Consider the following 72,089-nt stretch of genomic DNA (forward strand, 5'->3'; position numbering starts at 1 on the left):
ACGTCAAGAAGTTTCCTCCTCTTGGGAGAAGTGTGAATCGTTTACTGCTTTCTGATTGGTCAATTCTGCCTAACCACAGTAGGTTTGAGAAATACGCGTCAGGCAACAGTCCAGTTGGTTTAATACGAACCGAAATCGAATTATGTCAGCAAGCAACGTTATATTTTGCATGTCTTGATGAAGCGTTGGAAAGTTAATGATGGAATTGGGATGGAATGATGGAAGATTGTCTTCCATCCCATCATCAAGATCTTCCATTCCTTTCCATCCTTAACATTTTCCATCTTCCATCCCAAAATATGTCTTCCATTCCATTCCATCCCATTCCCTGCTGGTAAGAGATAGAAAAAAATCGTGAGAGCCGATAAAAAAAAAAAACGAATAGTTGGTGTTTCAAGTTTGGCCTGTCGTCATCTTTTAAGTAGAAAATAGAATTATGTTTACATGTTACATGTCAAAGTTTGTGTATGCCTTCATTGCAAAGGTGTTGCGAGTTGCGACCGTGCCATATTTTAAACTGATTGTCTTGCTTTGATATAATGTCATAACGTCCCCACGTTGTCGCTTCTTCCATTTTTTAGACCTCTGCTATGTTTGGCATATATTGTTTATTTAACGTAGTAATAGTCAGAAATCAAGCCCGCAACCAGGGGGGGGGGCATTGGGGGCATTTGCTTCCCCCCCGAAATTTTTTGAAAAAATTTTAAGCGTTCTATGCAGTGTGGAATGTACTATGAATAGACGTACGTCGTACACGTACAGCCATACTGTAGAGTGTAGACTATCGAAACCGATAGAAACCTATCCTATCGAAACCTATAGACTATCGGCACAATGCATCATTTTAATGTTTGTTCTTTGATAAAAAATTAAATGCCCCCCCCCCCCCCCCCCCGAAAATATTTGCTGGTTGCGGGCCTGTCAGAAATTAAAACAAACTGAACTGCTTTTGAAAGTGTCATACAGAAAAATTGGCATAGCCTACAAACTTTAACTTTGGAGATAGCTACCAGAAAATCATAGACCGATGTCTTACCTAAAACGACTACATCCCACAATTGACCGATAAATCAGGACAGCTTGAGAGTCCAACATTTTGTGTTTGGAAACAGACCAGTCATTCATGCGTCGGCCTTTATTAGCATTTTTTAATTTCTTGGATATAAGCTAATTTCGTTGAATGAGTTTCGCTTTTAGCAGCATGATCGTTGCTTACTTCACAGTGTAGATTCAAACGATCTGTTATAGCCTGATGCTGCGGGTTCTTTTTGTAGCCATTTTAAAAAAACACTCACTGACTTCAACACCATTCGTCATAGCACATGACTAGGGAACTGTGTTCCGAAAGCTAGTGTAATTTGATATTGCCAAAAAGAACCCGCAGCATCAGGCTATAACAGATCGTTTGAATCTACACTGTGAAGTAAGCTAATTTCTTTGGACTCATTTTGTGGTAGCCAAAGATATCGGCAAAGAGCAGGGCAGCAAGGGTGACTGTCTCCTGCAATTAGGAGGTTTGTTGTGCACCGCAGAACGACAAAGATGAGCCTCTGCCTGTCAGCTGGTGTGTGCTCAGCTTAAACCAAACTCTGACTGGGAATCTGTATACGAATACTGTAATCCAATTGATTTTTATAAACAATAGGCCTAGATCCAAATGAAATGTGTCTTTTAGAACACTAACCATTTGGAATATTGAGTAAGCTCTGTCCTGGTTAGTGGCTGACTCTTCTTGTCTTCGACTTGTGATAATGCTGTAAGTATGCAATGTCATTATCATCATCATTATCGACAATGCCTGAATAAGGCGTCGGCTACCGTGATTTTCCAAATGCGATGTTTAGTGTATTTATTCATTTACAGATCACTAACATATGCAACGGCTTAACAGCTGATTATTACGTTTGAGATTTTAACAAGCAGAGCCTTACAAACAGGGCCGTGTTAACCGGTCTCCAGGCCCCTCAGACGGGAAGTTCAGGGTTGTTTTTATGGCATAGGCTATTCATTTCAGTTTGTTTAATGTTGTTTGGATATTGGAAAAGAAAAAAGAAACATTTCAATACTGTTACAGAAGCTGGATATTAAATCGCGTAAGTTACGTAAGGCCGCATTCACCACTTCCAACCCCCCCCCCCCCAGTTGGGGACCGAGCTATGTTTAGTAAACTTCCCCAATCCCCGGACTTTCTTTTGTTTTCATCTATATTGTGACTTTTCTGCATGGCTTTTCAATGCTGATTTCAAAAATATGCATAAAAATTTTTTTCGAACAACATCTGGGAAGTTATTCGCTGTTGCTTAGCAACAACTTTTCATAAAAATTACAAAAATCCCCTTTAAAACCCCTTTACTTTTAACCTAGTATGCTGATATCTAAATTATCTGAAAGCATTCCTTCTGCTGAAGAATTTAAATTTTTTTTTATTAAAATTGGACAATCGGTACCAGAGTTATGAGCGTTTAAGTACCCAGATTATGCAGTCACGCATGACTGATTTTTGGTAATTTATAGCCAAATGATACTAGAAAAATGGTGAAAGTTGCTGTCAAGGGGTTTTTGGGGGTAAGGAGTTCAAAAAATATATTAAAAAGTGTCTCAGAGCAACAGAATAAAAGTTATTAAAAAATTCATACAAATAGTCATGCATGAATGATTTTGTCGCAGTCGCTTCATTTCTACAACGAGATGTATTCCTTATGCACCACAAATGTTAAATGCCTGGAGTCATATACAGTATAACGTGGAACCGTCAACCGATCATCTTAATGTAGCTAACATCTGGGTACCCATTGCACTTGATGTTAGATTACACGCTTCATTGTTCGGAAAGAGCTCTGATCAAGTGCAAGATGGTCACTGTCCGCCACAATTTCAATAGCATCTCTCACCCAGCATAATGTAGTCTATGTATCCAAATCATGTGGAAAAAAATGGAATGAGTCAGCTGAACCTAACGATAACCTTCTGTAATGCATTTCAGGTTTCACTATTGATCAGTTAGCATTTTCCACTTGTATCTTGTATGATTAGGCTATATAACGTATTGTATACACTTCTACTGTCTAATATTCCGTGTGCATTCATGTATCCATCATGGAGCTGAGTAAAATGAACAATGGTGGTTTGCTTGGTAATTTGCAGCCTTTAAAACATTTTAAGGAAGGACAATTTAAACCAACTACTGGAGATGTTTTTCAGAAATACATATATCATCTTCAATTAAGTCCTCGTAACCACCAGAGCGGGAAACTCGCAGCTTGGGATACTGCAGTATGGTAGCCTGCTTGCATTCCACTGATGAAGAAACAAAATATCCAAAACAAAATTATTCATTTGGTTGATGAATACAAGAAATACAAACATGCCAAAAAGGAATCTGCTGCCTTAATTAAATTTCGAGAAATACTGACAACACGATTTATGATATCTGCTAAGAATGCCGAATATCTTATTAACAAAAACAAAACATTGCTACCAGAAGATAAGGCAGAAGGTATACAGTTTCTTAAATTACTTGAAACAAATCAACCAGCACCTCTTGGACCCCTTGATAGAAAGAGATTGAAACGCTTCAAGAATTATGCATTGAAAAATCGAATAAAGTATGATGTATGTTTGTTCCCAGTATGCTTAACAGCCCAATGATTTTTAAAGTAACATATCTATTAATTTTTGATACGGATGCATAAACAAGACATTTTTTACAGATAAATGCAGATTCTCAGCCATCTACCTCAGGACTTAATTTACTCTCCTCATGATCTTCTGATGTCATCTTCCCAATAAATTAAGTCGAATCTGCACTGAGAATCTGCATTTAACTGTAAAAAATGTCTTGTTTATGCACCCGTATCAAAAATTAATAGGTATGTTACTTTAAAAATCATTAGGATGTTAAGCATGCTGGGAACGAACATACATCATACTTTATTACCTTTATTCAATTCTTCAATGCATAATTCTTGAAGCGTTTCAACCTCTTTCTATCAAGGGGTCCAAAAGATGCTGGTTGGTTTGTTTCAAGTAATTTAAGAAACTGTATACCTTCTGCCTTATCTTCTGGTAGCAATGTTTTGTTTTTGTTAAGATTTTCGGCATTCTTAGCAGATATCATAAATCGTGTTGTCAGTATTTCTCGAAATTTAATTAAGGCAGTAGATCTCTTTTTGGCATGTTTGTATTTCTTGTATTCATCAACCAAACGAATAATTTTGTTTTGGATATCTTGTTTTGTCCTCAGTGAAATGCAAGCAGGCTGCCATATTTTTGCTAGACATACTGCTGTATCCCAAGCTGCAAGCTTCCCACTCCGGTGGTTACGAGGATTTAATTGAAGATAATATATGTATTTCTGAAAAACATCTCCAGTAGTTGGTTTAAATTGTCCTTCCTTAAAATGTTTTAAAGGCTGCAAATTACCAAGCAAACCACCATTGTTCATTTTACTCAGCTCCAAGATGGATACATGAATGCACACGGAATATTAGACAGTAGAAGTGTATACAATACGTTATATAGCCTAATCATACAAGATACAAGTAGAAAATGCTAACTGATCAATAGTGAAACCTGAAATGCATTACAGAAGGTTATCGTTAGGTTCAGCTGACTTATTCCATTTTTTTCCACATGATTTGGATACATAGACTACATTATGCTGGGTGAGAGACGCTATTGAAATTGTGGCGGACCGTGACCATCTTGCACTTGATCAGAGCTCTTTCCGAACAATGAAGCGTGTATTCTAACATCAAGTGCAATGGGTACCCAGATGTTAGCTACATTAAGATGATCGGTTGACGGTTCCACGTTATACTGTATATGACTCCAGGCATTTAACATTTGTGGTGCATAAGGAATACATCTCGTTATAGAAATGAAGCGACTGCGACAAAATCATTCATGCATGACTATTTGTATGAATTTTTTAATAACTTTTATTCTGTTGCTCTGAGACACTTTTTAATATATTTTTTGAACTCCTTACCCCCAAAAACCCCTTGACAGCAACTTTCACTATTTTTCTAGTATCATTTGGCTATAAATTACCAAAAATCAGTCATGCGTGACTGCATAATCTGGGTACTTAAACGGTCATAACTCTGGTACCGATTGTCCAATTTTAATAAAAAAAAATTTAAATTCTTCAGCAGAAGGAATGCTTTCAGATAATTTAGATATCAGCATACTAGGTTAAAAGTAAAGGGGTTTTAAAGGGGATTTTTGTAATTTTTATGAAAAGTTGTTGCTAAGCAACAGTGAATAACTTCCCAGATGTTGTTCGAAAAAAATTTTTATGCATATTTTTGAAATCAGCATTGAAAACCCATGCAGAAAAGTCACAATATAGATGAAAAAAAAAGAAAGTCCGGGGATTGGGGAGGTCTAAATTGTTTAGGGGCCCACTCATTTTTAGTTTTTTATTTGAAATAAAACACGTAACACTAATGCAACAAAAGCTCGACATTTCATAGCTTCGGCCGCATTACTCGGATTATGTAGGCTACTGTTAAACAACATTTTGGAATGACTATTTTAAACCAACGAAACCAGTAAATCTATACTAGTTCGTTAAAGTTTATAGAAGAAATAATAAGCTGCTATCCTCTCGCTCTTTTGGAAAATATATTTCAATGATTTAGCAACGGTTTTACAGTTTAGCAGCTGAAAATTGTGGACTGCTTAATTTGTGTAGATTTGCTTGGTTCTGAACCAAATTATAAAATAAACTAATTTTGGAAGGGGTGCAAAAGTTGGTTCATGATTTCAAAGGGGGTGTAACTAAGAAAAGGATTAATAACTACTGCTTTAGTAGAATGAGCCATCTGTCCCAATATCAATCTCTTGTTAATAGAAAATATTTAATGGTAGCAACGACGAGAAAAGTTAGATTCACAACCAACGGGTACAAATACTGTCGACGTAATGCGGTAACAAATAGGCTAACAATGATGCAAGTTAGGTAGAGAGCTTTGTTGCGTCACAAACATGGAACATACGGTCGCAACTCAATGGGATGCTCAATGTTAGTGTCGCAGTAACAATGACATAAAAAAGCTAACAATGAGCAAACAATAAAAACAGTTTTATAGCAAAAACAAACTAAACAATACCAACGCTTCGCATGTCATCAGAACATTGGCGCGGACTTTAGTTCAGTGAAAAAGGGGCTCATAAAAATACTTGAATTAGGAACAGCCCTATTTAGAAATATGTTTCTGAAAAGGAGGACTCTTTGAATCCAGCAGGATACCGCAAATAATTGAGAACAAAATGGATATTACGTGTTGTGTCTTTCTCAACAACGCAATGATGAAAGCGGAGGAGAGAACAAGAACACATCACTTTTTGATTCGGATGCCAACGCTCTATCGCTGCACTCGCGCGTTCCTCGTGAGAAGCTTTGATCGAAATCAGCTCAAAAACACAAAAGGAAGATTGGAAATTTGATCAACCACGGAGAAAAATGTTCAAGAGCAGCTACATGTAGCCTACTACAATTTAGACAATTTGGACAACGAAATGCACATTGACTAACAAAACTTAGGGAAAGTTACGATCATGATTACTTTCAGGAGTTGAGAAGCCCGTAGGCTTAATAATTCTTCAAAATGGGTAAGTGTCTATAAAAGTTGAGAATCACTTATCTAAACTATATTTGTGTTTAGTGTATAAACTACATCGACGAATCATATAAGTCACGTGACGATGTAAGGTTCACAAATTCCACAGGGCAAATCTTTATGTAAAAATTTGCATTGCTGGCCCCGCGAGTAAGCTATCATAAGCGCACTATAATACAGGTAAACATTTATTAAAATTCAAAGTGGTAAAAGATTATTCAGGAGTGCAAACTGTTCTTTAACTTCAACAAATGCGTGCAAGTGCATCGAGATCTTCACACCAAGTAGAAGGTAAAAATCCCTACAAAATATTGAACATATGCAGTAAATACTGGTTATGTCCCTGCTATTGTTTACATTGATTCAACATCTATAGGCACACACGTTGAATCAAAGTACCAATGCAGTGATTGATGATTTGAGTTGGGGCAGATGACATTATCGGTACCAGTCATGTGGTCCATTTGAGCGAATATGGACATTGGGAGATGACGCAGCGGTGTGGAATGTTCACGATTCGCTTGAGTGGCTCGTCGTGGTTACTCAAGCGTGACCAACATGCAACAAATCAACAATTTTCTTACTTTGCAATATCTTACGATCACAGAATGACACTAGAAACTCACATAATGATGAAAACACCTTAAAATCTATTGAGGACAAGAAGAAGATCTTGGTGGTTCAGATGGTTGTTTCTCGGATGATTTTCGAAAACCAGGAAGACGAAACCGTTATTGGTAAATTTTTTAAAAGATTGATAAGTTTAATATGGTCATAGGTTCGAGATAAATAGATAGCACGTCAACGAACATGACGGTTATTGAGTACATGTTACGAAATTTTTACGCCAAAATAAAAAAGTCATTGCATGGGAAAATTTTGGCTTTCAAACCCAAGGTACTGCTAGGCCTTAACCTAGACACCAAAGCAACCGTTTTTTTTACATTCATTCAACGTTGAATCAATGTAAACAAAACAGTTGATTTATTGTCAGGGAAGTTTCACCTGTGGAATTGCCACCCGGGGTGTGAAGTCAGTGACTTCTTAGAATTTGAAATTCACAAACATGTCCCGATATATAAATCTTTCTATTGGCCAGTTATGCTGAATTACTTTTTCACAATCAAAAGCAATGTCATTACGACGTTGATAAACGTTTTAAAGATGCAAGAATTGAGCTACTTTTTCACACAGATAAACAGGATTGACATTGCCAACAATCATTGGTAGGCAACATATGATTCACGAAGCAGGACATTAAGGCGCGAACAAAACGGCGCGAGACAAAAAGGCGCAGAAAAAAGGGCGCAGAGACAAAATGGCGCAGAGGCAAAACGGCGCAGACAAAACGGCGCCAAAGTCAATGTAACAATTTTTTTTTCTTTTGAAAATACTTAACTCAAGCGTTATAGTTGATCAATAATAGTTTTGATTCAAACGCGTTGCTCACTTCAAGTTCATTTGGGAAGCACGAATAACATTATTGTAAAGAGAAACTGCTGTGCAATAATATCTAATTTGTGATAATTAAATGAGTTCAATAACACTCAATGACATTCTTAATTCAAATGCGTTGCTCCTTAAAGAAGTTTAAATGCTTTTGATGTCATCCGTCGGCGACTGGCCTCCAAGGAATGGACACGGACAAATTATTTCGGCTTGGGAGGGAAGTGTTGGAAAGCATGTCCAAAAGTTTAAACCAGAAAACTTTGGAGAATTTTTTTTTAATTGCTGAAAAAAAGTAGCCTACTGTTGTGAAATGCAGTGCGTAATTTCATTTGTGCAGTTTCGTTCAGTTGAGGAACATTGCAAATTAATTATTTTACCAGACAGCGCAAAAGACTTGAAAAAAAAAACCTTGGCGATTTCAAAACAAGCAATGAGTGTGAACCGTGTTTTTCTACCTTACCACTATTTTCGTAGGCCACATTCCATTCTCAAAACTACACAGCTGGTAAGGAGCTAAAAATAGCACGCTTGAATCAAAAACTTCAACAGTCAAAGTTCCCGTTGTGACATCACAGAGGTCGGTGAGATGAAAACAAGTCCGATTGCCGCAGTTTGTAGAAAAATGCTTTGATCGTACATGCTCTCCCAGTCAGCAAAGATGGTCTTTTTTACATTGTTTCAATGTCTGCTGACGATAAATCAATGTAAAAAGGACCAGTTTTGCTGGCTGGAACATACATCATAGTGTTAATGTGACACAGAACTAGTAAACTCTTTAAAGTTTAACCAGAATTGTAAACAGTTGTATGAAGTATCAGTTGTAATGTGCGTTGCTGCCTAGTCAGTACAGACTAGAGATGTAAATGCAAAAAAAACGAACCGTTTTTTTTAAAAAAAAACGAACCGTTTTTTTTAAAAAAAAACGTGTTTTTTTTCAAAAAAAATTTGAGCCAAAAAAAACACTCGTTTTTTGGTTTTTTTTGTTTTTTTTCATATTTTTCTGAAAAAGTTGCAATTTTTTTGCAATTTACAGCTTAGTTTCATTATAGTGCTCTTGAAAAACATTAAATTACTAAAAATAGTTTTATTGGTGTGCTGAAATTCCTAAGTGTTTGTGTTTGGCAGCATATGTTCTTGCATAGTCCTATGAGGACCTATGTTGTTTCGCTTTCTTCTTCATTCTCTGGCATGTTTGTGGCAGTAGACCTGACAAACATTGAATTAGTGAAATTTGATATATGACATAATGTAGATGAGTTAATTTCTTTTTCCTTTTATGGAAGTTAGCCTATGATGTTAGTATACTGTGGTACTGGTTATTCTTGTACACACTCAATGGGTTGACGAAATTTTGACAAAACAAGGTGGCAGTATTCAGTACACACATTTACCTTGTTTGTGGACGTGGTAATTTACTAATGCAAGCTATTGCCAATAGCTTGTTTAAACATGTTTTGTAACTGATAGCTTGCCAACGATGTATATGCTTTATAAATGTTGAAACAGAAGTATTCTTTTCGTGTGTTGTAAGATCTTGGATTGGACACTTCGTCATTGATGCTTCTTGCAGATTATTTGGGACATATAATGCAAGAGACCTTATCACTGATATTTTTAGCTGTCAAAAGTTAGTGCATTTGTCAGAAAAGGTTTAGGTTAATGTTCCTTTCAAATGCCCACCACCCATGTTGACTATTGCTAGTAACTACCATTCTACCAACCTTGAAGAAATTTTTCCTTTAAAGTGGAGTTTTTCAGCAGTGCTCAGTGTTCACATAGTGAATAAATGCTTTATAATGCTTTTCCTGACAAGAATAAAGTTTTACCCATATTCCCACAATGCAGGATAAAGATACAAAACAAACATCAAAGATGAAAACTTATTTTATTTGAGAACTAGGCCTACTGTTTTTTGAGATAAAAAGAAATTGACCTCTTGTTGTTACGCACCAATAAAACCATGATGCAAACTTTAATTTTTTTTATTGGGCAGAGGAAAGATTGACGAAAAGTTAGGCAAAAACAAAAAAGTGCTAAAGTCTCAAAGTTCTGCAAACTAGTTCAAATTGGATGGATTAAGTGCAACCAATAACCATACTTCTTTTAAACATGTCTATGACAGCACAATGGTGTGATTAAGGGAAAACAAACATGACTATGACGTCACAAAGGATTATTGAATCTCTTCAGGGAAAATAAAAAAACATCAAAACGTTTCCATCTTTCACTACATTTAAATGTGATTTGGGCTAAAAGTTGGGACTTTAGCACTACACTGCTTTTGCCAAACTTGTCATCAATCTTTCTTCTACCCAATTATTTTTTTTTTAATTTACGCACCATGGTTTTATTGGTGCGTAACGACAAGAGGTTAATTTCTTTTTAGCTCAAAAAGTAGTAACCAAAACTTGTTTTAATATTCATAAACAGATAGCCCACCCCATAAAACATGGGGGTAGAGCTAAAACTTATGTAAATATGTTGAGCGGTTCTTGAGATATGGCCGTTTTTCTATTGCTCCTTATCTATAAAGCCACTTAGTGGCTAAGGTTATTTCACTTATAACTCGAGAACCGCTTGTGTGATTTTCATCACGTTTGCACCAAATGCACATCAACTGGAACAATCTCTTGACGTTGTACTGGTAATGGTGTGGTGTGCTGGTGAAAAGTGCCTTTGTGAAGTAGAGAAACAGGACCCTGACCACCTGGTCCTAACGTAACATGCCCATTAACCAAAATCCCAGATGGCTTCGAAACTGTACACGAGTGTGGTACTGCATTTAACAACTGGCTGAACCAAATTACAGACAGTACTTGAGATGTGCCAACCATAGGACACTGTGTTACTATTTGAGACGATGAGAAACCTTTATGGCTCGTGTGTTGAGACTTGAGAGACATATTGTCTCATTTGAAAGATGTTATACGAGTTATGAGACTATTTTTTTGTTGAAAGAGACGCTATTGCAATGAGTTTACCCTAATTGCTGCATATTGTGACATTTAATAAAAAAATAGGTAAAAAAAACAAAAAAAACAAAAAAAACGAATAAAAAACAAAAAAAACGATAAAAAACAAAAAAAACGAGCTCGTTTTTTTTAAAAACAAAAAAAACCGTTTTTTTACATCTCTAGTACAGACACCTTCTCAACAATTACTGCAGAAACGTAGTAAATAAACAATTCCTGATTTCGCTAATCATCGGCAAACCGTTGCAATTTGTACCCAGCTCAAAAAGTAAAAATAAAACCCGTCTGGTTTGCCGTAGATTCCGTCCAACTGTGGTATTGATTTGCATCCTATCTTTGACACCCATCTCTCTGAACTGTCACGTGCGCTAATTCTGTACTACAAAGCAATTATCCAGGTAACAATATCCGCCACTATAACTTTGATTCAACGTTGCCAGACTTTGAATCAACATCAATGCAAAATCAATGGAATTGTTAGCTGTGTAAGAATATATTTTTGCGGCTTGTAGCCAAATCTGCCTACATCTCAAGCAAACATTTGTTTCCGATCTTCGTACCTTTCAAAACAAACAATTTTCACATCTAAGCACTGTGGTCGCACTTTTGCCAGCTGGATAATTACAGAATAAATAGTTTCTTGGCAGTTGATAAGCCGTCACGGTTGTTAGTGTGAGAGACAGAACGCAAAGTGTGATGCGGGAATATTACTCTCGCCGTATTTTGTCTTGAAAATGATGCGACACAATCTTTGAACTTATTGCAAACAAATGTACGCTGTTTCAAATTGCTCCCCGACCAAATGTGGTCTTTACTTCCCGACTGAACTTGACTTCAAATATAAGGAGCAACGCATTTGAATTAAGAATGTCATTGAGTGTTATTGAACTTATTTAATTATCACAAATTAGATATTATTGCACAGCAGTTTCTCTTTACAATAATGTTATTTCGTGCTTCCCAAATGAATTTGAAGTGAGCAACGCGTTTGAATCAAAACTATTATTGATCAACCTTCGCGCTTGAGTTAAGTATTTTCAAAAGAAAAAAAAATTGTTACATTGACTTTGGCGCCGTTTTGTCTGCGCCGTTTTGCCTCTGCGCCATTTTGTCTCTGCGCCCTTTTTTCTGCGCCTTTTTGTCTCGCGCCGTTTTGTTCGCGCCTTAATGTCGTGGACCGTATGATTCAGTATGAGAACATCCAAAGCAAGGATGGGGAAAATGGAAGAACTTCTCCAAACATACTTTATAATAATAAGAACAGAGCACCTCAATTGTGCAAATGTGGCCTATGATGACACACATTCAACGTTAAAAAACATTTACTAAACGAAAAAGCAACATAAGAATGAACTCAGGTAACCATGCTGACTTTAAAGGCATAAATAAAAAACAGGAAGAAATTATATTGTTTAATTTCTCAGTTAGAAATACCAAGATTTGCAATCCTCTCTTACGGCGGTGATCCATACTTCTTACTATGTAGGGGGACCCTTGTAATTTGTGGCAGGTTGGGGGATCATGGCACGAGCGGCCCGTTCCGCAGTTTGGTAACATTCCGACAGTTCGCATATCCCTTTTGGCCCCTGTCGGCCGGGCGGTCCAGAGGGCCCGTTTGTACCTGGCTGCCCACTAGGCCCGGACAATCCTGGAGGTCCGGCATATCCTACTCCAGACGGTCCTTGTGGACCTAAAATCAATCGAAAATTTATCAAAAAAAAATTAAAGAATCAACAATAATACAACACTTCTGCTTCTTCGTCGTGCGAGCCTCTGGGGCTGAGTGTCTGAAAAAGGATACAACACTTAATCCGACATACAAAATCGATAACACTTGTAAATTAAGAAGAGGTTGCAGAATATAAAACAATGTAGGGCAAGACCTTTAAAAACTTTCTTACAACTTACCTATTCTCCCAGGTTTGCCCCTTGGTCCCACTCTGCCAACCCCTGGAGATCCTCTGTCGCCTTTGTCACCACTTCGCCCAGGTTTTCCAGATTCCCCACGTAAACCTTCAGGCCCGGGTGCTCCTGGGGGACCAATATCCCCTGGTTTTCCATCTTGACCAGGAGCGCCATTGTACCCTCGGGGTCCTGGCTTCCCAGGGGTTCCAGGTACCCCAACAATGGCACTCTGTTGAACAAATAAATCGTTTATTGCAAAAAATGATTTTATTAAAAAATAACCTGCTTTCTGGAAAAGTGAAGCATAGAATGTGATGCAGCTAAAATAATTTAAACCAAGGTGAAAACCGTTTATAAATGTTAACCTCAACCACAAGCGTTACTCTTGATTTTACCATAACAACTCCAACAAATGTAGGCTAGCTTGCGCATGTCTGCCTCAGAAACGTAACTAACATAATTTGCGCTTGTCACTGTGACGTCAAAATACCATATAACGATTGATTTGAACTCTGGCAGGGTTGTCACAACATGATCAAAAACACACAAGGAAAGTTTGATAACGGTCGCGCTTGACTAAATCGAAACAATGAAAAGAAACATGTCAGCTTACTGGTGTCGGGATACTCTCTGTGACGTCATTTCGTATATGCTTGATGATATTGGGCAATCTATCGTCGAGTATTTCATCGACAATCGACTCGATTAATCTCTTTAGTTCTTTTTGATCGATGGATTCCCCATCTTTGCCGTCGCTGCCTGGTTTGCCAGGTTTACCCCGTTTTCCCACTGTCCCATCCGCCCCTGTGGCACCCTTCATTCCATTTAGTCCAGGAATCCCTTGGTATCCCCTGAGGCCACGAGATCCATCTTCTCCTGGTTCTCCAGGGGGTCCAATGGGCCCTTGGAATCCTCTTTCCCCGGCAACCCCCTTTAACCCTGGACGACCTGATTCTCCTTGATCTCCAGGTACTCCTGGGGGTCCAGAAGGACCGCTATCACCCTAAACAATTTTTAAAGCTTGAATATGTATGTTTCAATACAACAACAACATCTGTTTGTTTTACTATTATTATTGCTCGACAATGTAAAAATTCACAACAACCGCTCAACAAACTAAAATATCTACAACAATTAGCCGCTGACGTCTCGTAATTGTGAGGTCAAGTGGGGAATAACGAAATGTCTCGGGAGTGATTTTACGATTACGTTTTATCGCTTTTACTTTTTCCAGACCTTTGTTATATGATGGCAAGTTTTAATAATTTTCATTTTGATGGCCAGAAATAAAACTTAAAGCTGAAAATAAAGGTATGAATCCCAACGGGAGAGGGAGTGGTTATAGGGGTTAGAATTTTAGTTTTGTAAGCCCAGTCAAGATAATAAGACCTAGTAAACAGAAGTAACAGTATTTTGAGGATTGCAATCAGTGTGTGTGATTTGACTGACGGAATAAAAACAACCGTCAGATTACAAACATTCTTCAGTGGTGTGCCATTTCGTGCCTAGGAAATTACATTGTACTTGTGTCAGCTCTTTATCAGAGAAACACATACTCGCGGGTATACTGCGCTAGCTCATGCAGACTTGAGAAAAGCGAATCCTCAGTGATAGACATTACTCTTAGCATCTTTCTCCTCTTTTTACAAATGATGATACGCCACTAATTCAAGCTAACCACCAATCATTACAGAAACTCCTGCTTGACACATCTTAACGACTAATTATGGTTTACTCAACAGCCCATTCATAATTCATTCAGCTGACGTCTTGAGTTTACATTTTTCAAAATAATCAGCAGCCTATTCCATAAAATGCCAATTATTACGCAACAAACCCTTGTCCCTGGTGGGCCTGGTCTTCCAGGATTGCCGTCCTTTCCATCTTTTCCTTTCCCACCCTGCTCTCCTCTTTCACCGGGCTTTCCGTCAGTTCCAGGTAACCCGGGTGTTCCTGTGGCTCCCTAAAATACGAAACTGTGTTTACATTGCATTATGACGTCATATAGCTATGTTTCCACAGCCAATTCTCGACTTTCATTGAGAGGTAGTTTAGTTCCTGTTGTCGAACATCGAAAAACTGTTTTAGAACATTGCTGAAGGGGAACTATCTTTCAGCCTTTTTTCACTGACCTTTGACCCTGGCAGACCATCAGTTCCCCTGGGGCCGCGTTGCCCCCGCAATCCTGGGTAACCATCTTCTCCTTGAATGCCTTGTGGTCCTGGAGTCCCTGGGTTTCCCTAAACATAATTTACTCTTCACAAAAAATAATAACTGAAAGCACGACAATGATTGTATGCTACATCTCAGAAAATAGCAGCGACTTGACACTCATTTAAGAATTCAATCATTTTTTTTTCCAGTCATCAATCATTTTATTGTTCGTCATTAACGCGTCCGGGACGAAAAAGATACTACTAACTACAATAGTCGATATAAACCTACCAGCACGTCAACGAACGGGAAAAGGTGGCAAAACCTTGAAACGTTTAAAACGTGCCTGAATGAAAAATTATGTAGTAGGCTATATGTCTGTAGTTAGCACGGCAAGAAAACCCAATTCTGTATTCAAAGTAAATGTAAGCCAAAGCCCAAGTGCAAATTATCATGCGACATCTCGATTTCGAGTATTTAACCCCCTTCAGTGCAACACTACAATCAGCAGAACTTTGAATATAGAATTTTCAGGCATTGGGCTTCTCTTTAGCACCAGCTTGACTGGGCTTGCAGTAACTGCAGTTCTCTAATACGTCAAACTACCTTCCCATTTTTTTAAAAAAAAATTTACCATTCAAGAATATTTGATAAAAAACAGACTCACATCAATTCCCGAGGTACCCCTTCTTCCTTCTGACCCCGGCAGCCCCTGCAAATGCACAGCAGAAGAGTCTCTGATCACAGAACAATTAAAGAGCTGCATTAAGTAGAGAAATAGACAAAAATGCCAAGCAAGACGATGAAACTATTTCATAGTGAGCACGTCAAACAAACGTCATCACAAACATACAAGTGCTGTTACTACTACAGTACAAAAAGAGTGTTCAATGACAAACAAAGAATCCCAGTAGGCCGAAAGATTGAATTAAAATGAATGTAATTGCTTATTATCTACAATTGTCCTGTATATCGACCCCCCAGGACAGATATGTGGATCTCACAACGCTCGATGAACACACAACCCATTGGCTGCTGTGCCTGGGTGTAACAATGTGATCTGCGGCAGCCTCAAACGCAAGAACAAGAATTGCTAACTGCCAGGAGATTGTTTAGGAAAATAGCAACTTAGTCGCTTTAATTCATTTTTTGCATAAATCATTTTTCATTGAAGACAATTCACTTACGGTTGCTCCCTTATCTCCAGGTGTGCCCTTTGGACCAGGGTTTCCTGGGATGCCTTGGGGACCAGGTTCACCTACCGGCCCAGGGGTGCCATCGCTTCCATCTCTTCCCTGTTAAAAATAGTAACGTCATCGATCAATAGGTGTGTCAATGGTTTTGACGTCACAACGTATTATATTTTCAAAACATATATGCATAGCGGCAAATCATATTGAAGAACTCTCACACCAGAACATTATGCGTACTCAGCGAAACATTTGGCCAAAAGAGCAGGCCTAGTCTGATAGCTGGGCTGGAACAGACTCTCTACCAAACGTCTCATTGTTTTATAAACAGGCTGTCGTTCCGTAAGTGCAGACAAGGATACAACAAAATTGTAAAAGATTGTAATACTGGATTTTATGTTTGGTTTATCGTGGTTTAAGCCTCTGGGGCTGAGGGTCTATCCTTTTACTACCCCAGGTTCACTATGTTCGATTGTGATGTTTGACTCATGAGAATTATTTAAGAAAAATTTTAGCTTATTGATAAACTTAAACAGGTATGGTTAGTCTTGCCGGCTGACTTAACGCTAACGTGAAAAGATATTTATCGCTGTCGGCATTACGTGGCAGTCTAGCCTACACTGTCTTGAAGAAACAACAACTGGGAGCCATAAATACAACTCACCCTTGCCCCAACTGCTCCCTTTTCTCCATCTTGACCATCATCCCCTCGTTCTCCCGAGTTTCCTTTGGCACCAGGCTCGCCACTTGGACCCGGTGATCCTTTAGCCCCCTAATGCATACGTAACAATGCTAATTATTAAATAATATTTTATAACAAAACATATTAGACCAGTTGCAAGTATACTTCGATTGACCAAAGTAGGATCTGAACTAACGATCTTAGTACCAGACGAAAAGCTTCGGACAATTTTAGTTCTACACAGTAAGTACCCACTGGGGCGGCTCGTTTTTGAACTTTTTTTTTAAATTCTTTCGGGGTAGAGGGGAAATGGTGCCAATGAGTGAGAAAACAATCATGACAAAATTTGAGATTCGTAACAAATTGTCTTCAGCCTCCTCATGGGGCCCAAAATTCGAAAAATGGGTCAAAAACGCAATTTTTTTCAAAAATATTTTAGTTTGGGTAGATACAATATTGTTTAGATATATCTAAATAACCTAAAAAGAAAAATTGAAGTTTTTTTTTTTTTTTTTTTTTTTTGATTGAAGTCATTTGAAATATTCCTTCAGCTTCCTTACAGCTTCTGAAAATTTTTATTTTGCTGAAAATTTCGCAGTTTTGTTTGTGGTTACATAACTACATACTTCGTCAGTGACGTAGCCTAAATTCAAATAAAATACGTCACTTTTTCCTACCAAATTAATCCAATTCCATTGAAAAATGACGCAACAACTCAGGGCAGGTCTATAAAGAGAAATGCAATGACATTTTATAGCTGGCAAAATGTCTAACGCAATTATATATCATGTAACCACCCACAAAAATGCGAAATTTTCAACAAAATGGAAATTTTCAGAAGCTGTAAGGAAGCTGAAGGAATAGTTCAAATGACTTCAATTTTTTTTTGGGTAATTGGATATATCTAAACAATATTGTATCTACCCAAACTAAAAATAGTTTTGAAAAAAATTGCGTTTTTGACCCATTTTTCGATTTTTGAGCCCCATGAGAAGGCTGAAGACAATTTTTTACGAATCTCAAATTTTGTCATGAGCGTTTTCTCACTCATTGGCACCATTTCCCCACTACCCCGAGAGAATAAAAAAAAATTCAAAAACGAGCCACCCTAGTACCCAGTCAATAAAATCAGTCGTTTTTACGTCTGCAGACGTCGTATCAATGTAAAAATGACGGATTTTTCTGATTGGGTGGAAAATGATAAGAAAGCAAAGTTGTAGAAATTTAAAAACATAACATTACCTGATCTCCAGGGTAACCAATTGGCCCCCTTGGTCCCAAAAGTCCTCGTAGCCCCTGGAAAATAGTCGTAAAGTTAACCGCCTTTATTTTAAATAATTTTGAAGGGAAGCCCTCAGAAGTTACACCATATTGAACCAGCTTAGAGCAAGGTGAGCAGAATGCATTTCAAAAGTTTCGTTGAATGATAAAAGCAGAACGATAGGAAGAAAAAAAATCAAAATTAATTTTGAAGTATTCTTTTCATCAAAAGTCTAAAACAGTACCTCTTCGCCGGCTTCGCCCTTTCCTCCAGTCGTACCTTTGTTTCCCTTTAATCCTTTTGCCCCATCTTGTCCATTTGTCCCTGGAGGGCCTTGAATACCAATCTCTCCCTGCAAAGTATAAAAGTTCCAGATTTAACCTTCCAAATATGGCCCACTTGCCATACGTGCACTGTAAAACTGTCAGTTTTCAAAAACCGTCACAACATTACAAGCTTAGAATGCAACAAAATTGTTCAAGAAACTTGCACAAGGAAACAGTCAATGGTGAGGTGATGTAAACATGTACAGGAGCCATGAGGTAAGAGTGACGTCACTCACCTTCTCACCGGCGATTCCTTGTCTGCCTGGTGGCCCGGGTCGCCCGTCGCTGCCCTGTGAATTCGCCATAATCATGTCACTGTTGCGTTGTTGTTCTCAATAAGTATGTCATTATGATATCACAACACATCAATTAATCTTACGTCATATTCTATAATTTATTGATTGTAGAAACATAATGCCACAACGTGCCAGTGACTACATTATGTTGTGCATGATGTATTAAGTTTTTGAGTAGATAAACCTTGAGATGCAACATATAGTGTATATCAAAGTAAACAGCAACACAGTGGCATCACCTACCGCGTTTCCATTCTTTCCTGGAGGACCAGGAGGACCAGCGGGACACTCTTCACACTCGTTCTACAAAAAGTTATTGATTATTCCAATGACTCAAAATCTCAAATACAGTACAAGCGATCAATCACAAGCTTAACAGGAACTTGCTTTTAATGTAGGAAAATTGCAAACGCGTTTAGTTTCCAAAACACCCTTTGCTTTTGTGCCTGGCTGAAGCCTTCTAGTCAAACATGTTCACGGTGAGAGACTTATGTACTGTGAGTTGCAATATAAGCCGCCCTTAAAGCAGAACAAAACCACTGAATACAATCACCGTCTTCATTAAAACCCAACATGTTAACTGTTGGGCGACTGGAAGCTATCACGCTTCCTAATTTGACAACAGAACAAGGAGATGGCGAAAAGTGATTGTACGGTTGACGTCATATTACGGTTCATTGCATCACAATTTCTCACAGAACAAAAGTTGCATTTATTTGAAGGACAAAAACGAGTTGCGAAAAAAACGCTATCTTGTAGGAAAGGCTTACCTCTTGTTCGATGGTAATAACTTTGCCCTGAAAGTAAAGCAGCAATCAGTTTTTTAGTTAGAAATTGTGAGTAAATTTAAAAAAAAACGTTTCAAAATACTATAAAAGAAAAAATAACTTGCGTTCTTCTGGTGACTAAAGGCTACTAGGTTACCTCCTGGTGTTAAAGTTAATACCTAGCTTTTATTACCGACGTTTCGTCAGTCAGCACGACTGACTTTATCAAGGGGGCTAAAACAGGTAGCCTAAACACAGCCTGTTCAGCAACGATGGCACAACACAAAAACATACTGACGAAATTAGTAATAAAAGCTAGATATCATCTTTAACATCAGGAGGTGACCTAGTAGCCATAGTCACCAGAAGAACGCAAGTTACTTTAATATCAAATGCCTGATGAACAGTTTCACTCTGTTTAAAAAAAAAAGTATTAAAAGGAATACTTTCGCAACTATGCACACGTCAATATTTCTGTAAGCCAACATCATTGTTGCATAGGCGTAGTTACCGGCTCTCCAGGCGGGCCAGGGATTCCAGGAATTCCATTCTTTCCGGCCAGCCCCTGAGAAAAGAAATATGTAAATCTGGAAATTTAGCAGCGGGGAAAAATAACCTTTGCATGTCAAACATAACCTGGACTCGAACGATATGATTTTTAGAAGACTCCGTTTGGAAACTGTAGTCATTTTAAAATGTAAACCAGAAAGAATTCACCAACCTTCCAACTCACAAATACGTAGAATTGGCTCTAAAAAATGCAGTGACCTACCCTTGGGCCGACGTCTCCTTGCACCCCAGGTGCCCCACGTTGTCCAGGCTCACCCCTTCCATTCAAACCAGGTGGTCCTTGTGGTCCTGAGCTCCCTTGCAGCCCTTCCTCCCCCTAACAATCCGAAACAACCAATTTAATAGCAACATGTTTATTACAAACAATAATAACCAGCTGATGATTAGCATTTTTTGTTAATATACAGCACTGTATCTACATCATAGTGACGCTTCAGGTGAAGTTAAGACTAGTCTGAAGTGGCTAATGTGAAGTCTGACTAAAGCCACTACAGCTTATGCAATGGTAAAAGTTCTGTTGGCATTGCACCTCCTACTCTTAGAATTGGGAATGTTATACAGTATTTTCAGCGGTGGAGCGCAAACAGTTTCATTACAGTCAATTTTTATGATTTTGTTGACGATAAAATGTTTGATTGTGGAAAGCAAAGGTAGCAACAATTCCTGTTTAGAACTTTGGACGAAAGATCAAGAAACGACAAAACTTCAATGTTGTAATAATGTATGTATGTTTAAAAACATTTTAATACAATAATGCAACGAAGCAGGCTCGTCAATCCACTAGTAGGTTTTTACCCGTGGTCCCGGGGGGCCTTGGTTGCCATCTGCTCCGGGAAATCCCCGTGGTCCACTCTGTCCATCGTTGCCTGCTGGCCCGGGTGGTCCAGGGATGCCCTGCAATGACGCAACAATAGTTCAACTGTGAACTAACAAAGTGAAGATGAGCCAAACTTCCAACACTCCTCTACATCTTGTATGAGCTAATAGACAGAGCCAAAGTGACTTCGACTTCAGCCAGGTAGCATCAAGTTCCATATCACCTTTAAATCCTTGCTCGAATGGAAATAGAAAGTTTTTTTTTCAATTGCTAAGTAAATGGAATGAGGAAGTAAATACAACGCTTTATTTTGAAACAATAACAGACAATACAACAAAACCAATACAAAACTATTATTTTTGTTTACGTACTGGCTCTCCTTGAGTTCCTGTAACACCTGGTGTACCCTGGATGCCCGATACTCCTTTTTGACCTTTCCTGCCATCTTTTCCTGGGGTGCCATCTGCTCCATCTGTCCCCTTCTGCCCCTGAATGCCTTGCTCTCCGGAAGGGCCTCGGGATCCCTGAATCAAGATTTGTGAAATCATCAAAAACAGTTAATTCAAACTAATTTTTAGTTCGTTTTCACATCAAGCCAGATTATGGCGAGGCTTTATGTTCTTCTTATGGAGCTTTTAATTTAGTATACAAGAATTCAGATTGGATGAACAAGCAGCAGCTAACATGAAAGTAAAAAATATCGATTTCTCTAAAAGTAACAAAAAAACGGGTAATGACTCAATAGTCTTGAGATCAAAAAATGTGTAAAATAAAATCGATCTCAATAAACGATTTAGCCTGTGTTATCTTTTCAAATTATTATAGCGAATATTGCATCTCTATTCTCTACGCAATGCTGTCAATCAGATGGCCAGTGCCTACTATGTCGGAAATCTCCAAATTTTCTTTATGAGGCAACAAAGTGTGACTCACCTTAGCTCCTTCAGGGCCAACAGGTCCCGTGAATCCGATTCGTCCTCGTTCTCCCTGCAAGAGTCCGACCATGTTATCAATCAAGCAGTGTTAAAACACATGAAACCAGAGTAGCAGAAAAACCATTGCTTTGAAAAAAGAAAGTGATCAATTGTACAAAATTTTAAAGTAAATATCTCAAAAAATTTAAATGCTTGTACTGATGTACTCTACCCAACATACCTGTTCTCCTTTCTTTCCGTCTTCCCCTGATTCCCCGACAACTCCTTGTTCACCCCTTTCTCCAGTTGATCCCTTTTCCCCTTTCTCACCTTCTTCGCCCTTTGTTCCAGGGGCGCCCACAAGTGGCAGTGGTGGTTCTTCGTACTCATGCTGAGGATAAATTGATATACTTTATAATTCCGCAACAAAAGCGTCTGTTGATTGACCCGTAATAATACCTAGTTACTGAATGCTCTCAGAATTCCTATTGGTATAGAATATAGATAAACAATAGCTTTTCTTTGCCTGTGCTACGGTTGAGACCACCTGTCACCATCTTTGGAACAACAGTGGTGCCCTGGGATAAATGTTAGGGCGATGGGGGCGTAGACGATCGTGCAGTTATTTATGTTCCATGAGCTTGAAACGTAATATCATAAACACCATAAGAAAATAATTACAGGTGTGTACTGTGTCGTACACACAACAAACATGGCAAAAATGGTTTGTACAATAAAATAATTGCAAGGTAAAGTGATTTCAAAGTAACCAATGGGACCAAACGCAATCTTGTATACATGTTTGAAGCAAATACCTATTTAGCAGTTATAAGCAGGAACAGAATACAATCTTTAACCATTATCTACAGGGGCAGTATTATGCACTGGTGGCTTTTTCTTAGAAAATATCTTATCATAATTCAATTGAGAAAGTACACCAACCATAACGATGGTCTCTGTGATCCCAGGAGTTCCAGGGTTTCCACTTTCTCCCTGACAAAATATATTTGGTCAAAATTGTTGACAACTGAAAAGGGGCACACTGAAACGTAACAAACCTTTTCTCCTCTTTCCCCTTGCTCCCCTTCAGCACCCTCTTGGCCCGGCTCGCCCTGAAAATACATGTAAATTGAATTGTTAAGAAAAGCATTAACAAACAATGTCTGTTCAGTGTTTATGAGACAATAACAAATAACCCGCGCAGATCCACGTCCTGTCGTGGCTTGATTTTATTAATTTGCAAACACTCGCGCAGTTGATGATAGAAGAGCTTGCAGAAGCACAACGAGTTTTGACACTTATCTATGAGTATGTTTACAGAAACCGACTTTTGAAAAATAAGACTAGATTTAAATTCTGTGATAAATATTTAGTCATAAATACATAAAAAATAGAATCTGCAATTGTTTTAAAGAAGGGTACCGAGAAACATAGAGCAAAAAATGTAGCGAAAGCATTCGGTCTCATAAAGACATTGCTGTACTGGCAACAATAACTAATAATTTTCCACTGTTGATTACATATCTGACGTAACAAACCTACCGGTGGCCCCGCATCTCCGGTGATTCCCCTGGGACCCGGTTCACCCTGGCTTCCTTTAGGTCCAATCCTACCTCTTGGTCCTTCGGGGCCTGGTTCGCCCTAAACCAGAGAAGGCATAAATTTACTAATGTCTTATTATAAACCTGAATGTTGTGGTTACAAGCAAAACTGGGATGATGTGAGGAGTGAAGAAAAAATGTTTCATAACTATTTTCTGTTAGCTTTAAATAATAGTGAAATAACAAAAAAATATACAACATTTTTGTAATAATACCATGGTAATGAGATATGTATATATCGGAATATTTTGTTAATACGCGCTTATTTTGTAAGAACAATTACTGTGCTGTATATGGCGTGACTTCCTCACCTGCAGGCCTTGATCTCCAGTTTTTCCTTTGGGACCAGGGCCGCCATCTTTTCCAGGAAGCCCTTTTTCTCCCCTTTCTCCATCAGCTCCATTCAAGCCGATACTTCCCTAGAACATACATTGCTGTTGAACAAAGAGCTGTATGCCATTATTGCATCACATTCAGTACATCTGTGACGAAAAAGCACCAAAGAACTAAAACTAGGCTATCCAAGCAACGTGCAAAACAAATGAAACGTCCATTTGGTGGCTTCTTCTTTTCTCGTGGTTTCGCTAAACGTCATTGGGCACCGTCGGTGAGCAACTGCCTGGTGTCATCATCAATGGATACTAGGCCCTCCATACCATGGAGAGGTTTGTTCAGCGGGCAATCCTTAACAATGTGGGCTGCCGTCTGCATTTTACTACACTCACAAGTAGCACTTTCTGCCAAGGCCCAACGCAACATGTCTGCAACATATCGTCCAACACCAGTGAGCAAACGGTTACGCCTTGATGAGGCCAAGTCTCGAGAGACCATGAGCGAAGCTGTTTTCAGATGGAGATCTAAACCGATGAAGCATTTTTGTATCCGTCTTTGTGACATATTAGTGAGAGCCATGAAATCGTTACGTTTTACTTACGTCTTTTCCAGGTGGCCCATCTCTTCCCTGGAGGCCTTCTGGTCCTTCTGCACCCTGAAATATGAATACAAACATAAAAAGTGAATAAATAAAGCACAGTTAAAAGAAACAAGCATTATTAAAAATTTAAAACACAGCAGAATACCTTCAAAAGTCAACAAATGAAAAGTTGAAGATGTTGCTTTAAAGTTAAACATCGTATTTTAAAGATGGCCTTACGCTTAGGTTCAAGGGAACGTGATTTTAAAGGCAACCTGGTGTCTGGTTTCAAGGGGACATGGTCTTACAAGCAACCTGGTGTGTGGTTTCAAGGGGACATGGTCTTACAGGCAACCTGGTGTGTGGTTTCATGGGGACATGGTCTTACAGGCAACCTGGTGTGTGGTTTCAAGGGGACATGGTCCTCCAGGCAACCTGGTGGGCCAATTCAATTTTTTCGAGGAGGCAATAACCTCGGAACATTGAGTCACGCATAGATTCAGCTTACCTGCATCCCTTTATCTCCAGGTTTTCCATCATTTCCCGGTGCCCCGTCAGCCCCGTTTTTTCCATCTTTTCCTGGTGGCCCAATCGGTCCCTCATCTCCTTGTCTCCCTTCATTTCCGGTTTTTCCCAGCATTCCTTTATCACCTTTTACCCCCTTTCTGCCCCTTCTTCCAGTAGATCCATCGGTACCATCTCTCCCGGCCTCTCCTGGTTCACCCTGCGTTAGTTCGCATAGCATTGTGATGTCATATTGTGTATGCGTAGCAATTGTGCGTGGCATAGCTACGTTACAGTTTTAAATGTTAAATAGCTTTTTGACAAATTACACAAAACTTCGTCTATGTCATGTCTGTTGCTTTATGGTCCTTGTTATTTTTTTTTCATCCAGAGTTATGCTTGGTGAAAAAAATTTTCATCCAGAGTTTGCTTGGTGAAATATTGAGAAATGTTGCAACTGCCACAGGCCTAAAAGCCTACACTCTAAACAAAACCAGTAATTTACAGGAAAAAGGACACGAGTAGCTTGGCGTACTTTTGAATGTGATCCATCGAGGGTAAACATCAAGGGACTGACGAGAAAGTTTTTTTTTTTTCAAAGTGCAAACATAAATTCCTTACTTACCGGTGGCCCAGATAGGCCTGGCACATTTGACACAGGACCGGGAGGCCCTTCAGGGCCAGGAGGTCCAATTTCACCCTAAAATAAAAGGACAGCTTATTACCATTTATCAGTTTAAAGTGTTTTTAGTAAAGTACCCAAAATCCCTCCAAGGTTGGAAAAGAGTATCCTGGTCTTGAATTGAGTGGAAACCGATGTAACCGATGATGATAGAACTTGGTGAGATAATTGTGATGACGACAGATTTGGTCAGGTAATTATGATGACAACAGAACTTGGTGAGGTAATTATGATACAAACAGAATTTGGGGAGGTAATTATCAAGACAATAGAACTTGGTGAGGTAATAATGATACAAACAGAACTTGGTGAGGCAATTATGAAGACAATAAAACTTGGTGAGGTAATCATGATGACGACAGAACTTGGTGAGGCAATTATGATGACAACGCAAGTTGACGACGTAATTACAGAAGAAATGTTATAAAAAATATAAAAATTAAGTTACTTTCAGTCCAGGCGCTGCCGGTTCACCGTCTTCACCAGGGCGCCCTCTCGGACCAGGGGGGCCTGAGTCTCCCTTCAACCCCTGATCACCCGATAGCCCTCTTTCTCCCTGAAATAAACACATTCCAAGAAATTCATAAAATGTAAAATATTTTTCGACAATCTACAACCGAAGTTCATTGACCCCGCATTTTAAGCTTGGAATTGTTGGGCCCTCTACAGGTGGAATAATGACAATTATAACCAAATTGAAAAAATAAAGAATATGAAAATGCCATTTCCACGAAAAAAATTTTTTGATTTTAATTCGTTTGGTCATAATTCGAAGCAAAATGGAAACGCGCAATGTTCTTCGAAGATTAACCACAACCACCTATCCCTCAAGCAACATGACTGTCCACCGCTCAATGCAGCAGGGAATTGAAAATCTACTTTGCTGTCTATCAGCGTACAAAAGCAATAATTCTGGTGCAATTTTATGTTTAAAATGTGTTAAATGGTCACATAAAGCCCGTTGTCAAGCAACGATCAAGTTTGGAACAACTTATTTTCTTTCAAGGCTTCGGACTTCCACACAAATATACTTTAGGAATCCTGTGCTTTCTTTTTTCGTTCGTACATTTAATAAAGTTTTTAATTTTCTTTTTCTTTTTTTAAAAGATAAACTATACACAATTATTTACAATTACTTCACAAACAAAATTATAATTATAATTTCACAAACAAACTAAACAAATCTATCTGATGCCATTTGAAATCAACAACGATGTGTTGGCTACTGACGAAGCAATACTTGTGTGGCGAACTATGTATTTTTTAATATTTTTATCGCACTACTCCTCCTTTTGGCTCATTAGTAAATTCAAAGGATGATTTTGAACGGAAAGTGCAATTGACGAAGTTTTATTTTAGAACATTAAGCAAAGCTTGGCACGTTGTTAAAAATAAACCAGAACATTTTTCACCTTCTCGCCTTGTTCACCTCTCCCTCCGGATGGTCCCTGGAATGTTAAGATTGATAAGTTAGAGGAATACGATGCAACGACTATAACTGGTCACTTAAAGAGAGTCTCCTCCACTAAGTTACAAAACAACTGAGCCCACACCAACGCGCAGTGTGTACCAATCAATCATAAGGCCTCAAGTTCGATTCTTGACCAGGCGCATTTACTTTTTTTTCTTTTAAAAAAAAACTTGTTTTAGTAATAAATAATTTGCTTGAATAATACATTGGCCTACTAGTTCAACTAATTAATCAGTATCCTTATTTTCTGTCCACCTAAAGTGCAGTTGTACCTTTTCAAGCTTCTCCATAACTGTTTTGTACTTCAATAGTTATGGTTAAATAAATCGCCTTACCGGTGAACCCGTTTGCCCTTTCTGCCCAGGTTTTCCGTTTTTTCCGGCCTCACCCTTTGCTCCGTCAATTCCGTCTTTCCCATCCTCTCCAGCTTCACCCTTGTTTGAACAATAAAAAAATTGGTCATTTTAGTTAGACTTGCACCATGCTGCGACCACGTGGTGATGATGTCGAGCATTATTGGTCAAACTCAACCCATTATAGCCGTATGCGCGGCTTCACTGCAATATGACATCACAGTGGCAGAAGCATTTTAGTTATTTAACCACATCCCTGACTTGAATTCCTAACTTTCTCATCATCCTAGCTTGCTTGATCTTGCGGCAAGTCCGAGCAAGACAGCGACAGGATGATGGTAGCAGCAGTGGCGCCGCCAGACCTTTAACAATGGGGGGCAAAATATTGACAGTGCAAGATAGTAGCGTAGTCAGAAATTTTGAAAGAAGGGGTGTTGACGGCCGGCGGGCGAAGCCCGATGGCGTGTTCGCCGAAAGCGATACTTAGCTGCGGGGGGGTCTGGGGGTCTCCCCCACAAAATTTTGAAAAATTACTTTCAATTTGGTGCATTCTGAGAGCATTTTCAACACAATTGTGGGTATGAATATTCCTGTAAAATGGTGCTGTCAGGTGGCATAGCAAAAGGATAAGATCATGTTTTCTTCGGCATTTTTTGGAAATAAAGCTAAATCTCTATGTTTTCTTGTGGCTAATTCCAGGCTGAGATGTTTGAATGTTTGTGGTAGAAGTAGTTAAAGTTACGTGAATAGAATCACAAAATCGTAATAATAAAAGCAGCAAGAAGAGCAAGATTAAAATAAAAGAGAAAGCTTTTACCCCCCCCCCCCCTTTTCAACTTGAGTTGACTTCAGGTTGAGATCCAAATATTAAAAAAATAATAACAATATGTATTAACATAAAAAAATTAAAAACATGAAGCCCAAAACATTGATGGGGCAGCTGCCCCGCCTGCCCCCCCCCCTCTGCCGGCGCCACTGGGTAGCAGGTCTTGGAGGATAACACATTTGTTCGATCGAATTGAGAAAGCCTCTTCAGAAGCTAATCCTGGAAGTTTAGCACTATTGTAGAGACGTTGAACTAATGACCAAGGCACAGTAACAAATTTGCATTGTCAAGCTTCCCCTGATTAAAGTGCTATTGTATTATTACGTTCACTTGGTCCCGCTAAACGGCGAGCTTTCTATGAAGTGGGTTGGCCAAGCGCACACCAAGAGAGATCACACTTTTCATTGACTAACGACTAAACCCAAAAACATTAATATTGCTAAGCAATAAACATTTACAACCTAAGAAAAGATCCACGATCTTAGAAAACACAAAAAGTCAATTCAGAAACGACGTTTAAGTTTGAGAAAAAAAAAAGCTTCAAATAAGCCTCATAATCACAAGCGAAACTTTAGAACACACAACCTTAGAAAAGAATCACACCCTTAGAAAACAGGTGGTTTCAACACTGATGTAATTAAGGAACGAGATTAACTACATAATTAAAACAACTTGTTTAACAAGAAATCACCTTCACACTTTTGCGGTTGGCTGTTTAACTTCAAAAACGGGTAATTGAAAGATGACGTTTGTTTACGATAGAGAATGCAATAAATTTATTTGAGAACAAACACCGACAGGGTATTTAGACTTGTCTAGGCGCTAATTTTATTAAAAACTTATTCTTCCTTATGTAGGCAACATTAAGCAGTCTTTGTACACAACAAAGTATTGAGAATAGACAAGCTTTAGAGCTTAACACCAATCCCACATTCAAGTGAATGGCTGAAAAAGGACACACGTAGCTGTTAAGGCAGAGTTTAAAACATGTTTCTTAACTTGATTAATCTCACATTGCCAGCCGCAAGAATTTACCATTGACCATAAACTCACAAAAGCTTTCGCGTGCGATAAATGAGCAACAAAGTAATGAGACAGTATTTCAGTTGATTGCGAAAAGCCGCGCGGAATTTGTGTTACGTACACAATCTATAAATAACAGCTATGATGACATAATGTTGATCGCGACCGCGTTCGAAGGACAAGTGAACAAAAATGCAAGAACTTGCATGTGAAACAGAAACCGAGTAGTGGAGTCGGCTCTGCTGCCCCTGGAGGGTGATGGGGCGGATGGAAGGGGGGTGAAATTACCCTCAGTCTTGGAAAAACGATTTTCCAAAAGTTTCAAAACTTTATTTTATGCTGGCGCTTCGTCGTACGACGTGGAATTGTTCTTGTCCTGAAAATCTCAAGCTTCAGTTGAACACAAAGTCAAATTCTATTCTATTCCACTAATATCTTGTTGCGTGAATCAAAACATACCCAAACGCACGTGGAAAGTTTAGTGGTGTTGCAACAACATCAAGTAACTATTATTTTATTAAGCTAAATAGTTTTGATGAAAATGAAATAAAAAATACTCAATAACGATCATGTTTATCCCAAAGTATGAAAATGATTTGAAACCATGAATCTACCGATGACTTTATTAGTCTCAAAACTAACTTATTACTGCATTACACACAATTGTAGTATATGAAACCAAACATGACTTGACTCACTTTTTCACCAGGGGTTCCGTCTTTTCCAGCTTTCCCTCTTGCCCCCTGAAACAAAAAAAGAAGTATTTGTGACGTAATGATCGGTAAGTGATGCGCAAGATGTGACATCTGTTTGATGAATGATCATAATTGTTACTCACCTCTTCTCCTTTGGGGCCTTCAGCGCCTCTCGCACCCTGCATACATAAATAGATAAAATAATATGTTGTAGAGTACATTCAGCGTGGCTACACTACATGCTTTGGGTCACTCACGCCCGTGCAACAGCCAGTAATTGATAGTTAGGAAACGTTGTTGGCGGGTTCTGAACCTAGAGCTGTGGTTCACAGGCGTCGGAAAGATTTCATAGTAACTTTGGTTAGTCTAATTACAGAAAATAACACAAATTGTTGACATGTTGCTGAAAACAAAATCACACAAAAACTTTACGTCTTTTCCGTCTTTTCCATTTGCTCCAGCTGGTCCTCCTGGAGATCCGGGCTCTCCTTTAGGTCCTATTGGACCTTGGGCCCCTTCCAAGCCAGGAGGTCCCTTAAAATAATTACAGTTAAGCAATTTTATAGTTGTAGATTACACAGTAACAATACTGTAAAAACAGGAGTCGTTGCAGTGATCAATGGTCATTAGTTAAACCTGTATTTGTTTCTTCGGAGAGGACAAAATGAAGCTACTCACGAGTGAAATAAATAAACAACACTTCATAAAATTCGAACACGACCAATGGAAAATCCTATCGCAAACTCCCTACATGGAAGAAGACAGAATGGTATGAGACGGTTTGTAAATGGTAGACAAACAGGAGAGAAACAGGAGTTACCGTCCCACTCCAATTCCATGTTTGGAAAAACGTCTCGTAGCCTCTTTTTGTGTAGGCCTATCTCACTTGGTTCTATAGCTCTCAATAAAGACGTTACATTAATTTAAATTTCATTGCTGAAAGCCAACGGTGGTGACGTTACTATGATGTTACAAAAATGTTATGTACACAAACTGATAGCTTTCAAACCTCTTTTCCATCTGTTCCGTTTATTCCGTTGGGTCCTGTTTCACCTTTTTCACCCTGCAATGTACACGTAATAGTAAAAATCAATACAACTATTGGAATCATAAAATGATTGGAGTACTATCATGATAGTGTCAGCTGCATAGCCGAGTTATAAGCGCCAAGGTGCGGCGTTCAAATGACAAAAGGGCGTGGGTACAACACCGCTCAAGAGCACGAGGATGTGTTTTTGACAGGACACTTAAAGGCATGCCTGAAATTGGAGCCGAATATTGGTTTCCTTGCTTTCGTCAACTCTTATTCTTCAATTAACCGGTGTAAGCCTGGATACAACAAAAAATGATAAAATACGTTCACTTCTTACCCTGGGCCCAGGAGGTCCGGCCGGGCAAACACACGGTTCCTCGGCCTCTGCTGTCTCGTCCGGTCTCGGAACCCTGGGGTTGCTTACTCTTGTATTGTTGACCACATTTTCCCTGGGTGGGGGGAAGCCTCCCTTGATGTGAATAGGAGATCCCGGGGTTGTCTCTTCTTCCGGTGGAAGAGTAGTTTCCTCATAAATGTCCAAGTTTAATTCAAATTCTGGTTCTTGAGGCTTCACCTGTAATTTTGTGCTTAGATTGTGAATTGTGCTAAATTCAATCACAATATGATAATTTTTTTCGGCAGATACTTCACCCACCAAACTTATATTCTTCAATGGCTTACAGTAATATTTCTATAACAAACTTTTTCATTACCTGTATAATCAAAATTGGTTGATGATGATGAAATGAAAATGTGGCGTTGTATTTACATTTTAAAACAAACCGCCATCGATATGTTTGACAGCAACCAACCAAGGCACCAAATTAATGCAAAACGAGAAAACAGATTTACGGGTCATCGAACCGAACGAGTTACCCAACAGTTGAACAGTTCCTACAGTAGATTGCTGTTGTAAACATAGTCACTGTTACAACAAAAATATTGAGTTCGGATAACAATTGGGTCGGCCTTCCATGATTAGTGCCACTAGCTACACAATTACAAAATGTTCATCGCGTGGTGGCTCGAAATGTCATTTTGTTTGAATTTTTTAAGTTTTTCTATTGTACCGAAAGTTTCACACTTTCGTTCATTCAGGTTAGTATAAATAAAGCAAAAGTATCTTCTTGTTGTAATTTTCGATCATGAGCAACGAGTTAACAGTAAATTGACAACCTTCTCACCGTCACGCTCGGCTGGTCATCATCAAGATCTCCTACAAACGTCGGCAAGGGAGTAGTGACCATTCTATAATAGATAAAATTGTTAGTCTTTGCGCAGCCAGAACCTCGCGTTGAAACCTGAATGTGTCCGCCCCGTTAGCTCAGTGGTCAAGCGCCCGGCTCAAGATCACGCGGCGCTGGTTCGACTCTCGGGGTGTGCGCTTGAGCAACGCATTCTAAGGACTGCTCTCCATTCAGCGGCACCTAGTGAATGGAATAATTCCACGGCAACAACAAATTGCATAATCAATTAAAAGGAACCTGGAATGATATTTAGCGAAAGCTTCTTCCTTCCACACAACAAATACCTGGCCAGAAGCTCGATCGTAAACGTCACAATTACACATTATCATTTTATACGTGTTTTCCCGTGTCAACCTATGGGGTCTCTTTCAACAGATTTCCACAGGAGGGGCAAAATTATATGTGATTGTCGTAGCAGCTGGGGGCTTCGCTCCCCGGGCCCCAATTTGTTGCTTTTTTTTATGTATAACTTACATGACAAAAAAAACTATGAAAAAAAATATATATTTTATTGTTTCCAACTTTTTTTTTATAATTGATTGATTGCATCAAAATTTATTTGAAATCCGAGATGAAAATATTATCTGAGTTTTGTTTGTAGGCCAATCAAACACGTTGTGAAGTGTGACGAGTTCAACAAGCCGACAAAGGTGAAGCACCCGAGGAGAGGTGCCTGGGGGCCTCCACCAGAAAGTTTTGAAAAAGCACCTGATAATTGTGTAATGTGTATTCTACTTTCAGCTTAAATTAACAATAAAACTCTGTCCTGATTATGCGCCTGGCTAGAGCCAATACACCATCAGTTTCTTCAGCGATGCTGTAGTGTAAGATTTAGTTTTTACATTACCAGATTGTTGGATTAAATATTTTCATGGTGTCTCCACACTTTAATCTTGTTCTAAAATTAGTTCATCCGGCATTTCTAACCCGGGTAAATCTGTACTTGGATAGTGGAGTTGGTCGTGGAAGTCAAAATTGGTGGCAGCTAATAGGTGCAAACCAAACTAACTGATATAATTGTGATTTAATATGATAGTTTTCATTGGTCCGATAATCACGCCTATCATGTCAAAAGAGTTTTAACCGCAAAGGAATAATGCTGAACTAAAATAGGCTATAGCCTAAACTCTGAGAAGAGATTCTAAAAAAGTCTAAAAAAAATAGAGTAAGCTACTAAACTTTTTACTGATATTAGGTACTTAACGAGGTGAAAAAAGTTGTTACAAAGTGGAAGGGGCAAAAAGTCCAGTTGGTGCAAATCCTTTCAGTGGAGGGGGGCAATTTTCCTTACTTTCTTAGAAGAGGCCCTGGCCTTCATTGCCAGTAAAGAAGCGTGGAATTGTCGCACAGCTATCAACATTTGCTAAGCACTCACCTAGATGTCACAGAGGTCGTCTCTTCAGGCGTGGTTGCTCTAGGAGTGGTTTCAAATGGAACTGTGGTGAAGTTGTCGTAACCAACCAGACGAGGGCACTATCATCAATATAAACTCGTGTTAACGCTTTTGCAAATGGAACGGTACCAAAGTAACATTGCGTCATTACCTAGACAGCAAAATCCGTCAATTTTATATTGATTCAACGTCTACAGACGTTAAATCATTGTAAAATTGACGGATTTTGCTTCCTGGGTAGTGAATTCCTATGCACGAGTTACGTGGAGTGCTCTGGAAGGTATCTCTTACCATTCCAGAATAAAAGCGTTAACTTAACCTGCACTGGCAACCAAACATCATTAAAAAGATTACAATGTATTTTAAAAATAGCAAACAGCAAAATATCCACAGCAGGTAACAAAGTGAAGTATAGACTTTTAGCTATATGAACAATAAACAACACAAATTAATGAAATCATGAACTGATGCCACAAATCTAATAGCAACGCGTTGGTGGGTAACCAGTGGTTTGAATATTACGATAGATAAGAAAAAACAGCGCATTAAACTACAGTCTACAACGCTCTTTCTGCTAAACTAAATGTATTTGCAACATTACAGTCAAACAACTATGAAAATAATGATTCACAATAGCAGGTCGTTTATCCGCTACTCACATCTAGTGCTTGTCTTCCTGGGAGTTCGCAGCATTTCAATTCCTCGCTATCGGCCGACTCCGTCTCGCAATATAACTTCATAGACTGCACCTCAAACTGGGGATAAATAATGAAATTGATGACAAAACGTTAAAAAGTTTTTATTATTAAATTGTAACTTATGAAGCCGAGACGTTTTAAGGAAGAAAAAATGTAATAATTTATAAGTTAAAAATAATAGTTCGTTTGTGTTGTTTAAACTCATTGTCTACATCTCAAAGCTTTTGAACAGTATTCAATAGAACAAGCATGTATGAAGAAATCAAAACCAGGGCAAGGCTAATAGCAGTCAAGAAATATTCAGAAGCAATGGCATCGATACACAGCACACAAACTGATAATAAAATACTTGTACTTTTAAATAAACACGACTTTTTCATCGGTTGTTTACAAAACACAAACTTTCGCCATCTGGTTCAAATGCTTTCCACTCTTGTTGACATTACAGAAAATAATCGCAATTGTTTATTTAACTTCCAAAGTTAACAATTTAGTTAAGGAAAACCAAGCCATGAACGCAACGCTTCCGTCCCTTCCGACGTCAACAATGAGGACATCCAAAACTCTCCATTGTCCTCAACAATGGGATGCCCGCTCTTATTGTTGTCTTAACAAAACCACAAAATCCAGCTGGGTAGGTATGTCAGTTGGTTATATTCGTATATTTGCGTCGGTTGAACGTTTAATTTAACGTCGTTGCACAAACAGGACAGTTCAGTTTCTTTTCTGCTAGAGCCTCTATGTTTGTTGTAATCTTCAACCGCTCCAACGTGTATAACGCTACTTCAATTAAAAGTTGATAAACGATTTGCTAAACTTTTATTTGCATTATGCTTCACTTCATAGTTCCTCTGTTACCTTGCAAGCGCTTCACTGCATTTCTGCAACGGCCACTCCTCGCAAATATCGCTCAAAGTCCTTTCTGACAAGATCCCTTGACATTATTTGCTGGACGGCCCATTCAGTTACACATTGTTACGTAACTATCACTCACTTCCGCTGGCGCGCCACGCTTCGTCCGCCCGAGATAGGTTTTCCCGCCAATCCCAATCTCATTCGCTTTCTGTCGCATCCTCTTCGTCCCGACCTTGTCACAATCGACGAACAGCGTCACCGAGCCACTGTGGGTACAAGAGTTGGTTAATAGCATACACACATTGATTCATGCGATGGGTTTGAAGTCACAGTTCTCTACGTAGTTCTCCAGCAGCCTTCCGGTGTAGTCCGGAAGCATCGTGAACCTGGGGTCGTAAAATGATAGACCATCGACCCAAGACGTTCAAACGGCAAAGAATAAGAAGAAAACTACGAATCTGCAACTTAGTGTTTTGTACTTTACATTTTTTTAATTTGATAACTTGCCACCTGACAAGGTAAACGACAGAAATATGCAGCAGATGGTGTAAAGTTACGTTTCATAGCAAATGTGGAAAGGTAACTATATCAGGTCTTCCACCAGCAATGACACGACCATTTGACCACGATGGAGCGTTGGTTGATCTGATGGAAATCGTGTTTTCTATCAAACTAAGCAAAACCGTTCCTTATGCCTACAGATATGCATCAAAGCTTATTGTTAGACATTTCCGCTTGACATACCCTATTTACAGTAACGCATAGATTCATAAAGTACGGCATAACAACTTCGGCTCCTTTGGAAATAGAGCAACGCTCTTCCGTAAGCGAAGAAAAAGTAGGAAAGCGTCGCCAAAACTCTGAATCAACCCACCTGTTAATGTGCATGATAATCTTATGAAACTTCTTGTCGAACAATTTCATCACAGCTGGAAACCGTTTGGCCTTGAACTTATTCTTGGTTGAGTGCTTGTCCAAGCCAAGCCCCACAAACTCGATGGCTTTCTGAACATCAACAATCGACGATTAATCTAAGTTAGACTTTTATGTTTCAGACAAAACTAAAAGTATGTTTTCTTGGTTGACTGCACTTCATCTTGAAGGGATGTACTACCCTAGCTAACAAAACTGATCTTTTGTGTATTGACACCTGAAGACGTTGAACCAATGTAGAAAAGACTAGTTTGTCTAGCCGGAGCTGGTTTTAAAATTATTTTGATTCCTCTGAAGGCCATGGCTGTTAGAGATTTAGAATTTAGTTCTAATAAATGTTGGCGGTTGTAGACTTGTAGAGCGACAACTAGAAACCATTCGATGTTGTTGTAAAAATAAAGTTTAGTGGGCTATTTTGATCAATTTATGTATCTGCTACTTACGTATTTAGTTGAAACTATGATTACATCACAAAGCGCTACTTTTGCTTTGTACACAATGACTGGTTAAAGCAGTATGCAATTCGACAAGTAGTAGGCTGCCAAACAAATAGAAGTTTCTGTGCACTATCTCCATCAAAACCATTTGATAAAGATTTGCAATTATTGCAAATGCAAACATGGCAACAAACCTGCTTTGGAATCAGTCGGATGTCAACTTGATCCTTTCCGGAGGCGTCGACCACTTTCATCAAGCTCCATATCTTCCGCTTGGAAGATTTCGGATTTAACCGAAAAGTGGTCACGAAGACATATTGATCGGGAAGTCCCTTTCCGAAAAGATTTCTAAGCAACAACATTGGAACGTTGGATTGTGGCAAAACTACAAGAAAGAAATCAATGGCACATTGTAACGTGCAGCTGATGAGTGACTGAACTGTTCATGTATCAAACAAAAGATCGAAAATTTGCCGCCTGTTTACAAAGCGGCATTACAATCGAGAAAGGCGTTCAAACACGCGCTTGCACGATGGAGTGTCTGATTGTAATTTAAATGTCTCTGAAGATTCCTAACCATTCAAGGAATTCTTTCAAGAAGTGGTGTGGCTGTACCTCGACGTTGTTCACTGGGTAGCCGAGTGGTGAGAACGTATGTGCGACGTTCTAAAGGCCGTGGGTTCGACACCGCTCCAGAGCACGCGGCTGTGTGGGCAAAGACACTTAATGGCAAGCCAAAATAATGGGAGCAGCTGACTTGAAGACTATATGTCACTTCGCTGCTTCCTTTTGTTTGTTGTATCGCATCTGTCATCGTAGTATACTATGTATGTTATTGCAATAGGTGCAAAATAAAACATCGTTATTATTATAACACCAACATCAGAGGAGGTTTTGCTCCGGAAAAGTCGGATCTTGTCATCTGGTCGCGCAAGAAATGACGGCAGCTATTGCGATGATTAGGTAGGCATGCTTTAATTTCACAAATCAACAGAGCTCTTCGAAAGCATGCATCCTTGCTTCAAACATCCGTTAATATAACGTTAGTGCAAATAACGCAACGAGATGAATAGTATGATGGATGATATTGCGTAGGCTTACCTAGTTTGTATGGTGGCGGTGTCAGCGATGCGGAAGGCCGTGTATTTGGTGGCGGAACCGCGCACTTTGCTGATTGAAGTTGAACCCCTGGTGCGTTCGTCAAGTCGGAAGGCGGAAAGAACATCAAATCCTGCATAGGACGAAGCATAGGAAAAGGTGTTAGGAAGTTCCCTAGGATGGGGTTATGTTAGTGGCAAGCAGGCAAGCTGATAGTCAGGGTAAGAGGTTAGTGCGTAAATGGGGGTTACTGCAAACACAAAAACGGGGCTTAAAGGCTAATGTAGCTTTGAAATCACTGGCTCATACGAGCTACAGCACATGGAGGGTTCGATTCTCGGCTGAAACAAAAACCAACAAGCTAGATCAAAGCTGCTCAAACAGCGGGATAATATAATCGAAGTCCAACTGAATCAGGGGGAATTCCCATCCTGCCAATCCAAGTGGGATATCGAAGTAGCGACAGCCTACTCAATAGGGATTGGCAACCGAGACCGCAACAAAATATCAAGCCTTGTAATGGTTTATTGGGCCTTAGTCGCTCATACGCCATCATCATCAGTTGATAATCATAGTCGCTAATGATTAAACAGATACCAGGCTGGATTTTGGTTTATTGGAACTTTGTGCTTGCTGTTTTCGATTTTTTTTTTTTCGATTCACGAGAGCCAAGCATCTACGAATAAAAACGCTGAGAACAAAGGCTTTAGTTCTCAAACAAATCGTGATCGTAAGTTCAACAAACAAATAGCCAGCGAATTTTTTGAACTATGTTCCAAGTAATTTCAAACACTGACATCAAAGTATTTTCAAAGATAACAAGCCCCGTTTTTATTTGAAACCGTCAACACCACTTACCGCATCACCATGACATTACAGAATCGCCCAGGCTTGACATCACAACCGGCGTGACGTCATGTAAACTAACATGCACATTTCCACAATATTATCTGAGGAATTTGTAAAAGTTATTTGCTGAACAAAAGTCATTCGATTGATAACTGTTCATAAGCTACCCCAAAACTGACAAAGCAGCTATCGAAACTTTAGCTTTCAACTTGTCAGTTCAGCTAGACTGAATTATCTCATCCAAAAAAGTCAATAACACACTTTTCTCCATAATCTCATAAAACGGTGTGTCCGACACCAGCTGTTGCATACAACAATCAGTTAAACTCAACTGACAAATTGTTCGAGTAGCTTTGTCGAATATAACATCCTTCGGAAAAGGTTCACTCAAAAAGGTTTATTTATCTTTTCAGAAAAATCTATAACAGATTTCAATTGGTTCTAATATTTTCTTTAGTTACGTGCGAAGCCTGCTACAAATTATCAAAGGGGGAGTCCCGATGAGACCTTATTGCTCCCCAAACAAGGGAATCACATGTAGCAAGCAAATACAATCAACTGATTTAAATCAACAGATTTCATTGTGATTGAATAGTAATTGATTCGTGATAGATTGTGACCAAAGATATCATAAAGCATCTCTCTCTCTGTAGGTATCATGGCTGATACAGCCCTCGATGTACAATGATGTTCCAGTTTGATCGATCTCGTGCGTCTTGCCAAATTTTAGTAGGGTTCTTAATATGTGGTTGAAAATTGTGCAAAAATATGAATCTTTGACCTCCTCTTGACCGTTTTCCTAGTATTTTTCCACTTAAAGATAAATCTTCAAGTTCGCCTTTCCTTATGATTTGACCCAAGAACTTCAGTTGCCGCATTTCTATAGATCTCATTATCTGCTGTTCCTGGCCCATCTGTTGGAGAACTGCTCTGTTGGTTCGAAAAGCTGTCCATGGAATTTTGAGAATTCTTCGGTAAAACCACATATCTGCAGCTTCAAGCTTTTTTCGTGTTTTTGCCGTTAGCGTCCAGGTTTCACATCCGTACATCAAAATTGACCGAACAAAGCATTTTAACAAACGAATTTTTAAGGTTTTGGAGAGCTTTCGATCTTTAAAGATTTTTGCCATGGTGTTGAAACTTGACTTTGATAATGCAATGCGTCGTCTAATTTCTTCTTTACATCGGGTGCTTGGATTCAGTATTGAGCCCAAATAATTGAATTTTTGAATATAAAGCATAAGCAACGATGAATGCATCAAAGCTTCATTGTTTCGCTTGCATGAGAATTACTTTGAATCACCAATACCAGCAAATTACTATTAGTTGCAATTTCGTTAGCTAATAACTTTTCCAACTACTACCAGTACTTGCAGTGGTGTATAATCACCATTCATTCCACCATTTCATTCGTGTCTTCATTCAGTGACGTAAATTAAGTTGCCCCCAGGCCCATTCTACGCAACAATGTCCAACCAAACATATGGAAATTGCAGTCTTTTGATTTTCAAGCACTAAAGTTTAAAGGTTTGCATTATTCTACACTATTGAATTATACCTTGTGAAAAGAATATTCGTGTTTGACTTTTTAAGCTGTTACCCTCTAAGTCGTGACCCTCCAAGTTGTGGCCATCTCAATTGTGACTCTTTAAGTTGTTACCCTCTATAAGTTGTGACCCTCTATAAGTTGTGACCCTCTATAAGTTGTGACCCTCTATAAGTTGTGACCCTCTAAGTTTTGACCCCTTAAGTTGTGACCTTCTTAATTGTGACCTTTCAAGTTGTGACTTCCTAAGTTGTAACCCTTGGTTGTCACCCTCTAAGTTGTAACCCTTTAATTTGTGACCCTTTAAGTTGTGACCCTTTAAGTTGTGACCCTTTAAGTTGTGACCCTTTAAGTTGTGACCCTTTAAGTTGTGACCCTTTAAGTTGTGATCCTCTAAGTTGTCACCCTCTAAGTTGTGACCCTCTACGCTGTGGGCTTCTAAGTTGTGGGTCTGGAGACAATCTTATTTCGTCACTACTCACTAGTCATGCTTCACTAGTTCCTTGATCGTTTTCAAGTAAAAATAAAGTAAATATTCATCGGAGCCAGCTAAATCACCATAGCAACAAACCTACAATCTTTCCAATCTCTGATATCGTCACTCAGAGAGCAAAGCGTCACTCAGAGAGCAAAGCGACCCGCACGCGTTTGCATGGCACCACCAGCGCTACCATCAAACTGAAGTCTTTAACTCATAGTAGAACTACTTCAATGACGCAACAATCGTAAGGATCATAACACGCGTCTTCAAATAAAATGTACATTTCAAAAATGTTTTTCAGCAAAACGATCGGGACGCTTTTGAAGCGTGCCAAAGCAGTCGGTGCACAAGTTGAACAATGAACGTCGATGGTGCGAGCAAACCTCGCGCAACGTCTCCTTGCTTTAATAGTGCCCTCAAGTGGTTGCATGCACACAAAATGAAGTGATATTGTTAATGGCGAAATTTTAGTGGCGAGCTTGCCTGGTATTTTTTGACCTTTGACTTTGTCTGATTTAGTTCCAATGTCTTGGCAGATGGCATCTGTGACAAAAGAGCATCGTTAAGTTTATAGGCTGAGTTTAGTCGGAAGCGTGCCCGAGCAGTGAAGGCCCTGTGACGGCCCTCAAAGGGCGCTGGTTCGACACCGCTCGGGGCTGTATTTTTGGCAAAACACTTAATGACGTGTCAACGTGGGTACGTAGTTCACTTTTCTTGCTTTTCCGTCCATTTAATAAGCCTGGATACGACAAAAACAGGTTTCTAGTCTGGCAAGGGATTCCTGCATAGAAGATACATTAAGACTGTCGACACTAAAAAAAAACGCAGGACACAAAATTTTTCAAGGCAAATGTGGATACAGTTTCAAAAGGCCGCATCAAAGCTGGTGGTCCAAGTAATTTTGAGTATATCCTTAAAACAAACTTGTTTGCGAAATGTTTCCCTTTCTATATTATATCACGTATATTGACGTAAAAGTTACAATGAATGAAGAGGAATTGATGCGGTGTATCGTCCATCAATAGAACGGCAATGAGTTTGGCGGTTTGCAAACAAACGCTTCATTTAACATGCGACGCGTCTTCCATCAGTCGCTTTATTGGTCGTCACGGCGCGATTTTCGTGCTCAAAAAAATAAATTACAAAGTGGTAGCTTTTGCCACTGACTTTAAAGTCATATTTTCAACACTTCTGTATTGACAAATTTTAAACCTTTTTTAAACTTTCTGAAATGGCGCAAAGACAGCTGGCCAGGAGTGTAGGACTGTGTGTCGGAGTGCAATCATAACTTTCAAACATTTATTTTGTATCTGGTCTCCTTGACAGCATTGTCTTCTCAAGGGAAAAGCCCAAAGGCAAGAGAAAATGTTTAAAATATCAGAAGTATAACCTTCACGTTTTTTCCCGTTCACAAATCCGACCTTAAATCTATTAACTCACCAACACATATGATCTGCCTCAGTAGCTCCCTGATCCGTTCAATCGCTTGGAAGTCATCCACCTGCAGCACGTGTCTGTTATCAGGATCCGACGCGATTTCGTTCAGCTCCTCTACAACGGCGGCTGACACCTGTGTCGTCACAATGGCAACAATGAAACTGTCATGAACACAACTGAGCTATTAGTTGGTGACAAAATTATAAAGCTTTATTTGTTTTAAGTGAAAAGATGAAGTAAAGATGAAACCTTCCTTCCAACTCACCCCGACAGCGTAAAGTTGAATCCCATTGTTCTGCGCCTCCAAGGAAGGACTGAAGACGTTATCCTGAGCTCTCCCATCCGTGAGGACAATAGCGAGTCTGTTATAACCGAGCTCGATGCTACGGGCGTCTTTGAATGCTTCATTGTTCATGAAACGTATGGCTTTGCCTGTTCGCGTGTTGCCTGTGATGTCATAAAGAAGATAAGCATCTCGGTCAATTGGCTAATGTAGCTGCTAAGGTTGGTCTGCAGATTTGTAGTTTTTAAGTTTTGATAGAAGTGTGCTAGAATTCCATGTTACCCTGTTCTGCTATAAATCAGAGCATACTTGTCTAGAGATACTTTTTTAGGTTATCCAGCACAAAGTCACTTCAATTAAACTTTTCAACGCCAGGACCATGACAGTATGCAAACCACGTTACGTATGTACATTGTACATACAATGTTTTCTAGCAAATTTAATGCTATGTTGTCATTTTCTCCATCAGTACAGAGGCAGACAATGCTTATGCAGCCGCACGCAGCCGAATAGAAACCTTAAAATTATTTCTTTGCTGGGTGCCAGGTGCTATTAAGATTCAATACTATTTTTGAAACATTGGCAGGGTATTGAACGCTCTCCTACCAATTCAGTGCAGACGCTCTATCCATTGAGCCATCGAGATGGTTTTACATGGATTGAGATATCGGTGAAAGTGATGTAGAGATAAAATCATCGACAGCAAAATTGATAAAAATGCCGGGTCCTGGTATCTGCGCCACTGCTGATAAAGTTGTTTACGTGCAAAGTTTCGATAAGTCCACCAGCCCACGCAATGCACAAGCAGGGTGTGCTGTAGGCAGTTGGCCACAATACAGCAGCATACAGTTTGGAAGAAAATGAGTAACGAAAGGTCACTCAATAGGCAGGTCCCAAGCTAATTAGTAAACTGAATTGGTCGATTGAATTAGTGCAAATATCAATGTCCACTATGATCCAAATGTTTGAATACGCTGTGCTGTAAATTATTTGATTTGACTGCACCCAGAATAACCGTAATTACACACAAAGCACTAATCCCAGATTAAAAAAAAGTCAGTCATTTTTACGTTGATTCAATGTTTTCAGACGTTGAATCAATGTAAAAATGACGGAATTTGCTGTCTGGGAACAAATTTTTAAACGTTGCACATCACAAAATGTGTTTGCTGGACTGGTCAGTGGCAACCACTTCAATCCCCAAAGCATTTACTTTTAAAGACTATCGTAAAACAAGCTGCCAAATCAATTAATCAGCTTGCGCTTGCAGACTTACTCGTCCACTGTAAAACAAAGATTCTATCGTTTAAAAGGCTGCAGCAGGCAGGGTGGCCATCTTGTTGCGAAATGATAAAGATCTAGACATAATGTTAATGTATTCCTGTTTCGTAGCTTTACAGGTCAATACACAGATACTTTCATTGTTCTTGTGATGGTGTTATAGAATGTTGAATAACATCATTGTGACCTCAAAGTATCACTGTGGTGTTTTGTTTGTTTGTTTGTTGAGCAATTTGGGCTCCTTCCGAAGCTCTAACGTCGAATTATAATCAACTGACAAGTTTTTTGAAGCAGTCCTCCTTGTTATTCGAACGCAATTCGCTCAGCCCGTAGTGTAGCGGGCTTATCCCCCGACACCGAGAGCAGAGTGTTCAGTGGTTGCGGACGACATCAGGGAAGTACCTAAACCCACTCATCTTCTGAGCTCCAAGCCGGAATGAAGGTTTAGTACCATTTTTAAAAGGTCTTTTGATTTTCGAATGACCCGATGGGGAATCGAAGCCACATCTACATTACTGTGGTGTTTCTAAGCACTGCGGATGTCTATGTGAAAGTCAGTTTTTAAGCATAAAAACCCGTCATTCTTACATTGATTCGACGTCTGCAAACGTGGAATTAATGTAAGAAAAGAACGACGTTTTTTTGCTGTCTGGGACTGGTTTGGTTGAATAACGTTGATCAAACACTTTGTGACGATATAAACAAGCACCTCCACTTGCTTTCATTTTTCAAATATGACAACACAACATCTGCTTCAGCATCATTATGAATTAACATTGGTGTTGCGATTTGAATATACATACAATAGATCAAGCATCGCGTTTAGCAGCATAATCGCTGCTTACTTCACAAATGTAGATACAAACGACCTGTTCCTGATGCTGCGCATTCGTTTGTCATTGCACATGACAAGGGAACTGTGTTGCGAAAGCTAGTGCAAACCGCTACTACCATAGCAAACCAGCAGCATCAGGCTAAAACAGGTTGTTAATATCTACATTTTGTCAAGTATAGTTGAACAAAACCACGACGTGCCAATTAGTGTTGTCAGTAGTGGAATTCTAAGTTTCTTCTAACCGGCTCTACCCCGTCATGGAATATAGAATTTGAAAGATTTTTTTTTTGATAAAGAATTTTAGTTGGTTCGTATTCTGCCTTTGTTCTTTGCTTCGGCTTACCCGGTTCAGTTGCCTATAGCTTATAAACATTTAATGAGTTTCAGCATTGTGTCGTTTTTTTCCCCCATAAGCTTTTTAAGTTCTTTTTATATATTAAATTAGCTAAGCTTGTGAAGCAAAAACGCTCATTTAGAATTTCTTGCGGTGAACATTTTGAAACATTTTCTCGAACCAGACCATGATTATCCGTTGGACCTATGCTAAATATTGTATCTCTGTTGATAGACGCAACAACAACCGTACAACCGTAACCGTGTCCTATGCGTGGCATGGCGACAAGAAGAATGTAAGAAACGTCGGAACAAGTTTTCCTCCACAATTCAAACACGTCCACATGCCCTAATAAGCTTCATGAGGTATGACCTTAAGCGATTTGCAAACAATGCACATTCTTTGGTTTGCTCAGAACGACGAGAAATACCCTAACACTGATACCAACGGTTGGTGCCAGCAATGTCGCTGTCCCATGCACATCACGCCTCCACGCTAAACGTGAACAATCCACACGACATCATCAATGATAGCGCTAATTGAACAATGATAACATTTGTTTTCGTGTTTGTTATACGTAAGTTAGAGTAAGGTAGGCTGTTATATATTGTTATTAATTTCTGAAGAAGTCGGTTGTGTTCGCTGAATAACCATACAAGAGAAACCGACCATCGACTTTAATAAGTAAACAAAATCATTTAACATTAAAATGCATGTACACCGAGTCGCCTCCCACTACTCAAGGGTGTTAAAGGGACGAGCCCTTCGACCCCTGGATTGGCGAGGAAGGTTTACACGAAGACGAGAAGAAGAAGAACAATAAAAATATTGAATAAATCTGTCGAAACAACTTTAATAGTTTGCAATTTCCAGGCTTACGCTGCTTGGCTCACAAGATTTGGTTTGTGTACAAAATAGAAGTGATCATTGATCAACATAATTGAAATGACGACTTACCTTTCAAATACGAGATTTTCGCGACCGCTTCGACTAAATCATCTTTATTCGTGTGCTCGTTTAAGGCAATGGCAAGCTGGGGTTCATCGGAATAGACAACGACCCCCACATGGGTTCGTGTGGGTCCAATATCGAACGATTTGACAAGGTTAGAAACCCATCTGCAAAATACACCGTGAGAAGATACTGACCCTTGACCTAAGCTGTAATTTACTCCAAGCGTTCAATTTGCAATACAAACTATATATGTTATTTTTACATCTCGAAACATTGTTTCTACACAAACGAAAAACTGTTTCATCGCTTCATAAAATATCAAAAACCAGCCGATAATAAATTACTGTTGAGCTAATAAACGTATTGTTACGTCTAACAACGCTAAAACAACGTGCAACGCTGAAGCAAAAAGAGATTATGCTGCTAAATACACACTTGTCTAGCAATTCATGTGCTATGGATCACATTACAAGATAAACTGTTTGCAGGCAATGTAATGCAAGGGTATGATCGCTCATGAATATAATCCCCGGTTGGTTTAGAGGCCAACCGTGAACTTGACATGGAATTAAGACAACAATGTTGAGCCATTCACACAAGTATATATATACGTGTGGTAATACAATCACTTCTAAAGGAACCGTCTTGTTGCAAGCATCATCCATCAACTACTGATACATTTCCACAGTGACATTAATATCGTATATGTTTCCATGATAAACAGACACTTGTAGCGTCAGGTCAATGCCGTTAAGCTACCATCAAAAGCAACAAACCAATGTTGACAATTGGATTATGAATTTTATTGTCAGTTTTTTATCATATCAATAACGTAATTAAATTGTTGCCATGAATAAACGTCGCATTGGACTTACACAAGAAATAAAATTACTGGCAGGCGGCAACATTGCTAAAATTGTTTTACAATTCTTTTTCCATGAATCAACCTGGAATCGAACCCGCGCCTATCTGAAATTTTAAAAGGAAAGTAGAGATACTACTCGGTCACTGGCTTTATTAGTGACATTATCCTGTTAGTCAAGTACAGTTACAGTAATAGTTCTTATAGTAATGCAATGCCTGCAAACGCATAATAGCGCTCTGTTACGCTTCAAACGCCCTCATTGCCGGCTTTTCGTTATCTGACTGTAAAAATCAAAGTCAAAAACGTAACTTGATGCCAAAGTTAAAAAATCCGTTTGAGAACCTCTAAGCTTAAATCTTATCCGAGCCGCCATTATCCATTTACTTGAGGATTGTAATTCAATGGCTACGAGATGGAAAGATTATTCCGCCACGAAGCTTTCTTTGGAGATTCACATATTCTCAACGAGGATAAACCTTCATAAGTAACGAGCTAAGATCGCGTGCAATCATGAAAGTTTTGACTGTGGGGATGAAGTGTTTCTCAACAACTTGTGGTTTCTGACCTTGTTTAGGGGTGTAGTCTGCTAGGGGTTCAATATAACCATGAGCCCATTTCTGTTTAAATTCTATAAATATATCGATTAGCAGAAAAAAGTCAAGTAAACACAGGCCAAATACTGAAAAGTTTGGGTGTTCATCAGGACAATTATCGTTTCTAGCACTAGTTGCTACGTTCATCTGATGAAATTGAAAGTAAAATTAACAACAAACAAGATGATTTAATCAGATGAACGTAGCAACTAGTGCTAGAAACGATAAACACAGGCCATATGAAAAAAGTAGTAAATTTTACAGTTGCTCATTCAACGGTTGCCTATTCTGGGGACCCTGAAACTGTCCATACAACAATTCACAAATAGCATAAAATTTCATGAGCTTTGAAAGTATACAAAATCCACGATTGTTTGGAAAGTTAGCTTCTTTGAGTGAAAACAACAGTAAGAAATTGTCCGAAATTTGCAGACAGATCTGTGGATTAGTATGCTGACCTACGATTAAGAAAACCTTTATTAGAACACAATAAAAAACTATGATTTTAATACTTAAGATGTTCGTGGTTGATGTAGAGAAGAAAATAAAAAACAATAAACAAAATAAGATAGTTGATCTACACAGCAAAGCAGTAAAAAAGTATGTTTCAAAGTAAAGCGCAGGTTACAAACCAGCCTTTCTTATAATCTCTATTTTGCATTTGTAAGTAAACAATACATTTTTAATTTGTTTTATATCATAGTATTGTCGAAGAAAGAGTTGCGCCTTTTACTCAATATTGCCGACTTCCCTGCATGTTCCGTAAAATTTTTTAAAGATTCCTCGAATGGTGAAGCAGACTTGTTAGGGTAGGCCTACCTCAATAATTGTGATTTTGCAGCACTTACTGATGGAAACATAATTATGCAACCTAGAAAGTCAAACGTGGCAAGTAATTAAAAGAACAGTTGCCCTTCTTGAAACTATACAAAAATGAGTTTTAATTTTTTTGGCCGCCGATTGCAATTTTAACCCTGTCAAACCTAATAATCAATTAACCAATCAATTGATTGTACAATTTATTTAATTCATTTATTTGCTAAACTCACTCTCTAACTCTTGCAAAGTCTTCTTCTCCCACACTGCTTGAAGCGTCCAAAACAAATACGAGGTCATAGTAAACTGTTCTGCAACCTGAAAATCATAAGATGCAATTAGCGTCAGGTAGGCAGCGGAATGGTATTGCGCTTAGTTCGGACTCGATAGGAACCAAGTTCAAATCCTTGCTTCGGTTTATTTATTTTTTTATAAAATTTTAAATATAAAACACTTGCTGCCAAATACATAATCACAACAGCTACACTACACAACTACAACAAGGACAGGGTAACAACGTTCATTCCCAACAAAGCTGTAATCAAGGCTAGAAGAAAGAACCTGTGACTTATCAACGATTAGAAAATAATAATGGCAGCTATGGTAAATATACACCAATTATCGGAAACGTTTTGTAAACCCACTTTTCGATCTTAATATGCTATTTCTAAATAGAAACATTATATTTTTGGTATAACCAGTAAACGAAAGTTAAGCAATTTCAAAAGGGCAAATTTTAAAATTTAAATTTCCAACAAAAAGGAAAATCGGTGAAATGAAACATGATTCGAATAAATTGAGGTAAAACAAAGTTTGCAGTCGGTTGTTGGTCTAAGGCAAAAACATTGGGCAAAAGCAGATAAAAAAAGGCAAACGATGTGGTGGGAGGGTGTGAAGGGGATTGCGGCACTTGAAGATGAATCCGGTCACCCTCGGTAGCAGTAAGTAACGGTCATCACAGGATTAAAACTGGATTACTACTACACCAAAAGAAGTGTTTTACTTCAACCATTTCGTAACATGAGTGGCGTTGATACCCCTTCGTGGTATTTCAAGGTTTTTATTAAATCAAAGTATTATATTTCTGTTGGCGCAAACACCAGTAGCCAGTTTAAAATGCATTTAAAATGCATCTGAAAATCATCAGAAAATTGAATTTGAAGCATCTCCTTTGTCAATAAATTGAGTTTCCCTTTTAGCAGCACGATCGTTGCTTACTTCACAATGCAGATATTAACGACCTGTTTTAGCCCGATGCTGCGAGTTCGCTGTGATAATAACGAATTGCACTAGCTTTCGGGACACAGTTCCCCAGTCATGTGCTATGACGAATGGTGTTGAAGTCTGTGTGTCGTTGTTTCATGCGTTCTTCTAATCTAAAACAACGACACACAGACTTCAATAACATTCGTCATAGCATAGCACATGACTAGGGAACTGTGTTCCGAAAGCTAGTGCATATCGGTATTACCACAGCAAACTCACAGCATCAGGTTAAAATAGATCGTTAATATCTACATTGTGAAGTAATCTCCTTTATCATTCACCATTGGTTCTCTGAGAGCCCTGGAACGGCAATCGAAAGGGCGCCGGTTCGACACCGCTCAAGAGCATGCGGTTGTGTCTTTGGCAGGACACTTAAAGGCATACCTGAAGGTGGGCATGAAGATTGGCTTCCTTGCCTTCCCGTCCACTTAATCTAAATCTTCAACCACCAGGTGTAAGCCTGGTACGACAAACAAAAAAAAATTCACCATTCAATCATCCCGTTTAGGCTTCTATATGATTCCGGTGCAAAATGGCTACTGCTGTTGTTACAAGAGGAACATCGCTACGTGCCAGTATAAATTCAGTTGGAAAGTGCTTTGGGTTACATAAAGTTTGGGTTAGGGTTGGGATTACGTTAGGTTTGGGTATTAGTGAAGATCCACTAAGGTTAAACTATTTTTGAATTCAGAAAATTGTGAGAGTATGCATGTTCAAAGAAAGTAATGCCGTCACCGATGCTTTCAAATTTGCGCCAAATTGTTGAAAAAAAGGTTGTCATAATAACAACATATTCACGTTGGAGCTAAAACGCAAGATCAACCAGTCGAGCTACAGAAACACTTAACAAAAAAGGATAAAACACCAGAATAATAATAATAATACGGTATATACGTGTATATTTTCGTACTAAAAAAACAAGAATCAGCAACCTCACAATATGACGCTATTCTTTAAGAAAACGAAAGACATCAGAAAATCGCTGTAAGTGCTGATTGAACGCTCAGTGGATATAGAAATCAAAAGCAAATCATCCGTAGAAAATAAACGATTCGATTTCTACTTGGACAATCAACTCCTTCTTCAGTGATTGTGTGCAGCGTTGAAACAATCCAACAAGCGACGCCTACTGCGTTCGAATACTTTTCCAACTCTCCAGTTTCCAGTGTTGCCGTTGTTAAGTTACATTTACTCAGTGTACTTGGCTTACAGAAGAAAAACAGGTTTATTGCGTATCCGTTGAGAAGCATCAACTTTCCTCACTATTGAATCAAGGCAATTTGAATTATGAATTATAATGGCTTAGGAGGCCAATTAATAAAGGCTATCAATTTAGGTATCCATTGATAGCACTGAAAATGAAAACAGTATAGTTTTCGAAACGTTTGTTTGCTGAACACCAGTTTAGCATCTATACATTTTGGGCTCTTTATTTTTTGATTAGAGTAAAACATTATCTTTATAATTCCTAAAGTTTCGTTGTTTCATTACTGAGTCCCAGACACGACATGTAATAATAATCATTATGATTAATAATCATTATGACATATACACCAAGCCAGACAGCAAAATCCGTCATTTTTACATTGCAGTCAATTCAACGTTTAATCAGACGTTTAATCAATGTAAAAATGACGGATTTTGCTGTCTGAAGATACCTATCCGTAATATCCGCATGAAAGCGTTTGTTGCAATCACAAACGGAAATCTTTAGACTGCGGTAAGTTACCGCCAGTAACTGAACCAGTGTCGCTTGTTCAACGCTTTTACAAGTATGCAAACCGTCAGAATTGAGCCATGAAAGGAGCTGCACAGGTTAAAAGGTTCATGTTGGGATTTGCTCAAGATTAGTTGAGAGCATGGTTGAGAGTCATAATGTGATCAGGAAGCACAAATTGTAATTTTGTCGTTTTTCGAATGGGATAATAGATTTTAGGCGCCTATGACTATTGATAACATAGTCGCATTAGAAACCTATGTATTGGTTTTGTTATTATTGTGCCATAGAAGAATTGAGTAGTCACTGTGATGTTATAATCTCCTCTTCGGCATTGATTTCTTTCACAACTAGGATTGTCCATTCTGTCATCACAAAGTCCATCACAAACAAAGCTCTAAAGAAGATCACAACGAATCCACGCCAACAGCGCGGCGAAAAGATTAAGATTTTAACGCTTTTTACAAGTGACATAAGTTGGTCACTTTAGATTGGTCATTGTGGACTCATCCCAGTAAGCAAAAGTTGACTTTTACATTGTTTCAACGTCTATCAAGATTGAAGCGATGCAGTCAGTCCCTTTTCTGGCTGAAATAGCTTCCACGATGTATCCAGAGCACTTGTTTACGGACAATAAGATCCAGTAGCGTTGACAGGGGTCCAGAGGGTACTTTTGGACCCCGCCCGAGATGATTTTAGAGACCGTTACCATTACAAGTGGCCAGGGAAATTGAAGAGACCACTTCGTATTCGTTGAGTATAGTGCGTTTGTCTTGAAGAGTCTGAATTTGGGGCCCGTATGTCTTATTGATTCTGGGTCCAAATCATCCTCTCAACAGCCCTGCTAACATCAGACCATGTTACTTCCAATCAACAAGGCATTGAAGTTTGCGATTACTTAGCTACTGGGTTAAGTGATTGTAACAACGATTACAATTACCCGGCTACAACGTTAAGTCATTGCAACAACGATTACAATTACCCGGCTACAACGTTAAGTGATTGCAACAACGACGCATTATTGATTTACAATTTCAAACTAACTTCAGCGAAACAAGTGTAAGGGAATGATGGCAACAACAGAGCAAACACCAGGCGTTCTTCAACAAAGCACAATGCTCGCCTTTCTAATTATGTTAATTTTATTCAAATTATGACTTGTGCTTACTCTTTATGATGGAAAACGTACAATACAATGAAATGTTCTTTTGTTATCTGTCAACGTGACAAAGTATTATTGCCAGGATGGCAGCTTGAAATAAGAACAAGAGATGTTGCTTTGAAGGCATTCTGTCTTTCAAGCTACTTCCCGATCTATTTTGTCATTACTTCATTGCGTCATTCATTACGCAATTCCAACAATACGCATACAACCAAATTACCGAAGATCAAATCGATTGTCGCCATCAACTCATCATTGTCATCAAGACAGTCGATATTATTAAGGAAAAAATGATGATAATGAAATTATGCAAGCACACATCAATCGTTGGTGTATGAATTACTAAATCAATCTGACAAACCAAGCTCTAAAATATGTCAATTATTTTATCACAAACACACATGCAATCTGATTGAACTGAAACAGAAAAGTACTTGTCACATCTTGAATGTACTAATGACGTACTTTTTCAATCACAAAATTTGGGCTTTCAACTGGGCGAAGACTTAGTTGCTTTGCACTAAAAATTGTTTTGACTACCTCATTCATGACACATTGGTTACGTAATCATGACGTCATGCACACGACCACCAATCATGCATTTGTTTTCACAAAAGAATAATCAAATTTCCGTTTTAACGGTTTTGCATGCGCCTGATTTGGTGTCACGTGACCACTCACGCAATCATAATTATGACGTCATACACGGTCACCTCCGTCTCGTCTTTTTCGCTTTCTCGATTTTTCGTCCGATTCTGGTCGATATATCCAGATTAATATCACTCAGGAACATCAATCGTGTCATTGTGAACATCATGTCATCAATCGAGAATGAAAACACTACGTCACCATGACATCATACCTTATTCTTGTCACGTGTCAAATCATTATTACGTCATTGGACAGTAGTATATAGCATCATTGAATTTATTGTCATTGCATAATATCTGAATTAAAACCAGCAACAAGCCAAAGGATGTTGCAGACTGTTGCAACCTCCTGGAGGTAATTCAGCATGCCAAAGCTTTCAACCTCCCAGCTCGGTCCTATGATTTGCCGGAAAAAGTTTCACTTAGCTAGAATATGTAGTTGAAACGCAAGTGGAAAGAATTATTTCATTACCAGATTCACAAGAGATGACTTAGCTTAGAGTTATGCTAAAACGCTGTCACGTTGTGTTTCCCTACACGTTTGCTAAAACTAGCCAATCCTATATCAAAGAAATGGCAACACTCCTTTTCTGCTGAAAACATCTATCTCAGCGAGCAAAATTTATCTTTTACATTGATTCAACGTCAACAGATGTTGAATCAATCTAGAAATAACCAATTTGTTAGCTGGGACATGACAGCTTTATTGAACGCGGCCACACTCACCTCTTCTGTTATCTGACGAACTCTGCAACTGGGCGAAAGCTTGTGACGTCAGAAGAATAACGATGACGTAACGCGTCCATTCCATCTCGGTGACGCAATATAAGCACAACAGCTCACCTAAAAACGCACGAATGGATGAGGATGAATGTTTTTACTAATCAAAGTGAGCTTTGCCGCACAGACTGTAAAGAATTTGAGATCATGTTTTCCTTACAACAATAAACGGTTTTCGCAAACTGCATCATTGCGAAGCAAATGCATTGAGAACTTTTTTAAGTTTGAAGTGTAGCCCTCTTGGAAAGATTGTTGATAAAAACATAAAACTGCGGTTTGAAAAAAATAATAAGGTCAAAAGTTTAAGATTTCATGATACAGTTTTGAGTCAGAATAATAAATAAGAAAGTATTGGACATCGTGGTACTGAGTGCGAAGAAACTCAACGGATTACAAGGACTCTTGTATAGACTAATTGTGCTTGAAGTGCTTTGAAAAGCCTTGAAAGGTTGCTGAGTGGATCTGAAGTAGGTAACCTTGCAAAGAGGCAAGTTGAAATTTTGCCACTTGTGTAGAAATAGAAAACAACGTCAAAAGTAAGTGTTCTGATCTTAACATTTCTTCGAGGTTTTCTAACATTGATGTGATGAAAAATGTTACATATTTGCACCGCAATCCACAATTGCAATCCACCAGAAAGTCAATACCACTCCTTAAACCGATGTGCTGATGTCAGCATATTTGCATGGAAACGTGTTACGCTTGCTTCCAGGCTTATCTGAGAGACTGATTACGAATTCCAAATTTGTAAAACCGGTTTGCATTAATTCTACCTCAAACTACGTTCAATCAATGTAAACAGTCCAAGCAGAATTGTCTGGTGTGTGCCAACGAAGGTCATTGATTGGTCCATGCGTTTCGCTTCAGCATTCAAATGCAGCAGGAATAAAGCGGAAAAAAATTTCAAGTTGTTCCATATGCACACATAGTCACTTTCCGATAGATGGTGGACAGGTTGTTAAGGCAACAGGGAAATGTGACTGATAAGTTTAGTTCCATTTCTTGCCTTACCAAGTCGTAAATTTGTCATCAAAAGACCAGCATCTTCATCATAAAGCCTTGCATCATGGGCTGGTCCGGCAGATGTTTGCAGGTGCACTCCCTTTTTCTTACAATCATTGATTCGATTCTTATGCTACTCTGGTATCTTGCGCAAGAAACATCGTGTCCATCTGTGGACATCTTTATGATCTTGGGATAAGTTTTCGATTCTTCTTTTCATTGACAGCCGCATATAAATATGTAGACCAAGTTAGCCTTTTTGGTTTGCAAATTATAATAATTTGCTTCTTCCTTGTCGTCGTAATATTCTGTGTCATGATTTTCCTCGTCATATAATGTTGTATAATCCTTTGAGATAGATTTGTCTTTACCAGGTGCAAACTTCCCATCAATGTTTCAAATATCATTATTATAATTTTCCATTGTCATGGCAGCAAATTGGAATTTGAAATTTCAAAGTGAGTTGGAGGTCCTCTCGTTCCATGAAAACCAGACGAAATTACGTCCCCGCATTGTTGGCGAACAATCCAGAGCTGCTAAAACTTGTCTAACATGAAACATCTAATAGTTGCGGAAGAACATATTAAGGATTTAAAATCATCAGTTACAAGACAATTGGTTGTCGCGACCAGCTCGGTGACGGGCAAATTGCCGCCTATATTCAAGCTCCAGTGAATAACCGGGGAAGGATTTTCAGATATTTCATAACCGAGCTCATTGTATTCATGGTGTATAGCCTGAAGGTAAAACATGATAAGTTATTGCTGATAAAATTACAGACTTACCTCTAAACTTGTCTAAGACTCTAAAGTATGAATACGATCAGTATGTCAGCATTTTCCCTAATCCTAAAATCATCTGTAACAACATAAAGTTTCACACAAAGTGTTTTATGAAGCACATTACTGTTGAGATTGTGTCATTCATTCTATGCGAAGATTGCCATTGTCGGGTATCGAAGCAGTACTTATAAAATATTTCTTTGAAATAAAGGATCCAAAATAGGCTATATTTCTTTTTTCCGATGCTTCTGCTTGTAAATTTTAACCAGTCTTTTCATTTCATTCATCTGCAGCAACATGTAGCCTACGTCTACAATCACAATTCATACGTCATCAATTAAACAACTCAAACGTCATCAATCACAGTTCATACGTCATCAATTAAACAAATCATTCGTCATCAATCACTTTACATGAACACAATTTATCGTTCATGTAATAGATCAATAGTAATTAATAGAAGATCATCAAATTGATACTGTGGAAAGATAAGACAGTTTAAAATTATTTCAAAATTTTTATTTTCAAAACGAAAAACCAATAAAACATATGAGAACGTGTCATTGCAATTGTCATGTTCATATTTCTCAGTTTAAGTGTTTCAAGTTTACAGCAAATTTTAAAACGGTTTGCTCTGTTCAACGCAATACTTTCGCAGAGAACATTTGCGTGTGGTGTTCTTGCCAGAAACTAAAACAAACTTCATTCTTCTCTTATCTAAGAGAAACTTCGAACAACGCAGTGCTACAGAATAATACTGTAGGCTATTTTAAATTTCTTTTTTTGATCGCTTGGTATTTACGCAAACTTACGTTGTTTTGTGTAAGTTTAACATCTTTTTTGAAGAAAAAAAATAAGGTAGATTTTTCCGAAGCTAAATTATAACAAAACATTTGTGTCTTTTTGCAAAAATGTAACGTCGTTGAGATTTAAAGTTGAAGTCAAAACAAAAAAGCCATTATATTGGATTTAATCCCAAGTACAAACACTTAAGCAATTTCAGGGGTACAAGAATCATCATACCGCAATCATCTCCACACAAGGTCTGCACATCGGCTTATTAACACACACCAGGTAGCACACACGTACAGAATGCGTGTTCGTGGCGACGTCCATCCGTCTTTTGAGGAAACCAGGTTGAATTGTTGCTCTTGACACTTGACGATCATAAACCAGTCACGTGGCACCATTCATGCGTGTCAAAACACATTCACAACTTTTCGCCATTGAATAACGCGTGACAAGATTAGCTTTGACAAGATTATGGTGACAAGACAATAGTCTATTAGGTTTACAAAATTTATTGCAAGACCTGAAGCCATTGCATTTTCATTGCAATAGTCTTCTCTCATATTTTAAAAGTAGGCTATGATGTTAAACTCACATAATGTGACTTTGGAGAAACATTCAAGCGAAATAGGTCTTATCTGTGAGGGAACGTTTTGGCGTATGCAGGCTAACGTCGGTGGTTAAAGATTTAGATTAAGTAGACGGGAAGGTAAAAGCCAATCTTCGTATTCACTTTCAGGCATGGTAGTGTCTTGCCAATCACAGACACAGCATCTCAAGGCAAAATCGGTTGATCAATGTTTACCATGTTAGTGATTAGGTGGCGATCAAGGTAAAATGGTAAAACACATGAAGCTGTAAAAGAGCGAAATGTCCCTCTAGTTACCCTTAGCTTGAGCCGATAGTTACGTCACCAACCGCAATTTATTTGTCGACATGACATCATAGTCGCTTTCACACAAACTCAATCGGATTATATTTAACAACTACATACACATCCTTTTTCAGACTTGCATCTGCACGAAGGGAGAGCACTGCTGGTCATATAAACTATAATTATAATTTATGTGGCTTTGTACGACAGGCACCGCAGTATCTCTTCCTTCAATTTTATTATTTTAAAGCAATCCATTTAAAAGAAGCTGCTTTCAATAAACGAACTTTATATTTCAGTTTATAGTTTACAACTTTACATGCATAAGTTCAGTCGGTAAAAAATTCTTTGGAATTTAAAAGTGCAAAGATGTACATTGTACTCCAAGGCCCCTAGATTAAGGATCAAAAATCCCTAACCATACACCAAGGAAAAAAGGCTAGGCTTCCCGCTGGAAGTCAACATCGGGACATTTGAAAGGGGAGTTTTGAATTCACGCCAGTGTTGGAAGAATTAATTAGCCTACAAAGAAAATTTTGTATCTTCATACACACATAAGATACACTACGTTCACGATATGTTTTCACTTTGGTTATAATACTATTACTAACACAACAAATTTACAATAGATTTTACTATGAAGATGGCATGGTCAGCTTATTTTTTGTATAATTGTGGAGGCCAACTTCATGTGACTGTATTTATTATACTTCAGAAGAGTCAAAACGATTTCGTGCTTTTAACAAGTTTTGACAGTTCTAAAGTTGTTAGAGCATCAGCAAGACATAACTTGGCGGTGAGTCATAGCGGCATCGCTGCGTGGTCAAAAACGAACATGGAAACTTGTTTGAGTCTAAACGTAGCGCGGGCGTTTATCAAACAAACCACCATGATGTGTATCAAGGCAGTTGCACAGCGTTCGTGCAGCCACGGATGCAACGAAGTCACCAAGAACTCGTCAGTAATCGACTGAGCTTGCGTTGCTGGTATGTCAGCGAAAAATAAAGTGAAATTTTGTCTTTGAAAACAAAACTAATCTTGTCGTTCTAATTCATTGTCAACCTCGGACTAGGGGTTGCAGCAACGCCCAGTAGCGTTGACAGAGGTGCTCACTGCCCATGAGGGACTTTTGGGCCTAGGTCCGGGAGGGTTTTTGCTCTTTTTGGGACCCGTAACCTTCCAAGGGGCTCGGGAACTTAAAGAAACCACTTGGCCTTTGGATTTAGTTTTTGTTTTTAAAAGTGTGTTGATTTAGGGCCCGAGAATCTCATTGGTACCGGGCCCAAATTATCCTCTCAATGGCTCTGGCAACGCTTCTTGGATTATAGATGAAACAGAGGAGTCGGAGTCGTATAATATATTTTTCGCCCGTATATTATTTGAATCCACCGCCCTGATTTTTAGTACGACAGCCTATCTCTAATTCTTTTTAGTTTTTGAAAAAAAAAACAGAAAACTTCTACTAGCAAAGTTTTGTATTACATAGCTTATAAATGCTTTAAAAGTGTTTGTAGTAGAAAGGGGCAGTTTTAATTCATGTACAATCTTTATGCTTCTGATTGGTTTTCTCCTTGACTCAAGTATCGACTTTACATCAAATTATGAATAAGCTCGAAAACCGATCAAAAACGAATGAATTATGCATAGACTGTAACTTAGCATCCTTCAAAGTAAGACAATGTTCAGATGGCAATAACAATATCACTTCACAAGGTTGCCAATCTTGCAGTGGAATTCAGAAAACGTTGCGCCTGCAGAAAATATTTGAAAGATTGAGGTCCTTACAAAATTACGTCAATGGTATCAGATAAACTACAGTCAACACATAACTAAGTTAAAGGAAGTAGGCTACTTTGATCATTATGTCTGGTTACATTGTCTCACAATCCACTAAAAATTAAAGCAATAAAAGCAAAGTATGGTGTTTTACTACAACTTAAGAGGCATAGCGGTCAGTGGAGTGGTGCCTCACTCCACCGGCCCGTATTCAAAACTCGCTGCTGCCACGGGAAACCTCGCTTAACTCTTGGGAATCGTAGTAGAAGCGTTCACGCCGCGATTCCTGTCAGCTCACTACACAGTAGGAGCTGCGAATTCTACTAAGCCTTCTATAGATACTTCGACAAATGAATTTTTATTCATTCGACAGAACACATCATACTATTGTGACGTCATTGTCACACAAGGTCTTCCAAAATGTATCAACTTTTTCATACAATTTTTATGATGTGGATTTTCGCCCAAATGATATTTGCTACACAGTCTCGATTTCAACACGTTCAAGGGATGCATTATAATTATTGGCATGCATTGTATATGCAGAGATTCTGAAACAAATACACCTATTGGTCGTAAATTTATCATCGTAAACTCAAACAAAAGTCGTGAAATTAAACCTATAATCTACAGTGCAGTAATTCCTAATTTGTTGCTTACTGTACACATATCATCATAAAACTTAGAGCATCTAAATCATCAACAATGTTCGTACCACGTTAAAATCCTCGATTAGCGAACTTGACAAGTGATAAAGCCGCAGTTAACGACCTACATGCTTTCTGGCAGTAAGATGTCTCAACTGCTCGATACATCTGTTAATGACCTTGTCTGCTGTGAGTAATCGCTCGCGTATGCCGTCATAATTAACGATGGTGACGTTTAAATGAGGGAACGTTTACGTTCAATCTACAAATAATGTACTTGCGGATATTTTGTAAAAATACCCAACGAAATTCAGTTACATACAAGTAATTTCTGTAGCTAATAAAATCATCCCTTGGATTGCTTACAATTTGCAAGTTTATTGAACAGCGCCTTGAACTGTCTCTCTCAAGTATGTTTAAAAAGTTCGTTTTAAATCAAAGCATTTCCTAACTAGATCATTGTATTTCAACTTGGTCTCCAAATGTAGTTCAGCTTACCGACCTTGGATAAGATTAGCTGCTTCTGCCAGCAGGATACCAACTTGTGCTGTTTTGTCGATTTCCGCTTGAATTCTTCCCAAAGCCAACTCCACCACTTAGCAATGCCACTGCCCTGTCTCCTATCAACTAAATTAGCTTTTTGGTGGAAACATTCTTCGAATTCTTTTTGAAAACCTGACCAGTCTAGCAAGAAGCTGCATCGCTAACACGAGCAAACGAACTGACAATGAACGCAAGGACCTGCGACGTCACAAAGACCCGTCTGTGACACAATAATAAAACAAGCCTAAAAAGGTTAATTCGCTGCCACGTTCCGATTTATAAAAATGCAAAAGGTGAAGAACCGAAGACTAAACTTGCGACGAAGCCGCGCTCCAACGACGACCGTTAAAAGAATGCTCGCACACAGCTATCAAAACATTGCGGTTGTTCGGTAAGAAATAAATTGCTTCTGTCATGGCCAGCTTGCCAAACCTCGCTGACAAGGACGAGAAGTGGGTAAGTTTGTTGGAGGGAAGGCAAGTATCGTTTCTAACACTAGTATTCGGGGAGTAAGTGGCCAGATAGCAAATACTTTCTTTTTTTCATTGATTCAACATCTGCAGATGTTGGAAGTGCAAAAATTCATATGAAAGTAACTGAGTTCCTGACTAGGTAGACTAATAACATAAGAAAATATATTTTGAACTCTTGAAAAGTTTCGCTTTAAAAATTTGTACCTCGTGACTCTACTTGGAAGTAAGGCAGTGTCCAAAGATCGGAGTAAACTTTTGAAAAGTCTTTAGTATGACCCAACAGGGACTAGGTAGACTAATACCAATGCCGACCAATTCAGAGAAGGACACACAAGCCACTAAGCTTTCCAGCGGGTATTCCCATAGTAGCGACGAAGACCGAGACATGCTGCGTTGCAAAAAGTGCTGTGACAATATTTTGTTCTTCTAGCAGTTTCTTGTGTCAATGCTAACGGGTAAAGTCGGTAAACAATCTTTTTCAATTATGACGAGATGATGCAACAACGCGTGAGCACCTTTCTTTTGCTTTTCGTTTTCTTATCAGGTTTTCGATTTCTCTTGATTACAAGACCAGCAAGATGAAAAACAGCAGCCAAATTTTAACTTTTTTTGTTACTTTAACTTCTATCAACGTTAAAATGACGTAAAAATTAAAGATATTTGCAAAAAAGTTTCCATCGTTAGTACTTATTTTATTAAAACCCAACAGCGTAACTTAACACAAGAAATGACAAAACTATCTCAGTTGAAAAAATTGACCCTGCATAGCCTTGTTTCAAAGTAAATACAAAATATGTGTTGAATCCCAAGAAATATTTACTTTCCGAACAATGTTTGTCCCGATAATGCATGCAATATGTACACACAGGTAGCTGAGAAAATAGTAACTTTAACTTCAACAACATTTTACACAGAATAGCAAGCACATTCTTCCCTTTTAAGCTTTTAATAGGGTGACAAAGACAAATTAATTACTTTGCATGTTTAGTTGTTTTACAGCAACATAGTTTTGTTTTCTGCCATGCTAGATAGCCCCTGATTAAGTCTAGACCTGATTTAGCCCCCTAGAGAAGGTAGCTGCATTGCTGCAACAACGTTGACGGGGGGTCCAGGATTACTTTTGGATACGGGTCTGGGATGATATTCGGGGCCCGTAACGTTTCCCAGGGTCCCGGGAACTTGGAGAAACACACATTCTTGGGATGTAGTGCGTTTTTCTTGGAAGTGTCTTAATTGGAGGCCAGGGAATCTCGTTGTTACGGGCCCAAATTATCTTTTCAACTGCCCTGGTCAGTGGTGTCTGATTGAAAAAACGTCGAAATAAATGCCGATTACCACATGGAACACCTTGTAATAGTTTAGGTTGGTTTGCGCCACTAGAACGTATCATATTTTACTAAAATGCAGAAGTGTTTCTTTTGCAGACTGCCATCTCAGCGACTACTCAGAAAACAACAGCTTACTTCATTACATTGATTCAACGTTTCTAAGCAACGTGAGAATTCAGCTTTGGGCTGTCAGGTCTGCTTCACCTTTTCCAGCCAGCTAATCAATCCTTTTGTAGATCGATTAAACATCTGCGGATGTTGCATAAATGTACAAAAAAACAAATTGCCTGTCTGGTGCTGATTGGATTCCAAACTAAACTCAATTTCAAGTTTTTCTCTAGCACCAATACTCGGTATTCATTGTGACATTACGAGCGGGGCGCGTGCTGAAGCTCGAAAAGGAACAAGTTTGTTTGTTTATGCCGCAATAAACAACATGACGTCACTATCAACATTTCGATTGAGAGCGCTTTATGAAACCAGACACTTTACACGCGAACGAGAAGTACCACACACTCTATTTGCACAAGCCTGGCTAATGAAACCACAACGACAACTTCAAGGAGAAATACAGGACTTATAGTTTACCTCGATCTAAATAAATATCTGCGTCTAAAAAAATTCATAAAACTGACTTGAATTTTTTAATTTATTGCTTACTAAGATACGTAATGACCGACAATGTGTCGCTAAGGCAGGAGAAAATATTTCATTCAGCATTTAATAATAAATTATTCCACCATGGCAAAATTTATTTTGTATTGCAATAAGACACGCGTGCAGAGACCGCGCTGTGTCGAACAGCAAGTCGTTTGCCATTAACTCCCAATCTTGATACGTCATAGTTCAACCGATAAGCCGAATCTTATTACATTGATGCAACGTTGCAAAGCTCAAATGAACATAAAAAGTTGCTCGATTTGTTGTTTGTTTCACCAATTATGACGAAATAAGTGCAACACTTAAAGAAATTGTTTCAAATTTTCAGATTGTGTCGCCTTGAGGGGTGGCGCCCGCGTGGTCATGCACAACCCGCCTTCCGTTGTGCATCTGACGCTTATTCAACCTCACATAACGTTGATTACACAAATAAAAATATCACGAAACAGCTCAGAAGATCTATTTTAAAAGATCTTTCTGCTGAAGTCAAGGCTGAAAAATTAACAACAGAATTTAAAAATCTGCCTGTTGTTTAGTGCTCATCCAAAGATACGAATTCTTTCCTCAAAAATCTAATGTCCATAAAAAAAACTTAACTTTTTCGATACAGTCCAAAAAAAATCAAACATTTAAAATCAACTGATAAATCTTTGCTTACTGTCCCAGGCTATAGGCTACCTCCGTTGCTGCACTAAATGCTAGGGCTGAAAGCACTCCTGCTTCCGCTTTAACGTTCAAATAAAAAGTAGCGTACAGTACAGTAGAGTAGCGTACAGTACGACGCAACTTGATACAACCTCACAAAGATGATGTTGATCAGACCCAAGTGTATTTTATTTATGATGTCGTGTTTACGCTGTGACGTCACAAGGCCAAACAGGCGACTTGTTATTTACTTGCAATGAAAGGAAGAAAGTATTTACCACTGAGAAGATTAACATAGCCACCATTATTTATACATTCATCTAATCCGCTTATACTTTAAGCTTTTAATTTTTCTAAAATATGTCGCTGTTTATCAAATTAATGCGCGACGAATATAGATCAGATAAAATACTAGACAAAAGTCATCAACGCGAATATACATTGTGGTTATTTGGTAATAAATGCAATCATAATCCTTTTGTGAGAAAATAAAAATACAGTTTACAATCTAATACTGACGCACTATTGTTGATATAGACTGCATAAACTAAGCCTTTTTATTCTTTTACTTCTCTAGTGCATAACAACAATCTGTTTTTAAATATCGCTGTATCTATCGCAGATATGAATAATTAAATATTGCTTTCGACGCTTCATAAAGACTACCAGCGCAGCCGTTTTGAGGCGTAGTCGACAAGATTGCAACCCTGCATCTTTTTACATAACTTTCGATAAACTCACTGCTTCAAATCAAATTTGTGAATAATGCTCAATTGAATCTAAACTCTCTGGTTATTTTCCATTTTGTTACTATTATTATTATCTATCGATTGCCTGGTAGGTATGTACACTCTCGTCGTTCTGCTAAACCAACTCACCAAATAAACTTTTTCCAGGTTTGCACAAACAGGAAAACAAGCAACTTATTTGCTTTCAATTCAATGTGTAAGATCTTGACTTGCTCGCGCCATCTGCCGACAAAATTCGAATTCAGTTTGATCTTGGAAAGGATGGAGCGATAAACATCAATGCTGCTTCGAGCCTCATCTCTCATAGCAGTACCGACTACGATTTTGCAGCAAGCTAGCTACTATGTATTAATATTGCTAATGCTATTGCATGTCGATCTTGAAAATAATGCAATTTTTATCGGTTTTGGCCTCTGGGCTTAATCTGTACCGCTATCATCATTGCTTCGGGAGCATAAAGAAACTAAATTGCTGCAGTTTCAAAATTGAAGAAGAGAGTAGAAGTTTCAAAGTATACATTCAGCTAAAGTGCCACAAGGTGTCTTAATGTGCACTTAAGGTGCCATTCGCAGTTTACTCATTGACAATACTCCACAGCACTACTTTATTGTAGCTGGTATATTTTTGAATGTAGTCTATTGTTTTTGTTTTGCATATTTAGCCTAGTTGTAAGCATGAACCAAGTGACGTACGCAAAGGGGGGGAGGGGGCATTCGGACATGCCCCCTGCCCCTTTCAAAAAATGTTTCTTTTTTAGCGTTGTTGTAATTGTGTAAGCTGTGAGAGTGATCTAGGGCAGTAGGGTGGTATTAGTAAGCGCTCCTGTGCCCCCGGTTGGGGGGCAACGACTGTGTAAGAGCTCACTCATTGAAGATTTTTTTAATGTTTTTTTTGACTGTTTGAAATGAAAAAATAGTGAAAACACTGCCACAGAAGCTCGACATTTCATAGCTTAGGTTGCAACCATCGGGTTTTGTATTGTTGATCATCATTTGACAACATGACTATTTTAAATTAGCGAACCCAGTGAATTTATTGTATTTTGTAAGAGTTTATTCAAAAATTGATCCTCCTCGCTCGCTTTCTTGGAAAATACCTTTTCAACTGTTAATAGCATAAGACTTGTCCAACATTAAACGCGCGCGCAACGGCGAAGATGTTCAATATTGCAGCCAAAAGCGTTGACAGGGATTATCCAGGAATACTTTTACATTTGGGTAAAAACAAATGAAATCAACACAAAATTTTGCATTTTAAAACCTCGACAACACCGATTGTGATGAAAATCACATCATTAGTAAAAATGTATGAAAAAATCATTTTCCCAAAATTTTGTCTTTCTACGTCGAGTACTTTGCGAGATAGAGTGATTTGAAATTTTAATCATTTTCACCACTTGATGGCGCCATTTTTCACATTTTTACCCATATCTCCGCCAATTTTCATTGTAGAGATATGGTTGATAGCTCATTTGAAAGGTAATTTTAAGCTCTATCAATCTATTTAAAAATAATGAAAATTTATTTAATAATGAAAGAGGAATGTTGAAAGATTCTTGGTTGTAAACTTTTTATTTAATAATGAAAGAATAATAATGAAAGATTCTTGGTTGTAAACTTCCGACAAGCATAGCAAAAATATATATTTTCAAAATCAAAACTTTTTTTATTTTTTTTAAAATTTGATTCTTCTTCTACAGCCATGCAAAATATTGTGTTGTGTTTTGACCATTCTGTGTGTTTTTTTTAATAATTTTATTTTCCTTAGTCAAATTTTTTTTTTTCTGTTTATCCTTACTAAATTTTTTATACGTATCTGCAGGATTGCTTACATGGGAATTAGTAACAAGCTAAATGCTGTGATAACTTAATTATAAATAAGTACAGCTTCGATGAAGAGGAGGTTTTCAACTCTTCATACAGTGTGTCTTCAATATAATTAAGCAAGAAGAGACCGGGAGTTATACAGAGGCAGATGATTTAAATTATTTCTATATTTTTGCAATGCTGCAACATTTTGAAAAATACAAATTCGGCTTGAGGAATGAAGTTGGCTGCTGTAGCAGTTTGTATTGCGTGTGTCAGGAAATCTTTAAATAATATTATACAACATAGCTTTTTGTAGGTTCTAAAGATGAAATCCAATAGCCAAAATAAAATGATAAAAATTCATGAATAAGCAATGACATTGTCGACCGTTACCTTCAGAAGTTAACTATAAGCAAATATAAATAATTTTAGTGGACATAACTCACTACTAGACTACTAATAAAATATACAGACAGTAAAAGCTGGTCACCTTATTTGAACAAGTCAAAAATATGCAATATCAGTGTTCCCTCCAAGGTTTTAATAATATTAATTTCTGTTACAGGGGAAATCCACTCAAAGCTAACTGTAGTTTATAAAATACCAAAAAATCCACACTTTACAAACATGCCAATGAAAATTATGCAACTTTATTTGATTGGAAGCAATCATCAAATCAATTTTGGTGATTAGGAGGTGTGATTACGTCATAGGGTGGGCATGGCTCTATACTTTGCATGCAAAATTATAACATTATCGCGAAAATGAAAGTTCTGGCACAAATTCCAAGCAGCAGCTATTTCATAGCAATGCATTAACTTTCATTTTAAACCACGAAAATCGAGTACCAGTATGCCAAAAGTATGAACACTGAATCTTTGTTATCGTGACCGTACTGTTAATTTGCATGCAAAGCAGAAAGTACTGGTACTGTATAGGGCTATGCCCACCAAATGACGTAGACACACCTCATAATCACCAGAATTGATTTGCTGATTGATTTCAAATGAAAGTTCTAAGTTGCACAAAACCTTAAAAACATTTAGATGTAGTCCTAGAATATTGCTTAAAATACATATTTTACATAAATAACTGACTTTGGTGGGAACACTGCATTACACGTTAGTTCACTGTTCAAGTTGCAATTGAAGTTTTAAAACTAGCATCTGTTCGGCATGCAACAACTCGTTGTTGGTGAGGGAATATGTCCTTTCAGAGCTTGAAGTAGTTTGAGGATCCACTGATGAAAGTGGAGAATTGCGTGGCACTATCAGAACACCATCTTTTCTTGGCAATGAATATGATGATACAGGACCATGGGGATGCAGAAATTTTAGTTCAAGCTCATCATTACTCATGAACTTCTTCTAAACATATGCTAGCCACCAATTCTTCTCATACACGCATGTAACATATGAGGTAATTTCTTCCCATTGTAAAATTTTTGAACTGTGTTTGTTGTTGATTGTTACGGTGGAAAAATTGGATGACGATGAATATTCTTTGACTACCGTATCAGCTTCTCATTAGATTTCGTCAGTGGTTCAAAGAAATGTAATTTTTGTGTACCTGGAATCGGGTTTGCATAGGAAAACCTTTCTTCAAGGTCCGATGCATCATCATCATCATAATCCATCGTCAGTTTGTTCCCCACTAGTGGGGGTGGCCGATTGTTTCTGCGCAGCAATTGTTTTTATCCCTTTTCTCCATTTCACCCTGTCCCTTGCATCTTCCTCCTTCAGTCCAACATTTTTAAATTCATCCTTCACTTGTTGTTTCCACGTTCTTCTTGGACGACCGCGTTTCCTCTTCCCATCCACCTTTAGATCTAGTGCCTTTCTAAGAAAACTTCCTTCCTCCCTCCTTATCACATGTCCATACCATCTTACTCCATTTGCCCTTGCCATTTGATCTATGGTCTCTCTCATCTCTAGCATATCCAACAATTCTTCAGTCCTTTTTTCCCTTCTCGTTTTCACCCCACACATTGCTCTCACCATTGACCTTTCCGTTCTTCTCAGGATTGCCAGTTCACTCTCTCTCAATACCCATGTCTCGCTACCATATAGCATTGCAGGCCGCACACAGCTCCGATATACTTTTCCTTTCATCCTTAGTGAAAATTTTCTGCCATACAACATTTTCCCACATTCCCTGAACTTTGCCCAGCCCAATCTTGCCCTTGTTGTCACCGCTGCTTCACATCCACCACTTCCATCTATCCGATCACCCAGATGATCGTTTAATTTCTTCATCCTCAACATACAAATATTTCACTTATTGTTAAGCTCTTTTCTGCCCAAACAAAAAGTTGCGTTGGTGTTTGAATGTGGTCATCAGACACTCTTTGTAGGCTGGCTTTGGCAGCCAAGTGTTTTATGGTACCTTCTACTCCATCACAGCGGCCTTTTCTATGTGATGGTAAAATAGATTGCCTTTTTTACAAGAAACTTAAAAGATTGCAAATATATGAATAGATGACGTTGAAAGGTGTGAACAGTTACAGCATTGTGTTGAAGAGTATCAGAAATTAGGGCCAAATAAATGTGTTTCAGAAAAGTACCGTAGATGGATCTTCAGCAGTAGGGAAATTGTGGTAAATTACAATGGGTGAACGGTAGCCTGCATATTTGTCCATGTACAATGATAACTTTGAGCAGCATCTTACACAAAAAAAAGAGTAGCCTAATTTTCAGCAAAAACACCCAAAATTATAACAGAGCCATCAATTTGTTGTTTCATTCGATTCAAACTTGCAGATTGTTGCTTAGCTATAAAATCATGTCTTTGAAGGATCAATAGTTTTTCCAACAGGCTCTCTACAAATTTGTCTAGGGGTCTATTAAGGTTTCCAAATGTGTGCGGTCAACAGTTCAGCTGTTTTTATTTATTTATTTCAACAGACACCCATGCTTTGTATGTGATTGAATCAACGAGCAGGTTTTCTTCAAATATTTCCGTGATCATACGTTTAAGGTCATTGATATGACTACATTTATCGCATAGGCTAGTCCAAGAAAACATTTTGGTTGAGCACTGAGCAGGGTTGCAAGCTAGGTGGGCAAGTAGGTGTTTGTAGCTAACTATTGTAAAGAAATGATTCAAATTAACTTTTGAAGCATTGTTTGCATGATGGAAAGAACACAGAAGTATTTAATGTGCTGCCAAAACATCATGGCTATTGATTTAATGCTGGCTTAACCAGCGCAAACTATGCAATAGCCAATAGGTAATATATTTTACATCTGACTGATAGTTTTGTAGTAGAAAGCAAACATTGTTTCAGTAGATCAAAATTCTAGAAGGCACACTGCATTGTATATGACAACCTGAAACCCACATACCATGCATGCACCTTGCCTAGTGTCCTTTCAAGATAGCTACAGTACAGACAAGATAGGCTATACAATGCAACCTGATAGGCTACAATGTCATGCAGAGCAAACTATGGTGAATTGTTAGAGCAAGGAAAATGAACTGATTACAAAAACACACAGAATGGTCAAAACACAACACAATATTTTGCATGGCTGTAGAAGAAGAATTAAATTTAAAAAAAAATAAAAAAAATTTTGATTTTGAAAATATATATTTTTGCTATGCTCGTCGGAAGTTTACAACCAAGAACACAACATTCCTCTTTCATTATTAAAAAAAGTTTCATTATTTTTAAATAGATTGATAGAGCTTAAAATTATCTTTCAAATGAGCTATCAACCGTGTGTCTACGATAAAAATTGGCTGAGATAGGGGTAAAAATGTGAAAAATGGCGCCATCAAGTGGTGAAATGGATTAAAATTTCAAATCACTCTATCTCGAAAAGTACTCGACGTAGAAAGACGAAATTTTGGGAAAATGATTTTTTGTTACAGGGCTTCAAATCATGTAATTTTCATTAAAATCTGAGAGATTCGGGTTTCGGTGCTGTGTTGATTTCATTTGTTTTTACCCATTTGCGATTATTTTATTAATTCAAAAACTTTTTAAGGGGAGGAGGGGTTTGCATTCGGAAAAAACTCCATAACGCTAAAAAAATTTTAGCTACCGTCAGCTTACTTACGTCAGCTTACTTACGTCAGCTTACTTTTTGTCAGCTTACTTTAGCTACCGTCTTACTTACTTTTTGCATAATATAGCCTACGTTCTTCTAGTGCAGAGGTGACGAACCTGCGGCCCGTCAAAGAATTTTGTGCGGGCCGCAAAACAATTTGACAATCGCTCATGCATTAAAGACATCTCAAAGCTGTTTTATGCCTTCACTGGTAGGCTACACCTTTCCTTTGCTATTTTCTTGCCCTAAACACTAACTTTCAGGGTTTAAAGTTAGAAAATAGGAAAGCTATAAGGTAAAGTTGTGAAAACACTATTCACCAACTTCACCTTGTATTTTTGGTCGATTTTTACTGTTGTATGTTTCGATTCTGCGAAAGATAATTTCAACTGTGTTGGTTTTATTACTTCCATCTGTCGTTTGTTACTTTTTATGAATAATATCTTGAGTCGCTTCTAAAAGATTTCATAGTAGCCTAGGTTACGATTAAAAAGTTGTGTGGCCCGATAACTCGATTGGTCTGATGCAAATGAATCAGTAGATAAAAATAAATAAAATAAATTACAAAGAACTGTGTAATTTTCGCTACAGTTTGTATGTGGTCGTCTTGTGTAGCATAGCCAATACAGCCTTTCAAAAACTACTGTAGATGCTGAGCTCGCAAGCAATCCCGATTTCGTGCAGGTGCAGTGTTCCAAAGCATCCAAACTTGCAAATTTATTCATCCTGATGTAAAATTGATAAAAATGTTGTTTGGTGTCTGCCAACTTGTCTAGGCTACAATCTGCCATGCTTCTCAAGAAAGCGATCGCCTCAAAGAGTTGTTTGTATTTTTTCAAATTTGCTTTCTAGACATCGTCATTTTATTTCTGTGTAGCCCTTCAAAGCGAAAACAACGCTTGCCAAAACATAGCAAGGTGTGAAAAAAAATGACAGCGGCATTAGTTCCTATACATATATATATATATTTTTTTTAATTTGTTTGCATCAGGCACTAAAGAGACAGGCCCATATTCATAAACACAACACAAATCACAAAACACACACGGTTACATATAGCCTACAAGCAAAACGTATGCGTATATAGTCACGTTATAGTGAGACGCATAGTCAGAAGAAGCATAACACTCTGAGGTAAAAACTGCAACTAACCACTAGTTAGATGAGACCTGACAGCGGTTGACAAAATTAAATATACGATTTCGGAATAGGGCATGAAACGTAGGAATATGATGGTACGTCTGAATACTACTAATGCTAACACGCCTCGGTAATTTATGCAATGTTCGAAATGCATTATTGTAAGCCACACGCAATTTATTCATAGCCTACTTGAGGATAAGTAGCCTATCTGGCCCACAGTTGACTGGAGTAGCCTACATAGGTAAACAATACGTGCGAAATAGTAGGCTACATTCATTACAGCGGAAGAGCAGTTAGAAAAGTGTGAACGTAGCATGTTCGCTGTACAATATAACTTATAGCTCTAACTTGGCGCTTAATGTCATCGTCATCAGACAAAAACTTGTTTAGCCTACAACAATGCCTAGATACTTGACAGTGTCAACAAATTTGATATAAGAAGTTAGTTAAAGAAAGAAGTTAAAGAAGTTAAATTGCAAAACAAACCCTGGATCACAAAAGGAATTCTTAAATCCATAAAGACAAAAAATAGACTATATCGAGCGTGCTATAAGCACAAAGATGACATGAAAATAAAGAAATATAAAGCTTACAATAATCGCTTGGTGCATATAAAAAGAATATCTAAAAGACAACACTACACTTATTTATTTGAAGCAAACAAAGCTGATGCATCGAAAACATGGAAAGTAATTAACGAATTGATCACTAGCAAATCCAAGTCAATGTCATCGCTTCCCACCAATATGGAAATAAATAACATTTTACACAAAACTGAATCAACCCACTTTGCAAACCTATTGAATGAGCACTTCACCAATATTGGTACTAATATGGCAAGTAAAATTAAACCAACTGGCGTATCCTCTTCAGATTTTTTAACAACAACATGCCAATCCAGTTTTTTACTTGAAGACATCAATCCCAGTGAGGTTTCAAACATCATAATGACATTGAAAACAAAAACTTCTCATGGAATACACGATATCCCGACAAAATTCATCAAACTTGCAAACTGTATTATTTCACCCATTCTTGCTCGATTATACAACAACTGCTTTGCTCAAGAGACCTATCCAGATCCACTGAAGCTGTCTAAAATCATCCCAATACCAAAGGTATCCAATCCCACCGCTTTAACCGATCTCAGGCCAATATCTCTTTTGCCCACTTTCTCTAAAATTCTTGAAAAGCTTTTGTACGAACGAATGATTAAATTTCTGGATAAAAATAATATATTAACTCCCAGTCAACATGGTTTTAGGACAAACGATTCGA

The 72,089-nt window shown here is 38.3% G+C and overlaps 1 protein-coding gene across 1 annotated transcript; it reads right to left on the reverse strand.

The window, feature by feature from the left end:
* Positions 1 to 12,233: 12,233 nt before the first annotated feature.
* On the reverse strand, positions 12,234 to 55,399 carry LOC145785752 (uncharacterized). Its single transcript, XM_082597463.1, has 48 exons — positions 55,328 to 55,399; positions 53,487 to 53,603; positions 48,199 to 48,283; positions 45,695 to 45,855; positions 42,270 to 42,451; positions 42,008 to 42,137; positions 41,051 to 41,110; positions 37,695 to 37,824; positions 36,788 to 36,941; positions 36,098 to 36,228; positions 35,363 to 35,489; positions 34,330 to 34,425; positions 33,653 to 33,750; positions 32,215 to 32,278; positions 31,368 to 31,604; positions 31,007 to 31,060; positions 30,430 to 30,531; positions 30,141 to 30,176; positions 30,001 to 30,045; positions 27,436 to 27,534; positions 27,042 to 27,077; positions 26,078 to 26,185; positions 25,573 to 25,647; positions 24,952 to 25,167; positions 24,465 to 24,518; positions 23,842 to 23,949; positions 23,472 to 23,570; positions 22,988 to 23,041; positions 22,878 to 22,922; positions 22,171 to 22,320; positions 21,949 to 22,002; positions 21,387 to 21,539; positions 20,994 to 21,092; positions 20,401 to 20,514; positions 20,140 to 20,193; positions 19,632 to 19,658; positions 19,105 to 19,164; positions 18,802 to 18,855; positions 18,484 to 18,591; positions 18,221 to 18,274; positions 16,961 to 17,068; positions 16,294 to 16,401; positions 15,774 to 15,818; positions 15,085 to 15,192; positions 14,790 to 14,915; positions 13,566 to 13,955; positions 12,956 to 13,181; positions 12,234 to 12,737 (listed from the first exon to the last, which is right to left on the reverse strand). Exons 2-48 carry the CDS (start codon positions 53,569 to 53,571, stop codon positions 12,526 to 12,528), a joined length of 5,121 nt encoding a protein of 1,706 aa, XP_082453589.1. The 5' UTR covers positions 53,572 to 53,603; positions 55,328 to 55,399; the 3' UTR covers positions 12,234 to 12,525.
* Between the last annotated feature and the right edge of the window lie 16,690 nt (positions 55,400 to 72,089).

This window comes from Aplidium turbinatum, chromosome 2, assembly GCF_918807975.1.
Source record: "Aplidium turbinatum chromosome 2, kaAplTurb1.1, whole genome shotgun sequence".
Lineage (NCBI taxonomy): Eukaryota > Metazoa > Chordata > Ascidiacea > Aplousobranchia > Polyclinidae > Aplidium > Aplidium turbinatum.

What these genes read in the sequence shown, in the direction of transcription:
- LOC145785752 (XM_082597463.1), bottom strand. Translation starts at nt 53,571, where the DNA reads ATGGAATGGACGCGTTACGTCATCGTTATTCTTCTGACGTCACAAGCT. An exon ending in AAGGGCAAACGGGTTCACCG is followed by an intron (nt 27,078 to 27,435) that starts GTAAGGCGATTT and finishes TTAACATTCCAG; the next exon opens with GGACCATCCGGAGGGAGAGG. An exon ending in AAGGGGAAAGAGGAGAAAAG is followed by an intron (nt 22,923 to 22,987) that starts GTTTGTTACGTT and finishes ATATTTTGTCAG; the next exon opens with GGAGAAAGTGGAAACCCTGG.